This window comes from Lagenorhynchus albirostris, chromosome 1 (assembly GCF_949774975.1).
Source record: "Lagenorhynchus albirostris chromosome 1, mLagAlb1.1, whole genome shotgun sequence".
Taxonomy (NCBI): domain Eukaryota; kingdom Metazoa; phylum Chordata; class Mammalia; order Artiodactyla; family Delphinidae; genus Lagenorhynchus; species Lagenorhynchus albirostris.
Genome location: NC_083095.1, coordinates 126968016 through 127035489, shown reverse-complemented (window position 1 = coordinate 127035489; position 67474 = coordinate 126968016). Strand labels below are relative to the sequence as shown.

Genomic DNA, 67474 nt, shown 5'->3' with positions numbered 1-67474 from the left:
TTCCTTCCATACTTATTTTTCAAGGGCTTCCTATATGTAGACCTTGTGCACAGAGAGGAATCAGATTTCCCTTCTGCCCCCAAGTGGGTTATAATTACAGTGTAATAAGCAGCAATAACCTATGCAGAAAAATTCCAGTAAAGTAACAAAAAACACAAAGAGAAGCAAACAATGTGCTGTAACAAGTTCGTCATCCATCCATCCATTCAGTCATCCAAGGAGCATGCATTGAGCTAAGCCCTGGGATGCAGGGATGAATGTGATGTAGGTCCCCCTTCTGGTGGGTGAGGCCGTGGCTGCCTCCCTCAGGGAAGCAAAGGCTTGGGGAGAGCAGGCTCCAGGCTTGAGGTTTGCCCCCTCCATCTATCTCTGCTCTGCTCCAAGGGGCGCTTTCCCCAGAGCTGGCCCAGCCCAGAGTGCAGGCTCCAGGGCTATGGCCTGTCGAGAAAAGCAGGTCAGTAAGACTTGTCCCCAGGCTTTGGGCTGACTGTCCTCTTTCAGTGTCCCTCTGGCCTCCCTCCCTCCCTCCCTCCCTGTGGTGCCTGGCAGAGGGCCTCGGGCTCCCGGCTGAGCCACTCACTCACGCACTGAGCCATCCGCACAGAGAGCGGCCATCTCCCCCCGCCGGCCCCCAGAGCTCTGCGGGGTGATTGATGGGGCTACTCTGTTCCTGGTCCCAGAGAGCTCCTTTGAATAATAACTTGGCAAAATTACTCTTTTTTTTTTCTTTCCCTATTTTCTGATTCATTGGCTCTAAGTCATTCATCTCTTTTGAGTTAGAGGAAGAAAGAAGAATGAGGAAGAGGAGAAGGACGTGTCCCAGAGGTACAAGGGACCCTGAGCCCCACCTCCTCATTCTACAGGGGGAGCTGGAGATGGAGCCCGCCTCTGCCGTTAGGATTTCTATATTAATCCTGACCTCCGCTTGTAGAAGAGAAGCAAGTGTGGGAGGGATGGGAGGTGGGGGAGGCAGGGATCTTTCTAGGGCCCCTGAAGTTGCACCTTGAAGGCAGCTGCCCACTCTATCCACATGTAAGGCTGGTCCAGTCTGCCTGCAGGGATACTGCAGTTTGCTCATCCTTGAGGGGTCACAGGCAGAGCAGGTAGGGAAAGGAAGGAGACACGGGGGTTCGTTCAAGTGAGTTATGTCAGCTCATCAACACCAACTCTTGATCACCTATTATGTGCTAGGCACGGGGGAGACAAAGATGCATAAACCCTGTTCCTGCTCTCAAGGAGTTCACAGACATGCATAGGTAAAGCCAGTGCCTGCGACAGATGCTCTCGTGGAAGTAGGTCCCACGCAATCACACCGAGGAGGCTGTTCTTCTGCGCTGAGAGGGACCAGCAAGGAAGTCTTCATAGATGAGCTGATAAGGTGTTCTGAGATCTCAATCTGAAGGCGGGGAAGCGTGCTCCAAATGTTAGGCACCGCAGAAGCAAAGGCTGGAAGGTGTGAAATTTCATGGTGGTCGGGGAAACTCTGAGTTATATGGTGTTTTTAGTGTATGAAGGTGAGATTGATGTTGGCAAGACACAGGAGGAAGGGCCAGTAATGATACCGGCTGCAGATCTTAATCGAGTGCTCATGTGGGGAGGCCTGTGTGCCGGTCTAAGGAGTTCGATGACTGCGATAGGACAGTTATCCAACAGGAAGGGGTGTAATCAGATCTGCAACAGTGTGGAGGATGGATCAGACCCGGAGAGACTAGAGAAAGGAAGACAGCCAGGAGGTGGATGTAATTAGCCCAGGCAAGAGGCGATTGAAGGACTGAACCAAGGCCGGGCCGATGCAGGAGGGAATGGATTTGACAAACGTGTTGACATGCTTGGTGGTTGGCTGAAGGCTGAGGATGGGGAGATAGAAGAGTCAAGGGTACCTCATGGGCCACCAGCTGAAACAGGGATCATAGCACAGAAACATTCACGAACAACTGCCAGGCACCTATTAGATGGTAGCGCTATTCCCGGCACAGAGACAAATAATTCATGTCTCTTGGACGTACTTCACGGTTTCTTTAAGACAAGCTTAATCTGTATACACAGACATCCAACCAAGTTTGGGGGAATCTCAGAACTTTTTTCTTTTACCAGAAAAATAATGCACCCTTTCCCCTCCACCTCACTGAAACTCCCTTCCTATTTTATTTTGTTTCCTCCAGTAGGTGACACTCACACAGCTGGGACGATTCCAGGTGGCCCCACTTGTCCCGGGGTAGGATCAGGGCAGCTCATTGGGGGCCACTGCCACGTGGCTGAGGTTGGGAGCGCGAAGCTTCCTTGAGAGTCGAGTCTTTCTCTGGCCATCTCTGCCTTTCAGCTGGAGTCTCCTTCCCCCTGGGATGGATTTCCCCATAAAATAAATGTCTTGTCTGAATTAATCTGATTTTTAAAAGGAGAAAGTCATCATATTGTAAAGACAGATCATAAAAAGACGCGTCAGTCTGTCAGGAAGACTGGTTAATATGAATATTTGTTTAGTAGAGACAGTGCACCCGAGGCAGCCTTTCTAGACCAGCCCTGGGCCTGGAAGGGGCCTTTCATTTGCATACTTAGAGCATCTAGGGCTGGCAGCTTTGCATTCTGAATACGGGCACTGTAGCAGCCACACTCTGCAGAAGAGGCCAGGAGAGGCCCCCCAGCTGGAGGGACGGCTCCCTCAGTCCCAGCCATGCCCCAAACCCTTCCATTCGAGAACTAATCAATACGAGGGATCTTTAGAAGACACCTCAGACAATCTCTCCATTTTGTGACATAGGCCATCACATAAGTATGTAGATAAAAAACGAGTAGTATATGAAATACATGGTATAAAAATTCTATGCTGTGAAACATTACATGGGTAACACATAAACACACGAAACAGAACAGAGAAAACCACAGAAGTGCGTTTGCCTTTTGCACAGTTGACCACTGTGGACTGTTTGGTGTGCATCTTTCTCAACGTCTTCCGATACATGTCTATCTGTCTCCTGCATGATACACATACACTGTTTGGTTTTTGTTAGATGAAATAGAAACATATCAAAACTTGGTACTGGAATTTTTTTTTAATTAACATTCTACTTTGGGTTTCTTTTTAAAAATAAAGCTATAAAACTAATACATGTTTATCACAGAAACTTCAAAATCGATAGAGGGGTAGAAAATACAAAGTAAGAAAGAACCCTAAAACCCCAAAAAGAAAATCTTTTCCTTCCTTTCTCTTCATTCCCACTCCCCAGAGCAGATAAAATATATTTTTGTGTATCTTTTTGGAAACGACTATGCACGTACAGGCATTTAAACACTCACATCCTCCATCTGTTCATTGAGGAAGTGAGAGCTCGGAGAGGTCACAGGGTAGATCCAAGGTCACACAGCTGACTGGGGCAGAAGCAAATGCAGAGCCGGGCGCCCCAACTTCAGAGGGCAAAGGCCTTTCTGCGGCACATTTCCAGGGAGTTTGCCCAGAGCCAGTCTCAGCTGGTGTGGCTAATCCTAACCTCCACCTCGTCTGCCAGGCGGTGACACTTCTCCATACGGCCCACGTCCCCCCGCCCCGTTCCCCCAACACTGCTGCCTCGCAGTGTATTAACGGAATGCACTTGTGCGGCTTGCTCGGGGCGGGGGCCTGACGGTTTGTTTCACTAACACTGCTGTCTCTGCCAGAGCTGTCGTCACAGCAGAACAGCGTCGTGGAGCCTCCTGGCAAAGCAATTCGTTCAGTGAGCTTGTGCCTGCGCTTTTGTTCCCCAGATTACAAGTGACAGTTACAGGCAGAAGACCCTTCCCGAGGATGATTCCATTTAAGTAATCCCTTGCCCTGGTGGGAGCTGGTATCCGGTTAGGGCTCTTGCCCCTCCCTCTACAGGAGGCTATGGGGCCACAGGCCTGCCCCCCAGGAGCTCACAGCTTGGTGGAGGAGGGCAGCACACACCCTGATACACCCACCGCTGATCTGCAGGTCGCCTGTGTTCCCTCTCTGTTCTGTGTGTGTGTGTGTCGACCTTGGCCATCTTGGCCCCAGATGTGCCTACAGCATTGCCAACATCTGGGTGGAAGGAGAAAAGTCAGCCAGCCATCGGGATGTATTTGTTTCTGGTTGACGGCAGGATGGCCCCCATCTGGGCATCTAGGAAACATCTAGATGGACAGCCCAAGTAATCTGTATACCCACATATTTGATCCTGCCACCTATGACAATGTGAGGTGGCAGAGCCTGGACCAACGAACTCCATCCCTCCAGCCAAGTCAGGCCTGTTCTGACCTTGCAGACAGAAAAGAGGGAAGCCCAGAACCCGGACACTGGTACAGGGATGGGAGGTGTGTGTGTGTGTGTATGTGTGTGTGTGTGTGTGTGTGTGTGTGTGTGTGTGTGTGTGTGTGTGTGTGTGTGTGTGTGTGTGTGGTGTGTGTGTGTGTGTATGGGGGCAGGGGGTTGGGAGGGGAGGGCTATGCATGCATTTATGTGTTGCGGTAAGGGGCTGGCAGCTAGAGAAACTGTGACCTAGAAAATGAAGGCTCTGGACTTCACGGTTCTGCTCGAGTCTGGGGCTGCAGGTGTGGGCCAGGGCCGGGAGCTTTGGGGTGGGGCACGGTCTTCCCTGGCTCTTCCTGATTCACTACCATTCAGCAACCAGTGTCCCTCCCAGCAAAACAAAACCTCCCGAGATCGCTGGTTCCGCAGTGCCCTCCAGTGGGCAAGCAGAATATGTCTGGAGAGAACGCCTTCGCCACATGTGGTCACAAGTCACACGTGGGGATCCTTCAGGCATTTTAGAATCGAGGTTCAAGTTCCTCCACCTGCTTCCATGCCCCTTGGAAGATAAGGTTCTAAATGAACAGTTGGCTGTTTGTATAGAGGAGTGGGAGACCGGTAGAAGTCTGTAAGAGAGAGCAAGGGACTGAGGACTGGGGCACCAGTGTTTTAGGGCATTGTGGACAGAGACTGGGTGAAATGTAAAACAATGGTGACGTGTGTGTGTGTGTGTGTGTGTGTGTGTGTGTGTGTGAGTGTGTGTGTGTGTGTGTGTGTGTGTGTGTGTGTGAGTGAGTGAAGTCCTGTGCTAAACAGACTCTGCCCTGCCAAATCCCCCCGTGACTTTGCTATATCCTCTTTAGATACCCCAGCGCATCAGGACCTCCTAGCTTACCTCTCTCTACCCTCCGTAGAGTGACAGTTGTTTCTTGTTTTTGTTTTTTTTTTGCGGTACGCGGGCCTCTCACTGTTGTGGCCTCTCCCGTTGCGGAGCACAGGCTCCGGACGCGCAGGCTCAGCGGCCATGGCTCACGGGCCCAGCCGCTCTGCAGCATGTGGGATCTTCCCGGACTGGGGCACGAACCCGTGTCCCCTACATCAGCAGGCAGGCTCTCAACCACTGCGCCACCAGGGAAGCCCGACAGTTGTTTTTTGTTCTTGTTCTTGTTTTTGTTTTTGCTTTTCCAAGCCTTCCCAAGTCTGATTACGAGGGGAAAACACAGACTCAGCAGGAGGAAATGGGTTCCAAGAGTGTTGCCAGTTAAGCTGGTAACAACTTCTCTTGGTCTGAGTTTCTCCACGTGAGTTGGGCGCCTATCCCAGGCTTGTTGGAAATTAAACACGATCATGCACAAGTGCCCCAACACGAGGCCTCCCAGATATGCTGGCTCCCAGCCCCAGGAGAGGCTCCTTGAGCCCAGTCCCCCGTCTTCCTGCCCTCCATACGGCACGTGGTTGCCTCCTTCACCACAGAGCTGACGGCTGGGTCCCACTCTTCCTCTTGTATTCTTCCTCCAGCTCCTCCCACATCTTGAATATGATGTCCTGTGTCCCATCTTTTCTCTGTCTCAGTCCTCACTCTGCGTTGCACCCTCTGCCCCAAGATGCACATCAACGTCCTCATCCACCATCCCCTTTTCTTGCTGCTGCTTTTTGAAAAGAACTTCTCCCACCGACTTTGTTTCATTGTCATCCGCAAGATGACTCCAAGGGTCCTCTCTGCTCGTCCTCTGCACTCCCCTCACCGGCTGCATCCAGCCGCCCTCCCCCTTTGATGCCCAGCCCTTTATAACGGGTGTCACCATCATGGTTGTCACCAGCTTCTTTACCTGTTCTACGCCAAGTACTTTCTACCCACAGAAAAGAAAGGTACAATCTACAATCCCATTGAAAAGTGCCTGATTCCAACCCGCTGAAGGCAGCTTTGGGGAGGAGAGTTTAGGCTGCAAGGCCTAAACCAGCTGCAAGGCAGAGGATGCCCGGGAACAGTGGGGTCACCAGGGGCTTGCAGTGTGGGGCAGAGAGAAGATGCCCAGCTCGGATCCGACAGGTGAGGCTAGCCCTCCTGCGCCTGCCTGCCACCTAGGACCTCTCCTCCCCCAGGAGTCTCCTAGGGGGGGCTTTTGTATTTTCTGTCCTTGCCATCCACTCCTACCCGGACAGTGACAGATACAGACAGAGGCTGGAACACAGACCAGAGGGAGCTAGGGTGCAGAGAGAAGATGCAGAGACTCAGATGCCTGGAGCAATAAAGAACCACACAGGACGGAGGATGAACGTCCTGGGCACTGATGGTGGTATATCATCTCACCCTCAGCAACTGTGATCAGGGAGGACGGGGCACGGGCCCATACTCCAGATGAAGAAACAGGCTCAGAGAGGTTGCCAGGGCCACGTCACTGGGGCATGGCTGAACTGAGCGTCAAGTCACAACCTGCTAGATTCCTGGGCACAAGGCCTTTCTGTGACCACCATGGAGAGACACACACAGAGACGCTGTCTCCATACTGCTTCTCTAATGACCCAGTGTGTGCAGAGAAGGGAAAACCGTCATGCAGAGCAAGGGAGGGACACACACAGTGGGGAGACACAGGGAGAAAGGCAGACAGAGATAAATAGGGAGAAAAGGGACACAGATAAATAGGGAGACGGGAAGACAATGACATAAGGAGAAGGGAAAAGTAGCTGCTTCTCTCTCCCTATGGGAATGGATTTGGGATAAAATACACATTCGGCGTCTCACCCCCTGATCTTCAGAATCAGAATTTCTGGGAGTGGGACCCAGGAATCTACATTTAAAGAAAGCTCCTGGGAGTAGCAAAGTGTGCTTTGAAATGCATCAGATAAATGGGATAGATTTGTGGACGGCTAGAGGGAGGGATAGATGGAAAATTCCCAGTAAAGCAAATACAGCAAAATGTTAACCGAGGAATCTAGAAAGTGGGTAACACTGTCCACTGCACAATTGTTTTAACTTTCTGTATGTTTGAAAACTTTCATAATAACATGCTGAGCGTGTGGAAGTTCCTGAATGATCCTGATGATTAGGCAGGTCTGGGACCACTGTAGTAGGAGGGAAGGCATCCTCAGAGGACTTCTAGAGAAGCTGTTGCCCTGAGAAGGCCCCCTGCACTCCCCAGCCATGTCACCTCCATCCCCCGCCCCCAGTCTGACCAGTCCCACAGCAATCCTGGAACTCACAGCAGCACCGCACAAGGCCCTGCCCTTCTCCCTGGGCTCTGAAGGAAGTCCATCGGTCCCCTAGGGCCTCCTGTTCTGCACGGTGAGCAGGATTTTCTGGGTCGTCTGAGGCTGGTCTCTGCAGGGCCCTGGTAGCAATCTGATCCGGCTGGCAGGCAGTGCGGGTTTGGGCAGAGCTTGGAGAGGCAGGGCTAGAAGCTCCCTTGGAAAAAACTTGAAGCCGAACTGCTTACAACGGTCCTTAAGCACCTTGGCCAGAGCTGGGAAGCCACAGAAGAAGACCTGCACCTTGCCCTTCTTCTCAGTGGCTAACTTCTGGAACACCTGGACTGCACAGGGCTGGGGGAGAGCAGAGGGAGAAGACGGGGGACCGTGGACCCGCCCAATGACACACCCAGTGGAGCCGCAGACGTAATGTAATGGGCCAGGATGGCTGTCCTCCCCATGAGGAGCCCCAGGGCACAGCTGCTTGGCTTCAGCCATTAGTTTAGGAGCCGTTTGCTCAGTGAGTAACCTGACTCCGACCCCAGGGAGGGGCTGGACCAGAAAGAAATAAGATCCAGGCCCTCGGTTCAAGGAGCTGCATCCATGGGGGAGATGTGCACTAAACCAGCTGCAGTGCTGTAGCCGATGGCAGAGCCCAGAGGGTACACTGACCTCCAAAGCCCCAACCTCATGCTAGCCCACGGGCCTCCATCAAAATGCCGCTTTCCTGAAGTCAGGCTTTCTCCCCCGGCGAGGACCCTTTTCCACCCCAAGTTCTGCTTAAGAATTGCCTTTGCCTAAAGTTCTCTTGGTGCTGAAGCCCCGCCGGCATCCCGTTCCCCCCAGGCTCTCACTATCTAAACATGGATCATCTATAGCAGTTTGAAAAGCAATACCTTCGAGTCACTTCAGGCAAACTCTGCACCCCAACTGGTAAGTGCTCAGGGAGGAAAAATAATAATAAAACCAATCTGAGGAATCAAATAGAAAGACTGCAAACTATTCTGTGGCTCTGGGCCTCAGTTTCCCTGTTTGTACCAGGAAGGGATAAGACGATGCCTCCCCGGGACTCTGTCCACTGGGGCCTTCAGACTCTGGTTTGCAGGGGGTCAGGGCTGGGAGAGGCCTTGGAGGTTATATGGGCTAACTTCCTCTGTGATCAGATGGGGAAACGGAGGCTAGGGGTGGAACAAACGGTGCTAATGATGGAGCCAGGATGTAGGTCCCCTGCCTCCCGTTCCAGCCCTGAGATCCTGGCTGGACTCGGATGCTGGCCTCAATCTTTGCCCCTGCTTGCTTGGCCCTAATCTCCCCAGTCACTGCCTCAGACTCTCAGACCCACTAGTCCCTGCAGGCTTCAGGGCTCCAGGTGGCCTTTACCTCGTTCCAATCTGGCCGCCCAGGCTGGCTGCGTGTCTGGAGGCCCGTGATGGAATCCTTCTTCTCCTTCTTGGCCTGGAGATCGAGGGCCATCTGCAAACCAATGGCCTTCATGTCATTCTTGCCCAGCGCAGAGGTCATATACATGCGCAGCTCCAGGAAACGGCCTACGTGGGGGAGGAGAGGGCAGGATTGAGGGGCCAGCACCCATGATGGGGACAGGGCAGGATGCCGGCCACCTTGTCCTGGGGCTTGAAGGAGGACTCACACTGTCGGCCAACCATATTCACCCAGTACCTCCATTTGACCAGTGCTGTAGAGAGGAAAGATGGCTCTCTTGAGCTGCTCGAGCACAGATGAGTTATCATATAGCCATTGTCTAATGTAAGTCTCACAACCACCCCAGGAGCTGGACCTTATATTTACAGAAGGTAAATGAATCCCAGGGCAGCGTGGCTGTCCTTGGTCTCTGAACTCATGCCCTTCTGTGCCTCATGGTGTCTGCTCAGCCTAGCTGGGGACACAAGCTATGCACACATGGAAAGACCACTGAGACCAGAGAGTCAAGGGTTGAGTGAGTGGATCAGATGGCAAATGCTACTGATATACAGGGCAGGCTGAAGCACACGCAGCCGCTTCCTGGGACGGTGGGGATTGGGCGAGGTCTTGGAAGAGGGCTGAGACTCAAAGGGGAGGTGAAGGAAGCACCTAAGAAGGGAGTAGCATGAGACAAAGGTGGGAGGCTGGAGTTTGTGGGGCATGATGTGACTGCCCGGCTGGAGCAGAGCATCCTTGAATGGGTGCAACAGCGGGTAGGACTGGATACACAGTGAGGCCAGAATGTGAAGAATCTGGAATGCCCAGCTAGGGAATGGGGGCAGGGAGAGGGTACTGGAGCAGGGCATGATGAGCTGAAAAGAGCATTTCAGGGAGGGGAGTCAGAGGACTGAAGGGACAGGGCAGAGACTGGCATCTAGGAGACCCATTAGGCCTCAGTGTCCACAGCTCTGTGTCTGCAATGGGACAGGTTTGTGAGATACTGATCCCGCCAGCTCTAGGGCAATTGGTACATCCAGGTGGGCACCTCTGTGCTCAGGCAGTTTCCACCATTCTCCCAGAGGTGGCAAACAAATGTTGTCATTTTCCCAGTGTGCCATGATGGGGAGAAGACTGGCCAGGGCTGCCCCACACCCCTGCCACAATGCAGGCCAGAAACGGCGGGGCCTGATCTACCACGTTGGATTCACGAGCTGACAATCCTTTATCCTTAAAGGATTCTCTCTCCCTAAAGGATTCAGGCCAGCCCAGCTTGTTCTCTATTGTTTCATACGCCACGATTAGCCCACTTTTCCTTTGGCTCAAGATCTCAGCCATTGTTAAAATGCAAATGGCCCTAGGAGGGACACCACATTTCATTTCACACATCACTGAACTTGAGTAGTGTGGTGGTGCAGGAGGGAAGAAGACGTACCGTAAGGGATGCCCACCTGAGACAGCCCTGGCACTTCTTCCTCAGAGTCACTGCCCCCCCATTCCCCCACACAGGGGTAAGAAAGGAGAGAATGAGACATCAGAGCGGGAGGGAGAAGGAGGCGCTGTGGAGGTTTTCGCTCTCTCCAAGACAGCGTGTTCCAGACAGTCCTCCCATTTCTGGGACACTCTCTTAAGGAAATCATCCAAAGGAAGGGGAAAACAAAACTATGTGCTCATGCATATTAATTGCAGCTTTATTTATCATAGCGGAGAATTAGGAATAAACAAAATGTCCAGTAGTAGGGGCATGGTTAAATAATTTACGGCAAACCACCGTATCCTTCATTACAGAGCCATTAAATACTACTAGTACTGGTACTACAATTACTACTAAATTTATGGAGCAATTACTACTACTACTATTACTACTTCTGCTACTACTATTAAATTTATTGAGCAGTTACTACTACTACCATTACTACCACCTCTACTACTATTAGTACGACTTCTACTACTGGTAAATTGACTGAGCAGTTATTAAACTCCAGCCCTTATTCTAAGTGCTGTACAGATGATCTCTCACCCAGTCCTCACAACAATCCCATGAGGTAGGTACTTAGTAGTATCCATATTTTTCAGATGAGGAGATAGAGGCAAAGCAATGTGCCCAAGGCTCTATAGCTATTATGGGATAGAGTAAAAGACTCAACTCAAACAGCACAATTGAAGCTTAAGCTATAGAAATTAAAAATTATAAACCACAAATTCTTTGACTCAGACCTCGGTATATGATTAAAGTTGAAATCAGAGGCCATGTGCTTCAGCTGCAATGAGAAACCTTGGAAGAAATTTGAGGTAACAAAGTTGTTGACTCAAGTGGCTTTGAGAATGCAAAGCAGTGGGTTAGCTGTTACCCTTTGCTTACACAGATTAGGAAGAAGCAAACAGCAAATATTTATATACCAGTAACTAGAAAATTTTAATTAAATCTAAACTTCTCCCTTAGGCTGTCATCACAAAAGCAAGTTTCTTATGAATTAATATACTTAAAAGCATTTAGAACAAAGTCAATGCTATATAAATATTTGCTTTAATTGTTATTTACAAGAAAGGGCAAGAAGCTTTACTACAATATTCTAGGGTTTATTTGTTCTCTTCCAAAGACTGTTGACTGGTGCTTTAAGGCTTTGGATGTTTCTTACAGTAAACTATATGTGTTTGAATGTTTTTTGTAGAAAACTGTGTCTGATTACTTGAACTTATAAACTATGTTTAGCATAGGAATTTGAATTTATTCATGGCAACCTTGTGATAATTAACCAGCCAAATAAGATCTAGTTCCAGTGGACTCAACACTGTAAAAAAAACCTCACCAATTCTCTTGAAGTTAGAAACATATCTAGAGATATTCCTCCTTATCTAAGATCTTCCGTAAGTAAAACATAACAAAACAAAATAATGACTAACAGATTAACTTTAAACATAGTACAAAACCTCAGTATTCCACAAAGATGTCCCATGAGGACTATTAAATAACCCAGAGAAACATGTTATCATGCAATGCTTAGTAAAAAATGTAGGATACAACACTTGCTGGGCGGGGAGGGGAGACTGCAGGGACTGGGGAGAGGACATTTAAACATTCCAATTTAATGAACGCATAAAAGAAGGGACCAAAAGAATTCGTACAAATTCGTACAAATCAGCAAAAGAATTCGTACATGCCAAGCTGTATAATTTCTATCTTAGACCATTTTCTAAACTTTTTGATTGCTACCTCATCAGGAAACATATTGAGCACACACCCCCAATAAATATATATGTTTGTTCACGTGTTCATTTCTACTTACAGATTACGTCTATTAAAAATTTTATGCTTGAGTAAAAGGAACCATATTACTCTCTCACCTTGAACAACTAGAAAAATAAGCAAGATATATAAAACAATGGTTTCCAGACATTGGTCAAAAGGTCATGTAGGACTGTCATTACTGAGGGAGGAAACACTGAAGTGAGCCTTACAATTACCTGGTGTTGGCCTCACTGAATTGAGGAGACAGAAATTGGAGATCAGGGAGCCAGGAGAGCTAGAACGTGCCAGGCACAAAACTAGAATAAGGGCAACTGCAGAGAGGAAGAGAGACTGAAGGAAGAAGAGAAAGAGGAAGGGAGGATGAGGGCTCACTAGCTCTGGAAATCTGCATAAAGTTCCCCCTCAGTCTTTGGCTCAATGTTAATCTGTACACTTGTGAAAGAAAATTACCAGAAAACATGAGGCTTCACAGTACCTGGAGCTCAAACAGAGCTGGCAATAGTTTGTCTTCCACCATCAAGAGTGCAGAGACCTTCTAATATATAAGGCAGCAGGATGAGTCCTCAGAGGTGCAGCACCTTAGCCCTGAGGCTGAATTAGCCCCACAATAAAGCCTGCTCTGGACTCTCCCTAACAAAAGTTAAAAGCAAGTCTTGAAAGTATCCAAACCATCCTAAACAATGTCACTGTGCACCAGAGCAAAGTACAGTGCTATTTAAAGAAATACCACAAAATCCAGAACACAACATGCAATTCACAGTACCTGCCATCCAGTAAACAATTACCAAGCATGTAAAGAAACAGGAACATATGATTCATAACTAGGAGAAAATTAGTCATTAGAAACAGACCCAGAAATGACAGAGATGATGGACTTAGACAAAGATGTTAGAGCAAATATTATAAATGTCCTTGAGAATGTAAAAACAAAACAAAGCAGCTACGATGAGAAGAGGAATGGAAGACATAAAAGATACCCAAATGGGGCTTCCCTGGTGGCGCAGTGGTCGAGAGTCCGCCTGCCGATGCAGGGGACACGGGTTCGTGCCCCGGTCTGGGAGGATCCCACATGCCGCGGAGCGGCTGGGCCTGTGGGCCATGGCCGCTGAGCCTGCTTGTCCAGAGCCTGTGCTCCGCAACGGGAGAGGCCACAACGGTGAGAGGCCCGCGTACCGCAAAAAAAAAAAAAAAAAAAAAAAAGATACCCAAATGGAACTTCTAGGGAAGAACAACACAATAAGAGAAATGAAAAATACAATGGATAGGATTAATAGCTATTCTAGGTGCTTTGGTTTTTCCCTATAAATTTTAGAATAAGCTTCTTGATATCTATTTTTCAAAACCTGCTGGGACATTTATTAGGATGGGAAGGATAGATAAGTTGCTGCAGAAGAAAAGATGAGTGAACTTGAAGACACAGCAATAGAAACTATCTGATATGAGGCACAGATTGAGAGGAAAAAACAACAACAACCATACTCACAATAACCTGTGAGATAGCAAACAGTCTAAGATCTGTGCAACTGAAGTGACAGGAAGGAGAAGGGGAGACAGAAAAAAAACATGTAAAAAACATGTAAAAAACATGTAAAAAAAACATGTAAAAAAAAAACATGGCTGAAATTTATCCAAATTTGATGGAAACTATAAGCCCAGATGTCCAAGAAGTTCAATGAACTTCAAGTACAAGAAATATAAAAAAACTGTTTCTCAGAAATGTTTTGTAGTTTTTAGTATACAGATCTTGCCCATATTTTGCTAAATTTATCCTTAAGTATTTCATGGTTCTTAAAATTCTATTTAAAGATTTTCAAATACTAATTATTTGTTGTTTGTAAATAGAAATAGAATTGACTTTTGCATATTCACCTTATAACCTGGACCTTGTTGAACTCACTATGAGACTGATCTAAATAAAGAGCTAAAACTATAAAACTTCTGGGAGAAAACCTAAGAGTAAATACTCATGACTTTGAGTGAGGCAAAGGTTTTAGTTAGGACACAAGAAGCATGAAGAATAAGAGAAAGAAATCTGATAAATGGGACATCATTAAAATTTCAAAATTTTGTTCTTCAAAAGACAGTTTAAGTAAATGAAAAGACAAACCACAGACTGGGAGAATATATTTATAAAATGTACACCTGGTAATGGACCTGTTTCCATAATATATGAAGAACTCCTACAATTTAATAAAAAGAAGAAAAATATCTGGATTTAAAGAGCAGACAAAATATTTGAACAGACACTTTACAAAGAAGGCATACAAACAGCAAATAAGACCATAAAAATATCTTCAGCATCATAATTAATTAGGGAACTGCAAATTAAGAGCATATTGAGATATCCCTATACACCGCTAGAATGGTTAAAATTAAAAAGACTGCCAACATCAAGTGTTGATGACTTGGTGCTTTGTGACCACCTAGAGGGGTGGGATAGGGAGGATGGGAGGGAGGCTCAAGAGGGAGGGAATATGGGGATATATGTATATGTATAGCTGATTCACTTTGTTGTATAGCAGAAACTAATACAACATTGTAAAGCAATTATACTCCAATAAAGATGTAAAGAAAAAAATGTTGATGAGGTTGTGGAGCAACTGGAACTCCACTGCTGATGGAAATACAAAGTGGTACAGTCATTTGGGAAAAATAATTTGACAGTTTATAGAACTTAGCACATACCATACTACCCAGCAATCCCAATTCTAAGTATTTACCCAAGAGAAGAGGAAACATATGCCCACACAGAGACTTTCATAGTCAAAAATGGCTAAAAAGTGGAAATAACTCTAACATCCATCAGCAACTGAGTGGAAAAAGATTGTGGTATATCCAGAAAATGGAACACTTCTCAGCTACAAAAAGGAATTAACTACTTACTTTAATTTAACATGCAAGAGCATGGATAAATCTCAAAGGTATTATGTTTAGTGAAAGATGTTAGAAAAGACTACATACATATTATATGATTCCATTTTTATGAAATTCTAGAACAGGAAAAACTATAGTGATCAAAAGCAGATCAGAGGTTGCCAGGAGCTGCAAGTGGAGAGAGGGTATCGATGCAAAGTGAGATGAGGGAGCTTTCGGGGGTAATAGAAATGTCCCATGTTTTGATTATGGTGATGGTTATACAACTGGACACACTTGTCAAAATGCCATTGTCTTTACTGGACACTTAAATTGATGAATTTTATTGTATGCAAATTATCCCTCAAGGAAACTTAAAAAAAAAAAGTGTGAATACAAATCGTCTGAGAATCGTGTTAACATGTACCTTCCCGGGCCCTATTCCCAGACAATCCGACTTGGAAGGTCTGGAATAAGCCTGATTATCTAACTTTTTAATAAGTGCTCATTTTGAATAAAAAGAAACGCCATAAAAAAGAGAAATGGGGTGGGGGAGGCTATACATTTTTATAAAATGTGAATAAGAAAAAATATCAGAAGGAAATCCTTTAAAATGCCTGGATACCTAGATGGGATTATGAATTTTTTTTCTCTTCTCTCTTTTAAGTTTCACAAAATATTACATTTTATTGGGGGAAAAAAGCAGGCCCCTCTCCCCCACATTTTTTTTTTTTGCGGTACGTGGGCCTCTCACTGTTGTGGCCTCTCTCGTTGCGGAGCACGGGCTCCGGACGCGCAGGCTCAGCGGCCAATGGCTCACGGGCCCAGCCGCTCCGCGGCATGGGGGATCTTCCCAGACCGGGGCACGAACCCGTGTCCCCTGCATCGGCAGGCGGACTCTCAACCACTGCGCCACCAGGGAATCCCCTCCCCCACATTTTTGATAGAATAATCTAAACACTTTCTTAAAAAGACCCCGAAACCCGCTGCCCCACCTCCATCATCCTCAGGCCCCGCCCCTCTCCTACCCTCCTGAGTCTCCTCGGCCTGGTCCATCTCCACTCTGGTCAGACTCACAAACCACTCGAAAGACCGCTAGTCTCGGTTGATCCAGATGGAGTCCACCTACGGAGAAGGGTCCAGTTCAGAGGGGGCCTACCTCATTCACTCATATCTGTGATCCCCAGGGCCCTGGTGTAACCACCCTGCTGTGAGCAGGGCACACATTATCGCCCCCATTTAAGGGAGGGGGAGACCGAGGCTCGCAGAGGTGAGGAACATTGCCCAGGCCACAGAGCAGCATGGGATCAGAACTCGGGGTCCTGACAACCAGGTCAGGATTTTCTCTAATAATCTATTGTTTACAGCAAGCAGTATTCTGAGATCTTAAGTTTAGGACAGCCAGAAAAACATTACTTCATTGTTTTTTTTAGAAACTCTTTGAAGTGGCCTACACAGAATACTAAATTTTCAAACGGCAAACGTTTTCATTTTTAAAACCACCGTCGGGTCACGGCTAGCAAGCATCATGGCTGTAACTGAATCCCAGCTGCCTGACTTTCAGGCTCCGTGTTCTTTAACGAGATGCCCGCCTTTAGGGCCCAGAATGTCTCTCTGGGGGAGCCCTGAACACAGAGACCAATGGATCCAAGCCGGGGAGAGGTCATCTCTCCCTCCCCTGCCTCTGCACAGGGGGCACGTAGCTCTGGTGTCTGGGGAGCTCCCCAGTCCTTCCTGCAGGAGGCGGTGCTCGCTCACCTTGTGGAGCTTCACGTCAGCATCCTGCATACACACCCTCCCTCCCGGAGTGCTGGCAGTGGGGGCAGATGTGCGTTCTCTTCTGGTGCCTGAGGGGAGAAGAGAGGAGGGGCTCTTGAGTTTGGGGTGAGTATGAGATTTCTCAGGACCCCAGAGAACAGTGCAGGGCATAGGGAGGGAGGTGGGGTGGCAGGGCCCACCCCATGAGGAGGGGGAGGGGTGAGACCCGAAAAAGAGCAGGAGAGGAAAGAGAGAAAAGGGGAGAGGGAGCCAGGTGAAAGGAGGGAGAAGGCAGGGCGGGGAGCGGAGGCCGTCTCTCAGGACTCTGCCCTGGGATGCAGGCAGGGCCACAGCCTGTCCACCCACCTGTACAAGATGCTCTGCAGGATGGAAGCAAAGGGGGTGATGCCGACGCCTGCCCCGATGAGCACAGCATGCTCGGAGGCGAAGATCCTGCGGTTGGGGGTCCTGTAAGGGCCATCGATGTAGCACTGCATGCAGGAGGGGTTAGAGGAAAGACAGGATGGGTGGGTGAGGGAGAAGCGGACCCCGACGCTTCAGGACCTCCCTTTATATACAGGCAGTCATCTCCTGGGCTGGAACCCAGGAGTAAGTGGCTCCCACTCAGAGCACATTCTACACGCTGTGGTCTGAGCCAGAGTCTGGGAGAGCCCTAGAATGTTCACATGCAGAGCTGGTGAGAGCAGGGCCCAGCCAGCACACCCCGTGTGCCCTGGGAGGGCAGGGGTTTGGTTCCGTTATCTGGAGACCTGGGAGTCAGACCGTGGGGACTGTGGAACCCAGGTACCAAGAGCCACAGCAAGCCCCCACCGTGGGCAGAGGCTTCGATTCCTCTGCTTGGGGCCACCCCCTTGAGCCTCTCACCTTGATGTTACAGAACTGGTGGTTCTCAGAGGACACCTCGGAGACCTGCAGGGAGTAGAGCAGAGAAGGTGGGTCTCTGGGAGTGGGCGGGCCAGGCAGTTCTCAGAGGCTTCCTCACCCTTGCCAGTCTGAGCAACCTTACAGAAAGGGAATTGCCTTTTCTGCCCCAACCATTCCAGGGAGCATGGGGCACTTTTGAGGGAGAACATCAGTGGTGTGCTGGTACACGGACTCCTCAGAAAAAGAAAGCACCACCACCAGCAACGACAAACTCCTGATTTTTCGTGTCTAGATTTCCGGTGTAAATACTGCCATCATGGCTCCCACCAATGACTGTGCTTAATAACTGGCTCTCAAAATTCCTGAAAATGTAACAATCGCTCTAGAGGTCCAACACAAGTCAGCTTCAGGGTGTGATGGGAGAAGACTCACCCCAGCCGCCTCTTGGGCTCAGCCACTCCCCGAGAGCTTTCATGTTTCTAGACACAGCCCTGGCCTTGAACGTTCCTTCCCTGTGCCTAGAGCACGCTCTCCTCTTGCCCAGCTGGCAAATTCCTGTGCATCCTTCAGTGTGCAGCTCCCTTGGAGTGGCTGCTCCTCCTGGAAGCTTTGCCCAGCTGCTCCAAGCAGAAAAGCCACGAATGGGCCTGGTTCAGAGTTCGCCCCTGCCCTTGGGACCCTGCTCTGGGCTTGCTGACAGGGAGCTGCCTGAGGGCAGGGAAAAGGCCTCTTCTGCTCTGCCTAACTCCTCCAGCCCCGAGGACAGGCAGACCAGATTCCCTGAGGTCAAAGTGCTTCCTTCCTGAAGATGAAGGAAACGGAACCTCCCCCCACTCAAAGGGCTGCAGGGGCCTGTGACAGTTTCTCTCTGGTGAGGAGTGACCTTCACAATCATCCAAGCAAATCCCTTACTTCACAGAGAGAAGCCGAACCCGAGAGTGTGGAAATGACTCGCCCAAGTTCCCATAGAGCTCGGGGTGGAGCCTGGGTCTCCAGCTGCCCATCCTGCACTCACCACGTCACACCACGTTGCTTCTTTGGCGGCAACTGAATTCTGTGTCCTCCACAGTGGTGGATGTGAACTACTTGTGAGGATTATTTTAGGAAGTACACTGTGAGAAGGATACTTCTCTTACAATTTTTTAAAATCCTTCTGATTGCAAGGAGAAAGCCTTACACCATGGTTGTTATATCTTTAACATCTCTCTAACACTTACTAATCCCTCCTCCTTTTTTTTTCTTTTAACAATCTGAGAAAGAAAGAGATGGAGAGCATGACAGAGAGAGAGAGAGAGAGAGAGGGAACAAGCAGTGGATGCAGCTCAGGCTCAGAGCCTCACTTAGCAGGCAGCAACATCTGGCAAGAATTTAATTACATCGTTTTTGCTTTCAGAGTTATCTTCTGTTTACGGCACGTGATAACTGGTTCTTCATTAAACATGGCAATCTAAAGAGTCCTTTTAAAATACGACTAAGTTGAAAGTAATGTTGGGATGTAAGGAGAAAGATTCAGTAGGAAATATCACCTGTGGGAAGTAAATATGGCAAAAGTTATGAAGGTGCCATGCAGGTGACTGGCTACAGAAACACCACATGGTGTGTGGTCCTTCCCGAATGTGGCCTGCCCTTGAGGCCTTCTCTTCCAAGTTCCAAGGACCCACCCACCATTCCTGGGAAGAAAAATTATTGGCTCTCCAGGCTCCAGCCCCAGCTTCCTCAGCCTTACCTGGCCCAGGTCTTTGGCTGCAGCTTCCCACTGTGCCTGAACCCCGTCCTTTGTCCCCACGTACACCAGGCCTTCATCCCCCTGCTGTGGAGTTCCCTTGGGCCTGTAGGGCATCATCTCCACAGAGACATCCTTTTTGGAGGCCATTGCACCTTGTGCCGAGGCTCCAGAGTGGATGGGCTGGGGCTGCAAACCCTGTTTGGTTTCAAAAAAACCAGTGCTTTATGATTTAAGCCTCAAGATCAGTACGTGTTAGTTTTTTTTTTTAAAGATTCAGAAACTACAGAACTTTAAAGAATAATGTAAAAAAGTACCCTGAATTGGAAGACACAACTTCTCTAGACATTTTCTCTGTCCTTCCAGATCTTTTTCACACACACACACACACACACACACACACACACACAGTTTCACATAAATGGAACGTACTGCTTTGTAATTTGCCTTTTCCACTTACTACATCTTGACCAGCTTTACGTGCTAATGCATATACATTCACATAGTCTTTTTTAGGCAACTTACTATTCTATTAGACGGGCGATCAGTAATTTCTTTAACTGCTTCCCTACCATTGGGCATTTTGGTTAATCTCATTTTCTCATTCTTGTTAACAACCACGGTATATTATATAAATTAGCTCTTTCCCTTTACCCTAACTGATTTTCTTCATAGCATTTATTACCACGTGACACATTTTATATCTACTTGTGCATTCACTGTCTATCTCCCCCTCCGGAAGGGAAGCAGTGCCAATGGCTATTTTGCTTACTGACATATCTCCAGCATCTAAAACAGTACCTGGAAAACAGTAGATCCTGTGCTCAATAAATATTTGCTAAATGAATGAACGAACAAGGTGGTTAATGTACTTCTTGTGTACGTGTCCAATCAGCTTGTTAGGCTAAATACCTAAAAATGGCATTGCTGGGCCATTGGGTAGAGATATTAAAACATGGACACATATAGCCAGACTGCCCGCCAGAAAGACTGTGCCAGTTTGTTCTTTGGCAGCGGTGCTTAAGACCCCAAGGAAACACCGCTTTAGTGTATCTAGCCACCAATCTCAGTGTGCCAAGACTCGCCCGGGTTTGAAAATCAGCTTTCTCCTTTGGGAGATTTCCCCTGATTAACAGGAGAGAACATTCTGCTTGTTTCTACCTACCTCTCCCTTTCCCGGAGCTTTGCTCTTGGCACTGTCCTAGAAGGTCCCTCTGGTCTGACCAGGCAGGATTCCACATGGTTTTCTCCCCTGGACTTTAAATTCCACAGGGGCAAGGCAGGGCTGGGCCAGGCCTGGGGGCTTTCTTCCTTTGACCTTCAACAGGGTTTCCACATATTAACCTGTCTCCTGGCTCAGTGGTACAGCCTACTAAGTGTTCGGGCACCCTCAGCCTCCTACATCTATCCCTGCTTCCTCAGGTGCTGCTCTGATCTCTCTGTATTCCTCCCAAACCTCCCAGAACCTGCGTTCACTCCAGGCACTGGCAGATTGTCAATCTTGTGCAGTTCATCAGGGCTCAAAAGATAACAATGCTGATGGTGATGGTGATGGTGATAGTGATGGTGACGGTGATGATGATGATGACGTGATGATGATAATGATGGTGGCGGTGGTGATGGTGATAATGAATGATCCCTCTGGACCATGTTGCTCAGTTCACTCAATATTTGACATGCATTCATTCCATCGGTCCTTAAAAGAATCATGTGTAAAAGGAAAGCCAACGGTGGGAAGCACGTCCAGTTTGTAGATGAACAACTTGAGGCTCAGCAAGGCTAAAAGATGTGCCCAAGGCCATACAGTTAGAAAGCGTTAGAGCAGAGAGGTGGGGGTGGGTTTTTCTCAACTCAATTTCCCCCTCTTTGCATTGTCCCCTTCTTTCTCATGGAGCACACTGGAGCGGGGAGGATCTGGCGTGGTCAGGCTTCGAGGAGGCTCTTGGACCACACAGTCTGTAGTTGCCTCGCCCTGTGTGCCACCGTCCAGCCGGTGTACACGACAGCTGCTCAGTGGTTGCCAACTAAGAAGGCAACTTGGTCCCCATGGGTTTGTCACCATGGTGGAGGCTTACTTCCCTGCAGTCACTTCCCTGCGGCTTCCTCTGACTCCTTCTCATCTTCAAACTCCTTGAGAGCCTCTCGGAACCATAGCCCACTGGGTCTGATTTCTTGAAGGACTCATACAGCCTGTTTATCCACTGGCCCTGGGACCGGGTGTGTAGCCAGATGGTGTCTGAGCAAGAGACAGGGAGGGAGGAAAGGGTTCAGCACTGTTCTCCAGCAGGGACAGGCCCGTCTCACTTGGAGGGATTGGGACTGGGTGTCCGCCCCTTAAGTCCTCCTTTGAATGTCCTTCCTCAGGCCCAAACTAGCAGCCACAGTCATGGAACTTGGAGAGCCGAGCTCTCTGTGCAGACCTGGCAATCTTGCTCGGTGAGGTCAACCTAAGGGTTCAGTCTCCTTTGCCAAGGCAGGGGTCAGAGTGCCCCTGAGCACACTGGGAGCTCCCTAGGGGTGGGGGCCAGGCCTCCTCCATCAAGCCAGGGTCTCACCAAGGTGGGGACCCTCTCCCTCCCACATTCAACCGGGTGCCTGACAACGGCTCTGCACACAGTAGGTGCTCAGTCAATGGTGGGAACCACAGCTTGCACTGCCCCCAGTGTCTGGGATGCAGGGGTTGCTTACTAAGGTTCCCTGTTGAGTGGATGACTGATGGAAAAGCCTGGGGGGGCTAGCCCTCTGTTGAGGGGTACCAGAAAGAACCCACATGAGAGTAAGGAGGCCCCTAAGAGATCTCCTGGTCTGGGGTTCTCATCCTTTTTCTTTTATTTTAAACCACGGACTCTTTTTGGCAGTCGTATGAAGGAAATGGATAGACTCCTTCTCAGAATAAGGTTTTTAAATACATTGAATAACATATGTAGAAATTACAAATGAAACCAATTATAATGAGACAGTTATCAAAATATATTTTTTAAAATTTTGATTTAAGAATACATGTGCGTTTTTGTTAATACATGAAATACCGAGATGCAGCAGGAGTCGCATGGCCACTGGAAACGTGAGTTAGCAATAAGCATGAATGATATCCGAAAGTATGGACAGCAACCGTAATGTGATATGAAGAAGAACCCATGGTTTTCATTTCGAAAAAGGCACACGGGTTGGTAATGCTACTATGCATTGTTACCTGCATTCATACCTGAAGAAAATGCTAAATTTTAGTTAGCTGTTAGTGAAAACAAAGATGTCACACTTTTTTGTCCACCTAAGTTCCTGAATGGACTGGTTGGACCCTGTGTTTACAGAGAGGTGAGGCATGCTCTCACAGCTTTGTGAGGAGGGGACTGAAAAGTCACGTGCTTGGATCCCTACTCCATGCGCCTTCCTGGCGCTTCCTCAGCCTGCAGGGTGCAAAGAGGCAGGAGGGCTGGGCTATGCCCTGTCGCACAGATGCACCCTGAACTGCCTCACACAGTGACTCATACGGAGAAGGTCTCTTAAATGTTAGCTGAATTCAATCAGCCGCACCTGCCAGCCTGAGTTCCACTCCTGATTCTGTAAGCCAGCTCTGCAAACAAAGTTGGAGGATTTACCAGTCCCCATATAGACTCACTCAGCTCACTGCAGGGGACTCAGGCCAAGATATGGGCAGATTCCAAGTTGAGACCCTGAAGAAACCCCTTCAAGAATTGGTCAAATAAATAATACATCCATAAAATAAACATGGTCATTATAATCATATTAGTATTGATACACTGGAATAGTATGCAGCCATAAAAAGGAAAAGTTCTTCTTTTAAGAGAACTGACATGCAAAGATTTTCATGACATACTATTCACGGAGAAAAAGTGGGCTTCACAGCCCTTGCATGCAGAATTATCTCTGCTTCTGATTATCCATGGAGATGTATCGAGATCTGGAAGGCAATGGTTTTATTTTTTTTTTCTTTTTAAAATTTTATTGGAGTATAGTTGCTTTACAATGCTGTGTTAGCTTCTACCGTACAGCAAAGTGAATCACTATATGTATACATATATCCCCTCTTTTTTGGATTTCCTTCCCATTTAGGTCACCACAGAGCATTGAGTTCCCTGTGCTATACAGTAGGTTCTCATTATGGAATCTATTTTATACATAGTATCAAGAGTGTATATATGTCAATCCCAATCTCCCAATTCATCCCATCGTCCCTTTCCCGCTTCGGACAATGGATTTCTTTGGGTGGAATTACTTGAGGAATTTTAATTTTCTTCAGGACATGTTTCTATACTGTCTGAATTTTCTGGAAGCATATCTGTTCTTTACAAAACAGCAAAGCAAAGAAAAATAGGAAGAAGATAACCCACCCTCTCTAACCCACACCCTCACCCCATTGTACCTCCAGGCCACCATTCACATGATTCCAGGGTGGGTGTTGTGCACCTTCGGGTGAGGAACCCTGGACTTGGGTCTGCGCCCTGAGCTGAGGGAGCTGGGCCAGGGGGTGGGAGGCATCCTGAGTGAAGCTACAGCTTTTAATGGGGGTGGGTCAGAGAACCCTGGCAACCAGAAGCCTTTACTCCTCATGAGGCCGAGCAAGGGTCTCGCTGTAACAGGCCATGCAAGGCCTCCTCTGTCAGAAGCACCGCTTGAGGTGGGCGGGCCAATGCCTGGCCAGGAGGTCAGAGGTCCAGCTTCTGGCCCGACCAACAGCTCAGGACCAGAAGGCAGGCCCACGCATGGTTGTGAGTCAGAGGACAGCTGGGCAAAGGGAGGGTCTGCTGAGCGGTTCTATGGGCGCTGGGTATCCAGAGGGAATAGGGGTGGTCCAGGGATGGGGGAGAAGGGTGCGAGGGCTTCTGCTGCCTTGACGCCCCACAGGGCTCATGCCCACATGGAGTGCGGAAGCCTGGCTTCCTGTCACAGCCCCTTTGGAAACGACATGGTCCCCTCTCCTCTGAGCCGCTGTTCCTCCGCTTAAGACCCCTGCGGGCTCCCAACCGCCTGCGCCATCCTGCGTTCCACTCTGCGTTCGAAGTCTTTCACAGTCCCACCCTGGTTCTCATCGACTTTGCCAGCCACTCTTGTCTGCCTTTGGTCCCTTCTCTGACCCTCTCTCCCGCCCCCACTGCCCCTACTTCCTTCCTCCCTACGCCACCCAACTCTCAGCCCAAACTACATCAGACCCTCCTACGTTTCCATGTTTTCATGCTTCTCCCTCCGCCTCCACCCCCTCGTCCTTCCCTACCTAGGAAACTCCTACGAACCTTTCAAAGTTCAGCTGAAATGCCACCCTGCCCACTTCCCCCACCAGGCCAGGCCCTCCCCTGTGACCCTCACGGCAGCCAGTACAGCCCCAAACACCCCATTCGGTCAGCATCTGCACGGCTGCCTCTGTGCTCCGGAGGGAGCTTTGGGAGGTCGCCTTTGTGTGTCTGGTCTTGTTCACCTCTGTGTTCCTGGTTCCCAGCCTTGCTTGGCACACGGCAAGGACTCAGTAATACCTGCTGAGTGACCAGCGGGGCTGGCGCAGGCCTACCTTTCTGCTCGGGAGCGCTGCTGATGGTGAAGGGGTGCCACTTGTGGTGTGCGACGGTGGGGATGTTCAGTTACAAGTAGTCGCCAGGCCTGTAGTGGAAAGGAGGGGGCTTCTTGATGACGAGATGAGTGACCTGGGGAGAGAAGAAAGAGACCAGGGTCATCTGTGCAGGCCCAGAGCTGCCAGGGGCCCCAAGGCCAGAGGATGGAGGCTGGGCCGTCTTTCTCCACCATAAGCCAGGCCGGCCCCAGACATGAGACTCTTCTGTGCCTGTGAGTGGGGTCTCGCCCCTGCAGCACATCTGCCAACCAGGGGGTGGGCAGTGATCAGAGAAGGGAAGTCAGGCTGTGTCTGAAGTGGGGCTCATGGTGTGATCCCACTTCTTGTGGTGTAAATACTGCTTCTCAGTGGCCCTCCCACTCTGTGAAGCCCCTGACTGCTCCAGCCCCTTTCTTGGAACTTCTGTGGCACGTGGGTGGTAGTCCAACCGTGAACGGGCATCTCCCCAGGATACAACTGCCTCCCGGCTAGTAGCTTCGGTTTATTGAGCACTTACTGGGTGCCAGAGCTGTGTGGAGCTCTCCTAGTGCTATCTCTAGTCCTCAGAGCGACTCTCTGAGATGAATGTCATTCTTTCTCCACTTTACGCAGGAGAGGCTGAGGCTCAGAGAGGTTAAATGACTTGCTCAAGGCCACCAGCTAAGAAACCACGGGATTTGAATCCAACCACTCTGTCTGATGCCAGGGTCTAGACAGAAACCTCAGCCTCTTAGTCAACTTCTGGGTCCTCACTCTCAAGCTGTCCAGAGTCAAACCCACCCAGAACTGCCTTCCCTTTCTCCAAAAATGGCCCCAGTTACTCAGGCACCTGCAAGACAGCCTAGACGCCTTCCCCACCTCAACCGCAAATGCAGCCAGTTACCTCTTGAGTCTTTCTGTGACATGCCCCCTCCCCACCCAGTTCAAGGTCAAGGCTCTCGTGAGCTCTCATCTACATGTATGCAACAGCCTCCCCAGTGGTCCCCTCCAAGCCATCTTCTACAGAGCGAGTAAAGAAATGCAGCTGGAGTATAAAGCACCTCAATACCACCGCCCACCCATCCCTCACCCTGCTCAAGGGTTCCCCGTGGCCTGCAGAGTGAGGCCACTCACCCTTAGGTCCTGCCCACCCCTCCAGCTTCTCCCTGGCACCTTGACTCCAGCTGTGCCAAACTACCTGTAGTCCCCCAAGCACAGTATGCCCTTTCATAACTCTGTGCCTTTGCCCATGCTGTTCCTTATCCAAGCAAACCCTTCCCTGTCTTGTCTATCCAACAAACTCCTATTCATCTTTCAAAACCCTGAAAAGGCAGCTCCCCTCTCATTCTGAAGCTTCTCTGATCTCTCAAAGACAAAGAGTTTTAACACCTCCTGGGATTCTTCTTCTCTTACCAACACAGCCCTGCACTGTAGCGGAAGGGCTGCTCTCCTACTAGCCTGTGTGCCCATGGAGAGCGGGACAGTGCCTGAGCCTTCTCTGCATCTCTGTCACCTAGAGCAGGGCCTGCCACCTTGCAGACACTAATATATACTTACTGAAGGTATTCTGTGCGCACTGGCCTTTAGTGGTACCCTGCTTACCTGTCATTCCCCTTCCAGAAGTGTCACTCCCGGAGGGCTAGATCGAGTCTTGCACTTTGCTTATCTTCTCCACTGTGATGGGGTGCCCCACTTCCTTGGGAGCGGGGGTCTAACAGAGTACTCAGCTTCTGCACCCCACCACCTGTGACTCCCCTTGGCTCATCAGGCCCCCTTTGCACCTTGGAAGGGAGGAGATTGACTTCCACGATGCACAGGGCCTCCATGAGGGATGCGGCCAGGCCAACGGCCTTCTCCAGGAAGAACAAGATGCCAGGGACCAGCAGCTACTTCCAGAAGTTGGGCCCATGCAGACATGGGAGGTAGGAGAGGTTGGTCCAATAGAACACCTGTGGGGGTGGGGAGTAAGTTGCCAGAGTCAGGGCCTAGGGGTGGAACAGAGCCAAGGTTCACGGCCATCCTTAAAGCCAGGACTGTGCCCAGAGCCTTGGCCACACACACCCTCTCCTGGGAACAGGCTTGGGTAAGAGGTTGGGGGTGGGAAGCTTCGTTGCCTCTCTGTTCTGGGGGCTTGGTCCAGAAAGTCTGTAAGGGAAGATTCTTGGCGCTAGTGGCAAACATCTGGAACATCTGCCTGGGGGTGTTCTGGGCAGAGTGAACTGCCCCCTCTGATGGGCTCATGAGCATCAGTGTCTCAGCCCACTGACCCTTTCTCAGCAGGAAGGAAGGAAAGACAGCAATGGTGTTCTGGGAGTGGAGGAGAAAGAGCAAAGCCCTGAGGGGTTTTTTTGTTGTTTTTTTTTTGCGGTACGCGAGCCTCTCACTGTTGTGGCCTCTCCCGTTGCGGAGCACAGGCTCCGGACTCACAGGCTCAGCGGCCATGGCTCACAGGCCTAGCCGCTCCGCGGCATGTGGGATCTTCCCAGACCGGGGCACGAACCCACGTCCCCTGCATCGGCAGGTGGACTCTCAACCACTGCGCCACCAGGGAAGCCAGCCCTGAGTTTCAATACCTGCTCTGCTACTAGCTGTGGGACCTTGGCCTGGTAAGTTACTTTTCTGAGAGTCAGATTCCTCATGGGTCAAATGAGGATGCTGATTCTGACTTCAAAGGATCATTGCTGGCCCCAAGTAGGTGCTGTGTATATGTATACAAATATATGTCTATTTCTGATGTGACCAGATCAGTCCAAGGGACAGTTCCGGTCTCCCAACCAAATCCTCTGTGACCTCTTGTATCTCGAGGAGACTAGAGAGAGGAAAGCAAAGCTAGACCTAATACTTTTGGACTGACCATGTGCCAGGTGTGTGTAGTTATTGGCTTCACATGTATTATCTCATTTAATTCCTAAAATATTAATAACTTCAAAGGTAGAGAATTATAGCTCCGTTTTACAGATGACGACAATGAGTGACCCCTAAGTAGTGGGGTGGGGATTAGAATCCCGAAAGCCTGTGTTCCTTCCCCTCCCTGTGCCCAGTTTAATCCAATTAGAGCAAGGGGATAAGCCAGCAAAAAAGCCAGAAGAATCTTCTAGAGCATAACATTTTCACTCAGCAGACATAAAACTACTGCCCAATGGCAGAACCCCAAATCACATGTCCATAGTACGCAGACCGCCTGGAGCTTCCTGGGCTCTGGAGTAATTTAGAGGGAACGCAGCATGAAATGAAGTTGGGAGCCCAGGATGGGACAGGCAAAGGGGCAAGGGCTGGGGCGCCTCAAAGTGGCCGCTCCTGCGGACACAGGAGCTGGAGCAGGCGGACATGAGAAGCAGCAGTAGGGCTTCCCTGGTGGCGCAGTGGTTGAGAGTCCGCCTGCCGATGCAGGGGACACGGGTTCGTGCCCCGCTCTGGGAAGATCCCACATGCCGTGGAGCGGCTGAGCCTGTGAGTCCGGAGCCTGTGCTCCGCAACGGGAGAGGCCACAACAGTGAGAGGCCCGCATACCGCAAAATAAATAAATTAATTAATTAAAACAGATGAGAAGCAGCAGTAGCATCAGGGCCACACCGGTCACGGAGGCGGAGCCGTGGACCTAGCCAATGCCAGGCCTCGTGGTGAGCAGCAGTTCCCCAAACTGGAAGGGGCTGGCCTTGCACTGAGCCCGGAGTGCTGGAGACGAGCACGAGACAAGCTCTGCCCACTGCACTTTCCCTTTGGGGTTCCCACCCCTCCCCCTTCTCTGCCCATCGGGCCGGCAGAACACACAGGGGCAGGATAACCGAGTGGTTTGTGGAAAGCCCGGGTGCCCCCCGCCCCCAGCCCCAGGCTACTCACCGAAGTTCACCACATGGGCCACGGTGTGGATGAGGGAGAGACCGACCACCACGTAGCCCATAAGCTGGTGGAACTGGAGGTTGTGGTGCAGCGGCAGGGCCTGAGCCAGCCACGTGGCCCACAGTCACGTGAGGCAGCGCCTAAGCATCAGCACCTGGCCGGGCAAAGCGGTAGACAGCCCCACCTGGCTCGCTCTCTGCCCTGTCCTCTGCTCCCCAGCAGCTGTTTCCCTACCCTGAGCCTGTTGTGCTTCCTAAACGGGGCCCTGTCACCACATCTCCTGCCCCCAAGCCTCCGCTGCTCCCCTAGGTCCAAAGCTGGGGGTCTGCAAAGTAGGATCTCCAGAATTGGCGAAGAAAAATTGTTACAGAATGTCTGCTGGTATCACTTGTATCTCGACACGTGGGAAGCACATAAGCTTTTACTAATATTTAGTATCCGTGTAGACATGGTGCCTTCATTTAGTCATATGTCAGCCTGGCACCAAGTCACATGTGGTTCTCGAGATGTCCTGGGGGCAGATGGGGATTTTCAAGGGGTTTATGATGAAGGTCCCCTCACTTGCTCGTTTACTTCGATGTATTTATGCATGCCCTGATACGTGGATTTGCAGATTACATTAACTGCTTTTAAGTAAGCTAACCATCCCTCAGCAGGGACAAGTAGCTTAAAAAGATTCCCTACAGAGAAAATAAAGACTGAAAATAGTGTTAATAAGGCAAGAGCAAGTGACCACAAAAATGAGTCGCATGTCTCCCACCCCTGGTGTGAATTCTTTGTAGCCAGTTATGAGGTTATAAATAAAACCCACTCTAATAAGAAGCTGATATTGTCAGGAGGAGTATTTGGACTAGAGATGTGCATCCCTGATCATCAAGAATGAACCTTGGGACTTCCTTCGCGGTCCAGTGGTTAAGACTTCGCCTTCCAATGCAAGGGGTGCGAGTTCGATCCCTGGTCAGGGGGCTAAGAACCCACATGCCTCGCGGCCAAAAAACCAAAACATAAAACAGAAGCAATCTTGTAAAACATTCAGTAAAGACTTTAAAAAATGGTCCACATCAAGAAAATCTTAAAAAAAGAAAGAAAAGGATGAAGCTTGCCTTATAGTTATATTGTGCCATAAACCTATTGGCTAATGATAATAGGGCATGCATATAATTATAAGTAAGGAGCATATACTGGGTAATTGGGAGGGGTTTTTGTTTTCTGTTTATTTTTGTTGTGTTTTATTTCATTCCACTTGCCAAAGTGTGTCATCAAATACACTTGGAGACCTCAGTCTCTGGTCCCCAGGATCACATTCTGGCATTCAAGGCCTCTGGAAGTATTCTCTTTCTGGTTGGGGCTCTGCACAGGAGCCAGCCCACCTCCTCTGGGTCCACCATAGGATTATTGTGAGGATGAGATGGAAAGTGCTTAGCACTGTGACTTGTACATAGTAGCACACAAAAATGCCAGCTATGTTATTTACCTGCTGTGTGACTATGGACAGCTCACTGTCCCCTCTGAGCCTTAGTCCCCACCACTGAGTGTTGGCCCAGTTGAGTTCTAAGGTGCCATCCTACCCTGACACTGCAGGTGTCCACGTGTGGGTCATTTTGTCTAAGAGGAGCCTACATCAGTCCCCCTACCCGCTTCCCTGCGTTGTGCCCGCAGAACCCTACCGCGATGAAGCTGCAGTCAAAGTTGAGGCATTGGCCGCGGCCTTTGGGCACCATGACACTGGCGCCGAGGGGCCGACGTGGAGGCCCACGTAGGCGGCCAGGCAGGTCAGGTGGCTGTGGTGGCTGTGCCAGTAGGCAGAGAGCAGCTGGTGAGGACGGTGTCGGGGCGGCCCGGCGGCGCGAGGAGTCAGCCAGTGGGCAGCACTGTGAGAGAGGGCTCCACTCAGAAGGCTGCGGTGTGGCGGGGACCACCAGAGTCTGAACCTAGAGACCCCATTCCCTCTGCGGCCCACTAACTCTCGGGGAGCCTCGTGGCAAACAGGCCGGCTTTCTTTTACACCAGGAAACAGAGAGGTCAAGTGACTTGCTTACAGTCACACAGCTAGGTGGAACTGGGATGAATCTCTGGTCTTTTGGATGCCACACGCACGACTTTTTTTTTTTTAACTACCTCTCCTTACTTCCCAACTGGGGGCGGGGCGGGAGAGGTAATCGAAAAGGATGGAAGAATCTGAGACATTTTGTGATAACCCATGAGAAAGTTAATACACAAAAAGAATGAACTACAAAACTGGCACTATTCAGAGCTTGGAGTCAGACAAACTTGTGTCTGTTGTTACACCCTTTTTATATTATTTTCTCCACAGCACTTATCAAATTTGTATTTATCTAGTTATGTACTTGTTTATTGGTATCAATTACCTGTCCCTCAGTCTGGAACGTAGCCCCAGCAGAGCTCTGCCGTTACTGAGAACAAGGCTTGGTACATAGTAGCTGCTCAACCAAGTTGAATAAATAACTGTCTTTGCTAACTATCTGTGTGATCCTAGGCGTGTTACCTCAGGTGAAGTAACTTTAATGTCCTTTTGTAACTTCATTCCTTTTGTAACTTTAATTTCCTTCTCCATGCTATGCACTGGCATATTTGTAAAAATGCCCAGCACTTAATATTGTGAGTTGATTCTAAAGAAACACTGTAGAAAATGGACACATGACAACAGCTGCCCTGCAGTACAGACCTGTGTCCCCAAGAGAAAGCAGGTAAAGAGGGGAGGGGCTGGGCGGGGCTCATCTGGGGGCGGGGCCGACTTGGGTGGGGAGGGGCGGGGCCGGGCTGAGGGATCCTCCCTGCGTTCAGGCCACACTTCGCACCTGGTGTCTAATCCCAGCACTGGCAGTGCCCCTGCACGAGACAGGGCGGTACCTGATGGTCAGGTTCTCCATGACCCCGGGGAAGCGCCGCAGCTCGTCTCGAAGCTCATCGAAGGTGATGGCACCGCTGCAGTCCTTGTCCGCCAACTTGAAAAGCGCCAGAGTCAGCTGGTCCAGCTTCTCCTCGGGCAGCGAGATGGCGCTCTCACGCAGGCACGACAGCAGCACGATGCGCAGCTCATCACGTTGATGGAGCCGCTCCCTGGCCCAAGTGAGGAGGAAGCCGAGTGGGGGCCTGCCCCCAGACCTCGCTCTGTACTTGCAGACTCGCCCTGCCTTGCACAACCATTGCATCAGTGGTTCGTTCACCTTCATCTTTCTGCCAACCAACTCTCTTTAGGAGCATAGACCAGGCAATCGAAGGACATAGGGCACCTTCCGCTCACAAACCTTCCATGGCTCCCTATTGCCAAGCTCAACAGAGGTGAACATCTCCCCAAGCATGGAGAATCTTTGGACTCAGTGCATGCCTTCCTCCAGAATATGCAGCCTCCTCTCTAAGTACCACTCAACTTCCAAGATCATCTGCCCAGAAGATACACTTGCTTACTTAATCTATAAGGAGCTATGTGCCCAGAGCTTCAATTATCCAGAGGCGAATTGCATATGAGGTGGTGGTGAAGAAGTTCCCTGTTGTTCCCTGACTTGTAGCAAACTTTGCTCATCCATGTTGTCCTGAGAGGCTGCAGCTGGGCCCTCAAGTCCAGCCTTGTGGCCTTATGTGAACATGGGTGGCTAAGAGTGATGTGAAAAGGAAGCCAGAAGTACTGTCGACCCTCCAAAAGGTTGCGTTCTGCATCCGTGGATTCCACCCGCGGTTGGTTGAATCGGCGGACGTGGAACCCACGGATACCGAGGGCCGACTGTATGACTCCATTTTATCTAAGGGACTTGAGCATACACGGATTTTGGTATCCACTGGGGTCCTGGAACCAATCGGAGAAACTACTGTACCAGCTGAGATGAGATTTGGGGCACTTTTTTTTCCTGTATATATTTTCATTCTTCATGAGCAGTAGGACTTGTGATTAGTGATTTCTTGGCCTGTTTTGGATATAGACACACCTGAGTTAGCAACACGCTTCTGCCCCTTACTGTGTGATGGTGGGCTATAAATCCTTTAGAGTATTGCACCTTACTTTGCTCATCTCTAAAATGGGGCTAATTATTCCTCCCTTTCAGAGTTGGTTCAAGGATCATAGATAATTAATTATAAAGCACTTAATGCAGTATATGGAAGACGGTAGTTGCATATGAATGTAAAGTCTTCTTGGTACTGTGATCATCACTTGGGCCAAAGTCAAAGTCTGTAATCACGCACAGTCTAATATGCCACTCTCCAGCCACACCTCCCGTCCTTCAGTTTTCCTAGTCAAGAGCCAGCATGAAGCATACTTTAAAGAAAACCTTAGCAAAGCTCTGCCAAGAAACTCATGCACCCTGGACTAACTTGCTTCCTATTGCACTCTTCAGGGTCCGTGTAGCCCCCAGGAGTGGTCTGAGACTTAGCCCATTTGAAATGACCTATGGGAGGCCTTTTCTTACTACTGACATTCTACTTGATGAGGACATAAACCAGGCCCTGAGATATACTATTAATCTAGGACAAGTTCAGAAGGCAATCCAGGACTATGCCCACAAGACACTGCCAGCTCCCACTAAAAATACAGAGGAAGGAGCAGTTCCTTCACAAATAAACCCCAGAGATCAAGTTCGTCTTAAAACCTGGAAAGAGGGGGTCCCCCCAAGACCAACTATTGCACAGGATGGGTTGAAGCCTTCGCCACCCAATCTGAAAGGGCTATGGAAGTCTTTAAGTCCCTTTTAAAAGAAATACTTCCTCGGTTTGGACTTTCAAAGTCCCTACAGAGTGATAACAGGCCCTCTTTTTATAGCCAAAATCACACAGGGGTTCACAATGGCCTGTGGGCGCTCTGACCACATCCAGAGCGCCCATCCCTCCCCACCCCCTTCACACCCTCTCATCCATTCAGCTTTATACTCTCCTTAGTCAATTTCAAATCCGGGGTTCTCCTTCAGAATTATTGTTGTGCACATTTTTATTCCTTATCCCTCTGTCCTTCTATTGCACTGACCCTAAAAATATCTCATCCCTAGGTGAATTCCAACTACCTGTTTTCTCCTTTGCTGCACCAGGGCAGCCAAGTGAACATTGCTGAAGAAAAGCACCTAAGAGAGCAGGAAGTGTATGATCCCAGCCATGGCAAGGCCTTCAACTTGCCCGCAGTCCTCTCATGCTTCTCTAGCATGGTCACAGTCCCGCTGTCTGCCGAGCCACTTCTCACCTCCATGCCCATCTAGTCCCTGCCTGGCTCTCAGAGAAAACTGGAACCCCTGGAAGCGAGTGCCCTCTAGTTCCTGCCTTGAAACTACAAACCTCCTCTCACCTGCTGTCTTCTTCCCCACCTCTGTCTGCAAGGGGGAGGTGAGTGTGATGCTTCCTCCTGTCACAGGCCAACCTCTCCATCTGAGGTTGTTGATCAGCCCCAGGTGTGGGCCAAGCTTGGTGGTCAGAAAGCAGGCAGTGAAGAGGGTCCCATGGAGATTGGGGTGGGGTCTGAGGAAGATGCTCCGGAAGCAGGTACAGTCAACTGCCCATGTAGTGGTGGTGGTGTGGGTCAACTTGGGAAGTGGGTTCCAAGAATGAGGTCTGGCTAGACTGTCAGGTGGGAATGGGAGGTAGAGAAACCCCATAGGCCAGAGGGCCTTGCCCAGGAGCAGATCTGCAGCTGGGTTGAGTTTCAGGATGCAAATCCAGCCCTGTGACTCCCCTGCTCAATGCTCTTCAATGGCTCCCCATTGCTCGTTGTACTGAGACTCCAAACCATGGCCCCTGGGCCCTGCCCCATCTGGCCTCACCCCAGTCTCATTGGGTGCCTTTTTCCCACTTCAGCCTCCCTTCCTTTGATGATTCTGGGTCTTTAGACACCCTTTAAGCCACAAAGTTGTCAAAGAATGAAGGTCATTGCAGTGTCGCTTACAATGCCAAAAAACAGAGTGGGGAACAATGAAATTCTCTCTTTTGCAAATGGGGTTTGAGTAAATAGTAATAAATAACAGCTGACACCTGTAAAGGTGGTACCCCGAACTAGGCACGTTCCTGAGTTTACATAAGTTAACTAATTTAATCCTCCTAGCAACCTCACGAGTATGTGCTCTTATGATGGTCATTATTTTTATGTGACACGTGAAGAAATTAAAGCAGGGAGAAGTTAAGTAACTTGCCCAGGGTCACATGATTAATAACTGGTGGAGCTGAGATTTGAACCTGGGTAACCTGGCCTCAGAATCAGAGACCTTCGAGTATATACTAGATGATTCTATTTATTTGAAATTCTAGAAATGGTATGGTCATAGAAAGTGGTGGAGTGGGAAGCGTTGATAGCAAAAGGGGAGGGAACATTTTAGTCTAATAAATACGTTTTCTTTCTTCATTGCAGTGGTTGTGGTTTATACAGATGTATGAATTTGTCAAAGCTCATTGAACTCAACTCTTAAAATATTGTATTAAATATTTCAATAAAGTTAATTTTACAAAAAAAAAAGAAAAGAATCAGAGATCTTAACTATCAGGCTGTGCTGCATGGAACATAGGACACAGACATACAGTGGAATATGATGCAGCCACTACAGATGAGGCTATAACAACATTGAGTTACCACTTCACACCCATTGGGATGGCTATTATCAAAAAAACAGAAAATAACAAGTGTTGGAGAAATTGGAACCCTTATGCATTGCTGGTGTGAATGTAAAATGGCATAACCACTGTGGAAAAAGAGTATGGCGGTTCCTCAAAAAAAAAGAATTGCCCTGTGATCCAGTAATTCCACTTCTGGGTATATGCCCAAAAGAATTGAAAGCAGGGTCTTCAAGAGATATTTGTACACCCATATTTATAGCAGCATTATTCATAATAGCCGAAAGATGGAAGCAACCCAAGTGTCCACTGAAAAATGAATGGATAAACAAAATGTGTTATATATAGACAATGGATAATATTCAGTCTTAAAAAAGAATGAAAGCCTGTCATATGGTACAACATGGGTGAGCCTTGAGAACATTATGCTAAGTGAAATGAGCTAGTTACAAAAGGACAGCTATTATATAATTTCACTTATATAATTTACGTACAGTAGTCTAATTCTTGGAGGAGGGGGAATAAGGAGTTATGATTAGTTGCTACAGTGTCAGTTTGGAAAAATGAAGAAGTTCTGGAGATAGATAGTGGTGATGGTTGCCCAAGAATGTGAATTTACTTGATGCTTCTGAACTATACACTTAAAAATTGGTTAAAGTGGTAAATTTAATATTATGTATATTTTACTACAATAAAAATGATATTATAAAGCAATACAGTCTTACAGGAACAATTGTTTATATTGTTTAGTGAAAAAAAGCAGTGTGTATAGTATAATCCCATTTTGTTTTTTAAAAAAAGTGGATGGTGAGTGTATGCTATCAGAAGACAGTATAGAAAAATGTTATGGGTGATTTTTGTCATAGCGGGCTATTATGATGATTATTAAAAAGCAACAAAACAATTTCTTTTTGTAAACATATAAAAGAACAAAGGAAAGTTCTGGCTTCTGCTGAGTTGAATCAAGGACATTTGTCTCCCTGCCAGGGACCCACTTCTCCCCCAACAAAAGGGAAGCAGAGAGACCAGAGACAGGGCAGGGAACCCACAGAGAGAGAGAGAGCTGTCAGCCTCACCTGGAGAAACAGCCCCATGCTGGGTAGTCACTGAGATAGGCCGATTCCCTTTGTCCCCCCTACTGAGTCCTGCCCCCCCACCTCACAAAGGGCCCTTACCGTCAACATCATGCACCTGGAAGAGGAATTGGAGTTTGTCTGTGGGACTGCCGTGGATGAGCAGGGTCCACACCTCCTGCAGCTTCTGAAGCGTGATGGTGCCACTTCCATCCGAGTCAAACAGAATGAAGAATCTGTTGGCAAAGAAGGACTGTGACCAGAAGGGGGCGGGAGTTGGGCACAAGTATGGCCACAGGGCCCAGGCTTTGAATTCATTCACTGCATCTGCGCGCGCGCGTGCGTGCGTGCGTGCGTGCGTGCGTGCGTGTGTGTGTACACACCGTGGGGTGGTGGGAATCAGGGAGGACCCAGGTGCCTGAACACAGTGTGTGATCTGCCCACGAGGCCACACCAGGGGGCAGTGTCCATGGCCCATCTGGCCAGCTGAGAGCAAGGGGTCTGGTGAGAGAACTGTTCAGCTGTAGCAAGGATGGGCTTGTGTCTGGGCCTCTGGCCCCCTTCTGGCCCCCGGGCCTGGTAATTTGCATAGGCTCTCCGTCCCCACAGTCCATCGCCCCCATCAGCCTTGCAGTCCAGACCTCTGGTGGCCCCTTACTCAACATGGGGTCAGATCGAGGGTCCTTCAAAGGCTCCTCCCAGGTCCTGTCTCATTCCCCTTGGGGTCACCCCAAGGGATAGTGAAGCCAGGAAGGGCTTAGAAAATAGATGCCACTTGAGTACCTGTGTCTTTGCCTTTACCTGTTGTTTGGGCTGCCTACAGCCTACATTTAAGTGTTCTTAACGTAGACTTGTTCTGAACAGCACCTGTTCTCAACTGCCGATTTACTCACTCCATTCATCATTCATCCATTCATTCATTCAACAATCATGTCTGTGCAGCCTCTGCTTGCCAGGCCTGGTGTTAGGCTCTGGAAACACAGAAATTAAGAAAACAGGCTGGCTCAGTGTCACAGATATGCCAGGCCCAGAGGCTCCCCTTGAGGCAGGGAGAGGAGTCTAAGGGCTTTGGTGTCTGACGTCAGTTCACAAGCAGGAAGTCTACTGTGGGCAGTCCAACCCTCCCTTGGCTTCACTCTTTTTCCCCTCGGTCCCTCGAGTAAGGCCTTTATCACTCTCTACCATCCCAAATGGCCTTTATCTTAAGATATTTTACAGCCCCTGTTAGGCAGAAGATCTTTCTTTCCTTCCCCATATTGACTATGAAAGGAGGCAGAGCATTTAGAGTTCTAAGTAGTATCTCTGTTACCAGCAAATGAGGGGCTCTCCCATCAAAATAGGGGCATTCAAATGCTCACTGGCTTGCGCCCATCGAGGACACAGGCCACCATGAGTTGCCAGCCCAGAGGACACCTGGGGCGAGACTCACTCCTTCCGCCTCTCTGCTAAGGTCTCCGCTGTTTGTCGGGCATGCAGGCTGTTATGGGGATGGGCAGAGGACCTATGAAACCAAGAGAGAGGACTGGGGATGGCGTGGCAGTGCAAATGGGCCTTTAATGGATACAAATCATGGAAAAGCTTATTTTGTGGCAGGAGGCACTTAAGTCATAGCATCACCTTTGCCCGTGAGGCTAGCAGTAACTGTGAGGGCAATAATGTTTCTTAAGATTTGACAAGTTACTGATTTCCAACTTCACGTGTTGTTTGGAAGACCCCAGGAGGCCATGGCTACCATGAGGGATGGAAGGACCCCAGTAGCAGAGACAGAAACATCCTCTGGCCCTGCTTAGAAGTGGAGCCTCAAGCCCAGAGAAACCCGGGGAGCAACGTTTCCCTCCTTGTGAGGTACTGTGTCCTGCAAAGCAGATTACTCTTCCTCTACAAAATATGGGTGCGGGGTCCCCACTTCTGGAGTGGACACTTGCCTCTTTCACGTTCAGGGCTCTTTTGAGCTCTTGCAGGTTGATTTCCCTGTCTTCTCCCGCAATGGTCTCAAACTGGTGTGTCACCCACTGAAGCCACTTGGCATCCTCCTCGGCACTCATGGTGCTGGCAGACAAAGGAGACAGGTTTGTCGGTTTGGGGTGGCCAAGGACTCAGGAGGACTCATGATGGCCCCAGGACTTCTGTCTTCCCCCAGTTAGGGCCACGGGCCTCCCATGGGGTTGAACCAGCTTCAGGGCGGGAGCAGTGCTTCCCCACAGCTGCTTCTTTACATCTCTAAGTCCCCGTTTCTTCCTTCCATCTGGCATTGGCCGGCCCAGGCTTAAGTCTCTTTAGCTTCTGGAATGACAGGGCCCCAGTGAGATGGACCCCAGACCGTGGTCAGAGAATGGCCTGCTCCAGGGGTGCTAATAACATGATGACAGTGACTGTCCCACCTCACGTTTTCATGGCTCTTTACTGTTTTCAAAATCCTTCCCATGCACTATTTCCTCTGGTCTCTGTTACCAAATGTAAAATACTCAACTTCTCTGAGCCTATTTCCTTCCTATGATATTTTACAGAGAGAAAACAGGCTCAGAGCACTTGAGTTATTTAGCAGAATTTACTCAGCAGGTTAGAGACAGAGCTCAACTCTGAGGCCAGTGCTTTTTCCATCACGCCCCAGAGCCTCCACCCTCTACCTGAACACTTCAGGTACAAGCCATGCCAGGACTGAGACCTCAGGGCTTGACTCTCCAGGTCCAGGGCGTATTCTACAATGTCACAAGGGCATCAGCCATCTAAACCCCTCACAGATGGGCTAGCTATACTGTGATCGGAACAGAGGTTAGTGATGAAATGAGGACAGCACTTTCTGTGGCATCAGGACCCAGCAATACAAAATTGAGTCAATAAGTGAGAATTTGTAGCATCTTATTCTATAAGTTTCCTCTGTGAGAATGGCTTTTGTCTGTATCCCATGAGTTTAATATAACCTTAAATGATTTAGCTACAATCAATCTTCATTATTTGCAGATTCCACATTTGCGAATTCACCTACTTGCTAAAATTTATTTGTAACCCTCAAATCAATACTTGCAGCATTTTTGAAGTCATTGTGGACATGGGTAAAGTGGGAATACATTTGAGTCTCCTGATGTGCATGTTCCCACCTAAGGTCAAACAAAGCGATGATCTGCCTACTTGTCTCAGCTCTCAGACTGTAAACAAATGTCCTTCCCACGATCTATTTAGTGCTGTGTGTTTCACGTTCTTGTGCTCTTCGTTGGTGATTTTGCTCTTTAAAATGGCCCCCAGGAGTAATGCTGAAGGACCGCCTAGTGTTCCTAAGCACAGAAAGGCTGTGATCTGCCTTATGGAGAAATTACATGTGTTAGATAAGCTTTGTTTGGACGTGAGTTCTAGTGCTGTTGACCGTAAGGTCTATGTTAACGAATCAACAATTTCTGCTTTTAAAGGAGTCTTTAAACAGAAACACACGTAAAACAAAATTATGTATTGATTATTATATGAAAAATTTGTGCCCATAGGGTGGCAGGAACCAGACCCTGTATTTATTTTCCCTAGGAGTAAAGGTTCAGAATTTCCTCATTCAGGGTTTGTGGTGACTTTATAGAAAACAACTATCATGAAAAATGAAAATTAACTGTATTTATAAATAAAGATTAAAAATAAATGAGCTAAAGTGAAATCAATCAGAGAAAGACAAATACTTTATGATATCACTTATATGTGGAATCTGAAAAATAAAACATACTAGTGAACATAACAGAAAGAAACAGACCCACAGATATAGAGAACAAACTAGTGGTTACCAGTAGGGAGAGGATAGGGGGAGAGGAAAGATAGAGGTAAGGGATTAAGAGGTACAAACTATTATGTATAAAATAGGCTACAAGGATATATTGTACAACACAGGGAAGGTAGCAAATATTTTATAATAACTATAAGTGGAGTATAACCTTTAAAAAATAAAATAAAATAAATGAGCTAGCTTCCATTTAAGGAACTAGAAAAAGAATAAAATACACACATACAGGAATAGAAGGAGAGATTCTTAAATATAAGATCTGAAATTAAGGAGCTAAAAAGATAAAAAAGGTCAAAATGGTAAATTGATTTTAATTATGACAATGGTTTTACAGATGTATGCATATGTCAATACTCATCAAATAGTTCATTTTAATTATTGTACATCAATTATGCCTCAATATAGTGAAAAAAACAAGTCGGTTCTTTGAAAATACTAAGTGAAAAAGCATGATTAAAGAAAAAAGTGAAAAAATATAACATTAATATTGAGAAAGGCAATAGAATCCAGAAAAAGGAAGGGCTACAGAAATATAAGAGTATTGTGTGCAAATGCTTGGTGAACTTAGAGACACGAATTAATTTCAAGAAGTAACCACCTGAACACACCAATAATCATTTAAGAAATTAGAAAGGGGGTTAAATGTCAACCATTTAAAATAATGTCAGGTAGTCCCTCCCATCAGGAAGCTTGCACAAGCCTCTTATATAGCCTCATCTACCAAAGGGCAGACAGCAGAAGCAAGAACTAAAATCCTGCAGGCTGTGGAACAAAAACCACAATCATAGAAAGATAGACAAAATGAAAAGTCAGAGTACTATGTCCCAGATGAAGGAACAAGATAAAACCCCAGAACAACAATTAAATGAAGAGGAGATAGGCAAACTTCCAGGAAAATAATTCAGAATAATGATAGGGAAGATGACCCAGGACCTCAGAAGAAGAATGGAGGTAAGGATCAAGAAGATGCAAGAAATGTTTAACAAAGACCTAGAAGAATTAAAGAACAAACAAACAAAGATGAACAATACAATAACTGAAATGAAAAATGCACTAGAAGGAATCAATAGCAGAATAACTGAGGCAGAAGAACAGTTAGGTGACCTGGAGGACAGAATGGTGGAATTCACTACTGCGGAACAGAATAAAGAAAAAAAGAATGAAAAGAAATAAGGACAGCCTAAGAGACCTCTGGGACAACATTAAACACAACAACATTCACATTATAGGGGTCCCAGAAGGAGGAGAGAGAGAGAAAGGACCCGAGAAAATATTTGAAGGGATTATAGTCGAAAACTTCCTTAACATGGGAAAGGAAATAGCCATCCAAGTCCAGGAAGCACAGAGAGTCCCAGGCAGGATAAACCCAAGGAGAAACACACCAGAAACATAGTAATCAAATTGGCAAAAATTAAAGACAAAGAAAAATTATTAAAAGCAGCAAGGGAAAAATGACAAATAACATACAAGGGAACTCCCATAAGGTTAACAGCTGATTTCTCAGCAGAAACTCTACAAGCCAGAAGGGAGTGGCATGATATACTTAAAGTGATGAAAGGAAAGAACCTACAACCAAGATTACTCTACCCAGCAAGAATCTCATTCAGATTTGATGGAGAAATCAAAAGCTTTACAGATAAGCAAAAGCTAAGAGAATTCAGCACCACCAAACCAGCTCTACAACAAATGCTAAAGGAACTTCTTTAAGTGGGAAACACAAGAGAAGAAAAGGACCTACAAAAACAAACCCCCCAAAATTAAGAAAATGGTCATAGGAACATACATATCGATAATTACCTTAAATGTGAACGGATTAAATGCTCCAACCAAAAGACACAGGCTCCCTGAATGGATACAAAAACAAGACCCATCTATACGGTGCCTACAAGAGACCCACTTCAGACCTAAGGACACATACAGACTGAAAGTGACGGGATGGAAAAAGATATTCCATGCCAATGGAAATCAAAAGAAAGCTGGAGTAGCAATACTCATATCAGATAAAATAGACTTTAAAATAAAGAATGTTACAAGAGACAAGGAAGGACACTACATAATGATCAAGGGATCAATCCGAGAAGAAGATATAACAATTATAAATATATATGCACCCAACATAGGAGCACCTCAATACATAAGGCAACTGCTAACAGCTCTAAAAGAGGAAATTGACAGTAACACAGTAATAGTGGGGGACTTTAACACCTCACTTACACCAATGGATAGATCATCCAGACAGAAAATTAATAAGGAAACACAAGCTTTAAATGACACAATAGACCAGATAGATTTAATTGATATTTATAGGACATTCCATCCAAAACCAGCAGATTACACTTTCTTCTCAAGTGTGCATGGAACATTCTACAGGATAGATCACATCTTGGGTCACAAATCAAGCCTCAGTAAATTTAAGAAAATTGAAATCATACCAAGCATCTTTTCTGATCACAACGCTATGAGATTAGAAATCAATTACAGGGGAAAAAAGGAAAAAACAAACACATGGAGGCTAAACAATACGTTACTAAATAACCAAGAGATCACTAAAGAAATCAAAGAGGAAATAAAAAATACCTAGAGATAAATGACAATGAAAAACACGACAATCCAAAACCTATGGGATGCATCAAAAGCAGTTCTAAGAGGGAAGTTTATAGCTATACAAGCCTACCTCAAGAAACAAGAAAAATCTCAAATAAACAATCTAACGTTACACCTAAAGGAGAAGAACAAACAAACCCCAAAGTTAGCAGAAGGAAAGAAATCTAAAGATCAGAGCAGAAATAAATGAAATAGAAACAAAGAAAACAATAGCAAAGATCAATAAAACTAAAAGATGGTTCTTTGAGAAGATAAACAAAATTGATAAACCATTAGCCAGACTCATCAAGAAAAAGAGGGAGAGGACTCAAATCAATAAAATTAGAAATGAAAAAGGAGAAGTTACAACAGACACCACAGAAATACAAAGCATCCTAAAAGACTACTACAAGTAACTCTATGCCAATAAAATGGACGACCTGGAAGAAATGGACAAATTCTTAGAAAGGTATAACCTTCCAAGACTGAACCAGGAAGAAATAGAAAATATGAACAGACTAATCACAAGTAATGAAATTGAAATTGTGATTAAAAATCTTCCAACAAACAAAAGTCCAGGACTAGATGGCTTCACAGGTGAATTCTATCAAACATTTAGAGAAGAGCTAACATCCATCCTTCTCAAACTCTTCCAAAAATTGCAGAGGAAGGAAAACTCCCAAACTCATACTATGAGGCCACCATCACCCTGATACAAAAACCAGACAAAGATACTACAAAAAAAGAAAATTACAGACCAATATCACTGGCGAATATAGATGCAAAAATCCTCAACAAAATACTAGCAAACAGAATCCAACAACATATTAAAAGGATCATACACCATGATCAAGTGGAATTTATCCCAGAGATGCAAGGATTCATCAATATACACAAATCAATCAATGTGATACACCGTATTAACAAATTGAAGAATAAAAACCATATGGTCATCTCAATAGATGCAGAAAAAGCTTTTGACAAAATTCAACACCCATTTATGATAAAAGCTCTCCAGAAAGTGGGCATAGAGGGAACCTACTTCAACATAATAAAGGCCATATGACAAACCCACAGCAAACATCATTCTCCATGGTGAAAAACTGACAGCATTTTCTCTAAGATCAGGAACAAGACAAGGATGTCCACTCTCGTCACTATTATTCAACATAGTTTTGGAAGTCCTAGCCATTGCAATCAGAGAAGGAAAAGAAATACAAATTGGAAAAGAAGAAGTAAAACTCTCACTGTTCACAGATGACATGATACTATACATAGAAAATCCTAAAGATGCCACCAGAAAACTACTAGAGCTAATCAATGAATTTGGTAAAGTTGCAGGATACAAAATTAATGCACAGAAATCTCTTGCATTCCTATACACTAATGATGAAAAATCTGAAAGAGAAGTTAAGGAAACACTCCCATTTATCATTGCAACAAAAAGAATAAAATACCTAGGAATAAACCTACTGAGGGAGACAAAAGACCTGTATGCAGAAAACTATAAGACACTGATGAAAGAAATTAAAGATGATACCAACAGATGGAGAGATATACCATGTTCTTGGATGGGAAGAATCAATATTGTGAAAGTGACTATACTACCCAAAGCAATCTACAGATTCAATGCAATCCCTATCAAATTACCAATGGCATTTTTTACAGAACTAGAACAAAAAATCTTAAAATTTGTATGGTGACATAAAAGACACCGAATAGCCAAAGCAGTCTTGAGGGAAAAAAATGGAGCTGGAGGAATCAGATTCCCTGACTTCAGATTATACTACAAAGCTACAGTCATCAAGACAATATGGTACTGGCACAAAAACAGAAATATAGATCAACTGAACAGGATAGAAAGCCCAGAGATAAACCCACGCACTTATGGTCAACTAATCTATGACAAAGGAGGCAAAGATATACAATGGAGAAAAGACAGTCTCTTCAATAAGTGGTGCTGGAAAAACTGGACAGCTACATGTAAAAGAATGAAATTAGAACACTCGCTAACACCATACACAAAAATTAACTCAAAATGGATTAGAGACCTAAATGTAAGACTGGACACTATAAAACTCTTAGAGGAAAACATAGGATGAACACTCTTTGACATAACTCACAGCAAGATCTTTTTTGATCCACATCCTAGAGTAATGGAAATAAAAATAAACAAATGGGACCTAATGAAACTTCAAAGCTTTTGCACAGCAAAGGAAACCCTAAACGAGATGAAAAGACAACCCTCAGAACGGGAGAATATATTTGCAAATGAATAATCGGACAAAGGATTAATCTCCAAAATATATAAACAGCTCATGCAGCTCAATATTAAAAAAACAAACAACCCAATCCAAAAATGGGCAGAAGACCTAAATAGACATTTCTCCATAGAAGACATACAGATGGCCAAGAAGCACATGAAAAGGTGCTCAACATCACTAATTATTAGAGAAGTGCAAATCAAAACTACAATGAGATATCACCTCACACAGGTCAGAGTGGCCATCATCAAAAAATCTACAAACAATACTTGCTGGAGAGGATGTGGAGAAAAGGGAACCCTCCTGCACTGTTGGTGGGAATGTAAATTGATACAGCCACTATGGAGAACAATATGGAGATTGCTTAAAAAACTAAAAATAGAACTACCATATGACCCAGCAATCCCACTATCGGGCATATACCCTGAGAAAACCATAATTCAAAAAGATACACATACCACAATATTCATTGCAGCACTATTTACAATAGCCAGGACATGGAAGAAACCGAAATGTCCCCAATAATATTGTTGCATGATTACAAAATTATTAACATTAACTGTAAAGAATTAGAAAAATACCTAAAAGCACACACACACTTTAAAAAAGATTTTTAAAAAAATCACTATAATCTACCTACCCAAATAAAATCACTGCTAATGTTGAGCATCTATTTCTAGTCACATGCAGAAGGTAGCCCAGCCTGGGATTCAGAGGGGGGTTGTGTTTGATGGACTCATTCACATGAGCTGGTTTTGAGGTAGGAGATAAATGGGCCCCTGGGCTGGACAGCTGGTATGTGTCAAGTGGAAGAAAACTGAAGCTTTGTTCTCACCCAGATGTTCCAAGGACAAAGCTAGTGGCAGAAGATGAGCTCTGCTGAAGTAAAGAGATAAGATGACCGCTCCGGAGGTCAAGGAAAACTTCCCTGTCTGCACATGGGCGGGAAGGCTCCTTGGGGGTCAAAAAGGGAGGAGGCGCCACCCCATAATAGGTGTGGGACATACCGCCACAGGCCTCTGCAGTGGGATCCATCTTAGCAAAAAGTTGGCAGGCATGTTGGGGAGGGTCCTAAGGCAGGTCAGGTGTGGAAAAAGAAACCAGATAATTGGCCAAAGGTAGACAAAGACCAGGAAGAAGTGTCCTATGTAAGTGATTTAAATCACCTCTTTCCTGCACTCCTCCTCATTAGGAAGGATGGCTATACCCTTTCTCCCTGGGTGTGTATTTCTGCCTTGCTTCTGACTTAAATAAATACACTCTTTCTCTGTGTGCTCTCCCATACATTGGGCTGTGTGTCTAGTAATAAACTTTGTACGTATTTTGCAGTTTTTGCCTCCTTGAAACATTCGTGCTTTCAATGGGGGAAAGAGCTAGAGGCACTTTGCTTCTAGCCTCTAGCCCCTGGTGGACTAACGGCTAGGATTCCTGGTTTTCATCCAGGCTACCCAGGTTCAATTCCTATACAGGGGAACTAAGATCTGTCTCAGGACCGCTCACTGCTGTCTCCTAGAAATCAGTGTCACCTGTGTGAAAGGGGCCACTGAGGAGAACACTGTAAGTGGAGGGCTTGGGGGTGAAACCTGGGAAGAAGGAGAGGGAAGCACGGGTCTGTTCTTCAGCTCTGCCCTTGAACTCTGGTCTGAGTTTTCTGAAGAGATAGGGAAGGCAGGGAGTTCTTTGCAGGGACTGCAGGAGACTCCGGTACTGTTTGGACTCGGGGGTCTTGAATGTTTGGAAGTCCAGGAGATCACCCCTCTACTGGGAGGTGCTAGGACAGTACAGCCAGTAGGAGGGCTGCCAGGTAGTAGACAGCTCCAGGAGCACGAGATTGGTGGGATTAGAGCAGGCTGGCTCGTGAGCACATGTGAGACACCCAAGTACCTGGGGAAAATTGGGAGTGGAGTAAGGAAAGCAGTTAGCAAAAGGTGGGCATAAATGCTAATGACACTTCTTCATAGCCACAAGCCAGAGTCAGAAAAGTAAGAAGCTGAGACTTGGGACTTCTGGTTAAGATGTTATTACATTCACTCTTTGAGGCCCCCTCATCTGTACCACATACAAAGATAGATGCAATGATAGATTAAAAAAATTTTTTTTTAGTTTAAAAGACCAACTGATCTCAAATAAGATAAACATCTCTGTTGACCAGAGATGAAGCAGAAACATGCCATGCCCCTGCTTATGGGAGAGGGCTGGAAAAAGCTGTGTCTGACCATTGCCTGGGACTGTGATTTATATTTTGTACTTAGTCTCCTAGCCAGGAGCTGGACCACAACAACTGCTGCTTGGTGACTGGACCCATGGTATCCTCAGCTCTCCCTGGATGGGAGCCCGAGGCCACCAAGGTAAGGCTAATGTTGAACTGAGGGGACCAGGAAGCTGGGTGGAAGCAATGCAGAACTTCTAGAGAAGGGCTGAACACAAACACAACACAACACAACACACACACACACACACACACACACATACACACACACACCATTCAAGATGAGTCAACAAGCTGCTATTCCAAAAGACCTCAAAAGAATGACTGCAAAGAAGACAGCCAATCAAACCAATAATAGGGGGAATTCATTTTGCAAGAAGTGAAAATAATAGACATTAAGCATATTTAGAATTCTCAAAGAAGGAAAGGAAAGAAAAACATTCATAAAAAAAAGAATAAGAACTTAAATAAAAATGGGCAGAAATGAAACCAGCCCAGCTGGTATGAAGAAAATGCAACTAGAAATATGGAGACACATATGGTTATTAAAATTTTAAATAATTCAATACATAATTTTTAGTCTAGACCTAATTGAAGAGTGGATGTACAATCCCTAAGATGGAATTGAATAATTCACTTGGAATAATTTTGTAACTTTTTTTCACTTACCAACATATGTTAAACATTTCTCCATATTATTAAATATGAATGTGTCAAAAATGTTGTAAACTAGTCTTCTATGTTTGGACAGTTAACTTTCTTATATTTATTCCATTACCATAAACAAGTTTTTGAGAAATCTTGTTATTAAATCTTTGTCCAAGTTTCCAATGGTTTCTCTAGGCTGGATTCCCAAAAGAGGAATTACTGCGCCCAAGAAGTATGAAATTTCCTAAGTCTTTTGGTTACAGCCAATAGCCAAACTGCTTCTCAAAGATCTTGAACCAATTTTTCACTCCCACCCATGTTTTAAGAAATGCCTGTTTAACAGAACATTTTTGAATACTAAGAATTATCCCTTAAAATATTTGTCCACTTGCGTTTCCCTCCCTCCCAACCTCCCTATCCCACCCCTCTAGGTGGTCACAAAGCACCGAGACGCAAGAGGGAAGAGATATGGGAACATATGTATAACTGATTCACTTTGTTATAAAGCAGAAACTAACACAGCATTGTAAAGCAATTATACTCCAATAAAGATGTTAAAAAAAATGAGATAACAAGACAAAAAAAATATTTGTCCATTTGGCAAAAAATGATATTTTCAATTGTTTTTTTTTGCGGTACGCGGGCGTCTCACTGTTGTGGCCTCTCCCGTTGTGGAGCACAGGCTCCGGATGCACAGGCTCAGCGGCCATGGCTCACGGGCCCAGCCGCTCCGCAGTATGTGGGATCTTCCCAGACCGGGGCACGAACCCGTGTCCCCTGCATCGGCAGGCGGACTCTCAACCACTGCGCCACCAGGGAAGCCCAATATTTTCAATTTTTATTTGCCTTAGTCTGATTAGTAACAAAGTGAAACATCATCATGGAAGGAAAAATAGTGAAAACCTCTTTTCCTCATTTCTTGGGTAAAGTACGACATATTTTACTGTAGAGGGGACACAGAGCTTCGTTCCATGACATACCCCCAACTGGTTGTTTTTTGGCTTAAAACACTTTTCTTCTACATTTTTCTTTTATCAAAAGCATGGTATCTTCACTCCAGCCCTACAACATATTATTTGTTGATTCTTTGGGCTGATTTTAAGACCTGAGTCTGTAGCCCATGGATTTGCTCTGCTTGCTGTAGGGTGGGAACACTGCTACGGCCGCTTTCCTCTGCCAGGATGAGTCCAGAAAGGCAGCTGAGATGTGGACAAGCCATAGGGAAAATGATGGCTCACCTGCATGTGCTCCTCTCTGCGGCTGCCTCGCTCCCTGTGCCCTGGAGTCCTCATCCTCTCACCCACTCAAGGATTGTGACCTGCAATTATCTCCTTGCTTTCTGCATCATTTTCCTCTTTGTTTTCCTCTAGCTATTGCCCAGTTTCTCCTTAATAGCAAAACCTTCTCAAAGAGTTGCTTATATTCAGTCTCCACTTCGTCATTTCCCTTTTTTTTTTTTTTTTTTGGAACCCACTCCAATCAGACTTCTATTGCCCTTATTATTCTTAATAAGATGAACAACGTCCTCATGGCCAAGCCAAGGGGTCATTCTCAGCCCTTAGCAGTTTGACGAAAGTGAATTCTCTTTCCTTCTTGAACATTTGTCTTCTCTTGACTTCCAGAATCCCACCCTCTCCTGGTTTCCTTCTAACTCACTGTCTCCTTCTCAGTGTCCTGACTTACGGATAGATCCTGTTCTTTTATTGGCCTTTATAAGTTGGGCTTAGCCTATCTTTTCTATCTAAACTAAATTCCTTGTGAACTAGCTCATCAACAAGTACATGTCTCCATTCCCAACCTTGGCCCTGAACTGTGGTCCAGTAATTCCAATGGCCAGTTAACGTCTCCACTTGGATGTCAATATGCATCTCAAACTTAACACGTCCAAAACTGGACTCACGGTATCCCTAACTCTGAGCCACCCACTGTTCCCATCTCAGTAAACGACCTCTTCCCCATTCACCTCAGAACTATGGAGTACTCATCTATTCCTTTCTTTCCCACATGTCTGACATCCAACCCACAAGCAAATCTTGCTGCTTCTACTTCCACATTAGAAATAGATATAGAATCTGACTGCCCCTCCGCAGGTCCCACCCTAGCCAGAGGGACCATCACTGCTCACCTGGACAGCCTCCTAACTCACCCTCTGTTCCACCCTCATCCCCTTATAGTCTGTTCTCCATTCAGGGCCCTGGAGATCCTTTTCAAATGTAAATTAATGAGTCACTCCCCAGCTTAAAACCTTTAGATGGTTTCTCATCCCACTTAAAATAACCACAAAGCCCTCCGTATTCCCCCCATGACATGGCCCCATGACCTCTGTGCTCTCATTTTGGGCTCTCCCCTTGCTCACTCAGCTCCAGGCCACATTGGCCTCCTCAGTACTTCTTGAACATACCAGGCACACTTCTGCCCCAGGGCCTTTGCACTGACCATTCCCTCTGCCTGGAACATTCTTCTTCCAGAGATCTACCTGGCTAACTCCCTCCCCTCCTTCAAGCTTTTGCTCATCTCACACCTTCTTAATGAAGTCTACCCTGAGCACCCTGTCTTAAAGGTGGTTCTCACCCACCCCAAACTACTGATCCCCATTATCCTGCTCTACTCCCTTCTTTCCACAGCACGTTTCATCTTCTAATGTGCTATATAATGTGCTTCCTTATTGTTTTTTGTCTGCCTCCTCCCCCACTAGAATGTAAGCTCCATAAGCGTGGGGACTTGAGTCTGTTTTATTCTCGAATGAATCTCAACACTAGAGCAGTGCCTGGATTATAATAGTTACTCAATTGATATTTAGTGAATGACTGTAGTAGACTAGCCACATCAGCGTCCCGCAGAGGAATCTCCCCACTCCAGTCAACCGTTCCCGATGCCCAACTCCAGTTCTAAGCAGGGTCAGCAGGAACCGAAACAGCTCCAGGCATTAATCAGGAGAGGGGGCTTCTATGCCCAGGCTAACTCACTGTCTGGCCTGGGAAAGTCACCTCCCCTGTTCAGGATCCAGTCCCTCCTCTGCTCAATGGAGATTTTCTCCTGTTCTCCCTGCCTTGGCACACAGTGTAAGAGCAGACACAGGGGTATACATTTTTAGAACCATCAAAGTTGACCTCACCCACATTATGCACCTTGTGTCTGGGAGAGAGGCTCACAAGAAGCTGTTCCCTGGGGCCAAGAACAGTAAGCAGAGGCTCTGTTTTCCTGCTGATGTCACTAGGGCTCATGCTAATGAGATGGAATATGGCCTATCACCCCACCCCAGTCTCACACCTTTGGGGTTGAAATGACCTTCTCATGGAAAACAGGGCAGTTAAGTTGACCTACCATCATTCCAGCAAGTTCTATTATCATTTTCAGCTGATATACAAAATCTCAGGGGATATTAAGTTTTCACCCGCTTTTCTTATCTCCTTTTTAAGCCCTGGATGGCTGGCACCCGTCTTCCTCCTCTTGTATCCCCTTTGGGGCTCCACCCACAGTAGCAGCTCCATAAACGGTTACTGATTTGGTCAGTGTTTGTTTCCTGGGCCTTGAGTCGCCATCCCTCAGCTTGAGGAAAACACAGAGAGAACAAACACTGTGCCTGCCTTGAGCAACAGGTTTCATCTTGGGATTACAGTGAGTATTTGCAAAACATTTCTCAGACCGCAAAATGCTTGTGCAAACACATCCCAGGAAATCCCAACAAGATCCCAGCGGGGTAGACATTCTGACCTCCATCTGTCAGGCAGACAAACTGAGGGGCAGAGCCTGGGCCAGAACACTCTGAGCCCCGCCAGTTGTGTCCAGTCTCCCTTCTCTCCAGAGCAGAGACACATCCTCTGTTGGAGAGCTTGAGCGTGTTTTGCTTGTTTCCAACACGGAAACTTTGCAGGAACTGCCTCTTCAGGGCAAGCATCTGGGGGCTCCACACCCCTCAAACCGGACTCACCCCTCAAGGTCCAGCCCAAAGTCCAACTTCTTCTAGAGGCTCTTCCTGCTCTCCTCAGCCCAGAATTAGTTGCACTGTGTTCCTGCACCACAAATGCTGTCTTGCAACATGTCATACCGTTGCTTTGCATGGTAACTTGGTCCTTGGATCATTATTTAACTTTTTGTGTATATATCTCTTCCCTCCGCAATGAGCCTATCAGCTCTAGGTAGGAATCACCTCTGCTCATTCCCTATTTCATTCAAACATTCCTTCAAGAAATATTCTATGCCATCCAAGAGATAAGTAGATGACCAACGGTTCCTGCCCTCACGGAACTTATATGCCTTATTTCTTCCTTATGTCCCCACAGGACTTGCTATAATCCACCTGTAACCAGCGGGCAAGAGTTAACAGTGACAGCCTCTGGCCAGCAAGTTCCAGCAGTGTGTCCCTTTGATCTAGTCAAAGCTGAGTGAGGACTATTTTTAAGTAGAAAAGCAGCAAGGACCACAGAGGTGGGGTCTCTGTGTGGCTGCCTCTGGATGGCAAACCTAGAAAGGGATTCCTTTTGGGCCCTGCTCCTGGGAGAGATTGGAAGCTCCACCCATAAAGGGTCAGGGGCCATGGGCCCTGAAGAGGGCTTAAGGCTCACCAAAGGCACCCTCATGGCATAGATGGGGAAAGTGAAGCTTGCAGTGGGCTTGTGCTTGCTCCAGTACTAGACTCCCAGCACAGCGCTCCTTTCCTAGGAGCCCACTGAGGTATAGTTTTCTGCTAAAGGGAAAGACTTGTCTTCCCTTTAGCTGTTGGAAGGCTTTCTGGCACACAGGAGCACACAGGTGGAAAGAGGGGTGGGGGAGAGCAGTTCACAACAGTGGCTTCAAATACTTTAAAATAGGCTGGAAGACACTCATGCTCTGGTTCTGAGCATCTCCTCCGTACCCAGCACTGGGTCAGGGACAGGAGGGAGGGGCTGACTGTACTCATGGAACTCACGTGGGACAATCAGCTGTTTGGCAAGTGTGGCCAGCGGGCCCCCTGATGGGAACAAGACCTGTGAGTGAGAGGGGCTGGCCTTGGCTGGAGCTCTGCCCTCCCTGGCAGCCCCCTCTCCCTCTCTGAGTTCTCTGTGGGGGGTGAGGGGGGTCTTCCCCGAATACCAAAGCACATGGTTGTGAGGATTCAATGAAACACCACAAGGAAGCACCTGACCCAGAAGAGACACTCAGTTCATTTTCACTCATTCAGAAGGCCGTTTTGATTATTCTCAACCACCTGCTTTGTTTCCCAAGTCCCAGAAAAAGAATCCTGACTAGTCTTCTTGAAGCAGAAATAGGTGAGTTCATGTGGCCCCAACTGCCTACCCAGGGGTCATGGTCCCGATACTCCCGCTCACCCCACCGCCCCCAGAATCAGCACTTGGGCTCACCACTTGTTGCCTGAGGCCAGTGTGCTTCCTCTCCCTGTTCCCCACCTTTCTTACCTGTAGAAAGGGACTGCTCCTGAAACAGGGAAGAACAAATCTGACTCCATGTTGGGATGGTGCTTCACTTTAACCTTTGTATTGTATTCCTTCTGCTACAAGTTAATCACTCAAGGGATGTTGCCTAGAACTTAAAGTATACATAATGGCCCATTCTCCAGGAACGCTGCCTCCCATGCCTGACTGTTAAGTTAAAATACCTTTGTTTAGCTCACAGGAACCCCCCAACACACACACACCAGGTCCACCTGTGAATGGCTGCAGGAAGGAAGAAATTATCACATCCCCTCTGGAGTCTGGCCGGAACCAGGAAATATTTCCAACAACCGATCGCCTTCTTTTTACTTTACCTCCTCACCTCCCCCTCTTTGTTCTATAAAAGGAACTAGCGTCCAAACCTGGGCAAGATGGTTCTTTGGGACACGAGTCCACCATCTTCTCGTCTGCTGGCTTTCTGAATAAAATCTCTGTTCCTTGCCCCAACACCTTGCCTCTCAACTGACTAGCCTGTCATGCAGCGAGCAGTATGAGCTCGGACTCAGTAACACTCAGACTTAGCCCCATGAGGTTGTGTGACTCCACTGAGACACCGCAAGTACACACTCCAGTGGGTCGCACTGGATACGTGATCTTGTGCCCCTTGCCTTCTCCTTCCTGGAGTGGTCTGTTCTCCAGAAAGAGTGGGGCAGGGCTTGGAGCCTGGGCAAGAACCTCTCCTCCTCAGCCACCCCGCTTCCCTCCCACCCACTTCTGCATCCTTAGCACAGGAGACCCCCTCACTGCTCCAGCCATCAGAAACATGTGCAGCAAGAGCCAGCTGCCAGTGCCACCACCATTCAGCCCAGGAGACAGGTGACATGTGTGAGACATACTCCTTTATTAAAGGAGGGCAACGGTGGGAGGGTTGCTGCGGGCACCTCGCTGAAGCCAAACCACCTCCCTCCTCCCCACTCTGCCTCCACTTTTGAGCATGGAGAAGTCTAGAGACTTACAGAAATTAGGTCTGGGTACAGCCTTGAAGATGATTTATTCCAGTGGCTTCCAAACACTTTAAATTAATTTTCAGTTATGTGGGTAAAATTTTAACTGACTCCCCTCCCTAAAAAATGGGTATGCAGATTTTTTTCTATGAAACATCTAGTGCAACCTTTCCTTTCTAGATGGGGAAACTGAGGCCCGTGGAGTGGATGTGGTCTCCTGGCGGTATCTCAGGAGTTGGTGGAGTTGGGACTAGAGCCCTGGTCCCCTAATGCGGCTCTTTCCACCAGCCTCCACCCTGAGGTGGTGACTGCAAAACCCGAGGCTGGGCTCTGCATCTCAGACGCAAAGAAGAAGGCAGGGTGGAGCACATGTGGCGTAAGTGGAAAAAGAATCCTGGGCCGATCCAGGAACTCTGTAAATTTATGTCCTAATCCAATTTCCTAAGAATTGGTTCTTGGAATAAGGCTAGTAGCTATAACGCAGACTTTCTGTTGGAGAAAATTAAAATATTATTTTTGCCTTTTGCTTTTGAGAAGTGCCAAGAACCATCAGGCTTTGGGAGTCCCAGAGGAAGGAAACGTGAGCCTCGAATAATCAGGCCTCGGAGGATGTCTGTGAACCATGTTCCCACTGTGAGTCGTGGCCTGAGACCTTCCCCAAAGCAAACTTGCCTGGCCTTTCCTGCTTTCTCCACCATGCCTTGCCTTTCTTTTCTCCCCAGTCTTTTAACCCTGTCTAGTTTGCACCCACAGAAATCACAGCATGAATGGTAAGGCCTTACTTTAGGGCAGCAGTCCCGGCCTGTTCCCAGGACACTGGTTCCACAAGAGAAGTGGAGTATCTGGCAATTCGGTCCACATCGGCGTATTTCAGGCTCCATCTGGACTGAACATGTCCTGGCCAGCTGACAAGACAGCATCGCCTCTCTCCAGGCTCTAAGTTCACCTGAACATATGCCTTCAGTCCTGGAGACAGAGAGGGGTCGGGGCCATGGCAGCATGTAATAGTTCGGAAAATCTCTGGTCAGAGTCAGGTCCCTGGTTTTAGCACCAAGCATAGGATAGCTCGCCTTCTCATTTCTTCACCTGGTGAACTCCTACCCAACCTTCAAGGGCCACCACAAAAACTCCCTTCCCCAGCCCACTCCTCCCCAAGAGAGCTAATTTAGTTCTCTCCTCTAGTTCTCACTGCATTTTACTTTTATTCTATCAACACACACTTGAGTTGAAGCAGAAGAACCTATTGGGAATTTAATGTATCACAATAGTTTATTAAGAAATTAATTTATATCATTTATTGCCCTTGTTGACTCACCAGAAAAGAACAAAAGCTGTCTTGACATGAGCCCCACACACTGGACGGTAGCTCGATTTTCCTCTTGTGGTCAGTAAGGGTTCTCCAGCCCCTTAAGAAGCAATAAACAATTCTCCCTGTTTCTGGGTCTGAGAGAGGAAGATGAATGGGCTGGGAGGGGACCCTGGTGTGAGAATGGGCTGCCCCCAAGACAACCGCTAAACCAGACTCTGTGTTTAGAAACCAGTAGAGGCAGTTAAACCAGATTATCCCAGCGGGGAGGAGAATGGGGCTTGGTGCTCCGAGGTAGAGGTTAAGATGTTTTTAGGTAAAGAACATTTGTCTTTAGAAAGCGTACACCATGCAGTGCAGACCACTGAACGCAGTGTCTTCCTGAAATCACACAGCTGACTCATCCCATGCTAGCACTGATAGAGAAGTCTTTTTTAACATCTGGTACCCAGGGTGGTGTGCGGGTTCCAAGCCCCCTGCTCACAGGGCTGGGAGGGCCAGGCCTGCATCTTGTGTCACCAGGAGCAACAGCTACCATGGCAACTAGAGGCTGCACAACCCCCTTTTTAGACTACTAAGTCCCTAGAGGGCCTTTTGCAAACCCAAGGGAGAGGAGAAAGCAAGGATATGGCGATATGAGGATACAAATATACAGGATACGTTCCTTCTTGCTTAAGGAGGGTCCAAAATGATTCCATTTCCTTTTAATAAAAGCAAGTCACGCACGCAGTGAAAACTGAAATAGCACGAGAGAGTAGACAAGGAGACGAGTATCCCTCCCTCCTCAGCCGCTGGTCTCACTTTCCACAGGTGATACCATTAGTGGTGTTTGTGTATGTACACATGACATCTGATTACAGAGCTGCCACACACACACACACACACACACACACACACACACACACACACACACACACACACACACACACACACACACACACACACACACAAGCCAGAATGTACCGTTCCGTCCTTTGCCTTCCGTCATCTGCTTTGAAGGTTGTTTTACGTCAGCTACCTCAGTGCGACCTCATTCTTTTTAATGGCTGAAACCACCCCATTTCTGGTCCCCTTTCAATGGATTCAATCTGACTTAGACACCCTCAGGAGTGTTGACGTTAACTGCACCCAAATGTCATGGTATTATTTCATTCCTATACTTACATAGGTATTTACTATTCCTCATATTGCCAAGATTTGTATCTGCATCTCTCTCCCTCCAAAGAGGTGAGCCCCCTAAAAGCAAGGTCTGAGATGGAAAGTAGTTTAGCAGTGGCTGAGGAATGGGGGGGTGGGGTGTGGACAACTATGAAGGGGACACAGAGGGAGGTCCTTTGCAGTGACAGAAAAGCTCCATGTCTCGATTTTATGATGGGCACACAAATCTATACCTGTGATAGCAGTACACAGAACTACACACACACACACACACACACACACACACACACACATACCCCTGTACACACATTAATTAGTACATGTAAACACTGTGTGCTTGTACCAGTGTCAGTGTCCTGGTTTTACTATTACGCTGTAATTTTATTCCAGATGTTGCCACTGGGGAAAACTGTGTGAAGGGCACTTGGGACCTTTCTGTACCATATTTACAACTTCTTGTGAATCTATAATTATTTCAAGGTGAAAAGCTAAAAGGTCGGAGTCTGTGGCATCCTGGTATTCTGTTCCCAGGCTCTGGTGCAAGCCCTGGCACAGAGAGGTGCTGGGTAAATATAAGCTAAAGGAGTGGAGAGTCTCTCCTTTCTGGGCCTCAGTTTCCCCATCTGTACAATGAGGCCTGTGGACTAAACAGTCTTCACATTTCCAGTCCCCACGTTCTGTTCTGTGCAGCGGCATGTGGTCCTGCCTGTGAAACCAGTCAGCTGACTCTCTGAGCACTGACCCCTCACACTCTCCCTGCTCTCCCTCCCAACCCACAGGCCCCATAGGCGGATACCCCACGTCTCCAGCAGAATATAATAGTAGTGTGACAAAATGAGTAGTCAAACTAAAATCGAAGGTGTAGCACTTTTTGAAAACTGATCTTTCTGCATACCTCTGACGTGAGCAGTGGAAGAATGTGTCAGATGTGTGTAACTAAGCCTGGTTTGTCCTACAGGCTGAAAGCACACAGCCAAGTAAAAGAATCATGTGATAATTAAGTCTGGGGTCTCTAGACGCCAAGGCTCACCTTCCTCCAAACAAGGCTGCCTTTCCATTACCTCTGTCGACCAAGCCCTGGACTTGCTGGGACTTGAAGGAGACACTGGCTTGTCATGGACAGTGTTGGTGCTGCATCCAGAGCACCTTTCATCATTTCTGGGCCCCTGTCCACCTCCCACAGCAGCACTCCCACCTCTTCTGGGGGGAGCTGCCCTCGGCTGCTGGAGTGAAGAATGCAGGGCGTGCCTGGAAGTAGGCATCCTTCTCCTCTCCCAGCGGGTGGTGGGCCACAGCATGCAAGCCCAGCTCAGCTTGGGACATCTGAGGTGTTCTTCCCACTCCAGACTTCCCTGCGGGATGGGCAGAAGCTGCCCTCATAGGCCTTTGTCTGAGGGGCCCCAGGCTTTGTCCTGCTTCCCCATCCCCTTACCTATGTCCCCTAAGAGCTTAATAAATGGCTTGCTACAAATTCATGCCTCACTATCTGCTTCAGGGCAACCCATTTGAGCAATGCTATCCCTCAACAGTTCTAGCCATTGAGACTTTTCTCAATGCCACTCCTAAAGGAAGGGAGTTTGCCCCTCCCAGACTGAGGCTCAGTGAGCAAAAGATGGTTAGAGGAGCAGAGAGCTAGGCCTAAAGAGGAAGAAGAAGTAGTTTCTCCATCAAAGCTAACATCAGCTACAAGTTTAACTTGCTATTGACAAGCCACGACCCAGCAAGAGGTCTAGGACCCTCCAGAAGAGCTGGGGAGAGGAGCCTCGGTTCGCCTCTCATGGCCAGTCTGGCCTCTACATGAAGCTGGCCTGTTGACCTTTGCCCCCCACTCTCTGTTTCATCTTCCACTCCCCTCCCTGCCGCCCCCCAGCTTTAGGCACCAGGGATCTCTCCAGACTATATTATTTAAATAGTGCTATTAAGGTAAGAATACATATAATGAACTACAAATATTTCAAATGTACAATTTGATATGCTTTGACATACGTAGAGATCCATGAAACTGTCACCACAATGAAGACAGTGAACATATCCATCACCCCCAAAAGTCCCCACTGGCTTTGACACTTTGTCAGTGTCAGAAAGACACAGCAACGTGAGAGTATCAACAGTGAGAGTCCAGGGATGGGGTGCCAGGTTGCATCCTGATCACACTGTTCCTGAAGGTGAATTTGCTGTGTTCCTAGCCACTAGTTTCCTCTTGGTGTGTAATGATTCTTACGCTGGCTTTCTAAATTCTCTATCAGTTCTGTTAATGTACCAGTAGTCTTCTAATCAGTGTTGCTTAAGTTACCCAGAGCTGGTATCTGTTGCTCATAACCTAAAACCTTGACTGACAGATGGTGGGGGTAGAGGGTGATTGTAAACAGATCACTGGACAGAGAGTTCTAAGCAGGGGTTGCCCCAGGGCCCTACAAATCCATCAAGACAGGTTGCTCCAGAAGGTTGCCTCCCACCTAGGATCCAGCTCTTCCGTGAGCCCTTTATAGCTCTCAAGTGGGGCTGCTTAGGACAAGCACCAGAGACATGGCTCAGCTCTCCCACCTGACCTCTGCCCTCACATGGGAGCTTATGGGGACACCAGACTGCCCTGCCCCTGCCTGCTAATGTAATAAAAATAATAAGGCAACTACTCAATAATAATTGAGGCAGATCAGAGTGGAGGTTGGGAGTGCAGACTTTCAGATTGGCATGCCTAAATCCTTAATCCTGCCTCTGTTATTTTAATTGCGTGTACTCAGGTCTCCGTTTCCTCATCTGCAAAATATAATAGCACCCACCTCACAGACTGTGCTGAGATTTAATGAGATGATCCATGTACAGTGAGTGCTTAGGTGTGTGCCTGACTATGGTAAAGCTACCTGATATTTGTTTTGTCAGGTAGGGTAAGACATGCAGACATAGAGACAACTGTCACAAAGGAAGAAGAGTGTTATACTCACAGATCCCTAGAAACAGGAGGCACCCCACACCTCGCAGGGCCACATTGGGTAACACCAGGGCCAGTCAGGACAGAGAGAGCAGAGGAAACTGGGCAAGAGCGTTTATTGCAGTTTCCATGGGAAGGATGGGTGAGGCAGGGTAAGCAGGCTTAGGCCTGGCCAGTTTGAATAATTCTAGCAGGCTCTGGGGCACAGGGGCTGTCCCTAGCTATCTGGTACTTGCTCCTGGAATGATTAGGGCAGGGGGACAGATACAGCAATCCCTCAGCCACCAAAGGGCTACACGAGGATATCTGTGAGGCCAGTGAGGCTGTTAGGGCTGAAAGTCATCGCCCAAGAGACTCAGCTCCCTTTGTGGATCTGGAAGCGCAGCGGGGGCCATGGTCCGGACACAGGAGCAGCAAGGGTCAAGGACCTGCGGGGATGTGTAGGAGTGGGGGAGAGGCTGGCTGCGTGTGCGTGTATATGCGTGTACGCATTGAGTGGTGGCAGGGGAGCAAGGGGCCTCGGAAGCAGATGCATTAAATCGAGGATGCATTTCCAAATCCTTCCCCCACCGTGTTCACCTGAAGAAAAGGTCTGATTTGTACATTCTGCAGGACCCCATAGATGGGCATCGTTGGTCAACAGCTAACTTACCCGATAATGGGCTGTATCATTATTTCCTGGGGTTTCTCTTGTCTTGATGGAGCCTTGCCACCTTAGCTTAAACAGACATGCTCTTTCTCTGTTCTCCCCATGTATGAGTCTCACTTCCCCACATCATCAGGCAGGTTGCTGAGGGCCAGCAAGGGCTTGCCTGGGCCTGCCTCTTGTCATCATTCACCTGGACAGGGACAGAGCTTTCAGGCTCAGGCAAAACCACTGTTCATACCCTCATCAGCTGAGAAAAATCAAGGGAGCCTTGAAAAATCAAGGGGCCTCAAATCCAAATCGAAGTGAAAGGACCCCCTTTTGTCCTCTTGAGGCTGAACTGTCCCAGACACAGGAAGACCAGGACTTTCTCTGTTTAGCAATGAACGGCCTGTGCCCCGCAAAACTCCTGGATCCCGGCTAGCTGGGACAGTTGGTCCCCCTACTTGGACACTAGTGATCCTTGCCCTTCAAGCCTTTGCCCAGGACTTCTGAGGGCAACTGGCAGGGAACAGATCCTCCTGTGGGACCTGCTGTGTCTATACTGAGGTGTCCTAGGCACAAGTCCCACTCACAGCTCCCTGCCTGTTAGCTCCTGGCACCAGCAGTAGGTTCAGTTCCTCAGAAGTCTGGGTTAGATCCCATCAGCTGGAGTGACTCAGAGGGCCACCAAGGGACCAGAAGATCATGCTGATGGAATGACATGAGGTCAGTAAGGAAACAGACTGAATGAGGTTCTGTTGAAAGGCGAGATCTTGGCTTGGGACAAGCAATGTGACAGGATGCTCCGGGAGACAGGAGGCTTGCATGTGTGTGATGAAGACAGGAACAGACGACCTCCCCCACATGGCTAAGAGCTTATCAGACAGCTGCATGCTCAGGCAGTGGTCCATGAGCCAGGACTGCCAAATAAGACTTACCAGCAGACACAGTGCACTGCTAAAGTAAGATGGAAATGCTGTAAAGACTCTGGTTTCTGTAGAAAAATTAAAATGTCAGCTAAGAATTTGAAAGCAAGGGGGCAAAGATAAGGAAGGTGGGTCTGAAAGAATCCAGAAGCAAGACAGGAAAGTCCAGCCTGGCTTGAGCTGAATGAACAGAGGCGTAGGAGAAGAGAACAATGAGAAGGTTAGGCCCTGGGTCCTGGGAGAGGGACGTCTCCACCAAGGGGAGGGGCAACTCACTGAGAACCAAACGCCCACCTGACCAAGGCCTAGCCCCAGTACAGAGCTTTACAGTTAGCAAAAGCCTCCACAAGCATGTGGTCATTTGATTTGATCTTCACAGTGACCCTGTGATGTAGGAAGGCAGTGGTCACCCCACTTCATGGGTGACATCAAGAGAAACACTCCCATAGCCGCAGTGATGAGCCTCATGAGACCTCAGATGCAGACGGAAAAGTTTGGAGAGATCACCGCCCACCTTGGCCACCAGGGTGTCAGCTCACATCTTCCGTTACACTGTGACAGTGGCTGGTCCAAGCTGCCCGGGTTTTCCATCCTCGTCTGCAAAATCTTCAAAAATCCACCCTATGCTGTCCCTGATCCCTAAAGCAAAAACACAATCACTGAAGCATGTATAGCTCAGGTTCATGGAAGAACTGGGAACAGCTGGAACAAAATGAAAAGCAAGAGGCTCATTTCAGCCAAAAAATCATTAAGGGCTTGGAAGCAAGCAGAGGACATGCTCTCGGCCTTTGTGTCAACAGATTTCTACAGATTGACCGGACACCGGCTACGAGCCAGACCCTGGTCAGACACAGAAATGTGTAAGACACACATCATAACTATGAGAATCTTCCTATCCAGCAGGGAGCAGACACAAAATGGACGAAGAGCAATCATCGTGGCTAAGATTATAGCTATTATCTGCTGAGCGTGAGCCCATGCTGGGTCAACACTTGGTGTTATCTCATTTAACTGCCACCACAACCTGGTGGGACAGCACTGTGATCAGTTGAAACTGCATGTGAGGCAGTGGGCCTGGGCAACAGTGAGCAGGTGATAAATACTAGCTATGGTTTAAAATAACTAATATTCCTTTTTAGAGAAGAGAGAAATGAAGCTTAAAGGGGTTAAAGTGATAGGCCCAGGATTCCACGCTCTGTACTGTTTGATTCCAAAGTCCCTTAATCTTGATACCATTGATACCAGTGGTTCTTTTTTTTTAACTTTTTATTTTATATTGGAGTATAGTTGATTAACACTGTTGTGATAGTTTCAGGTATACAGCAAAGTGATTCAGTTACACATATACATGTATCTATTCTTTTTCAAATTCTTTTTCCATTTAGGTTATTACAGAATAGTGAGCAGAGTTCCCTGTGCTATACAGTAGGTCCTTGTTGGTTATCCATATTAAATACAGCAGTGTGTACATGTCAATCCCAAACTCCTGACACCAGCTGTTCTTAAATTTGTTTGTTAAAAATAGTGCTTCTTGGCCTTCCTGTTGGAGGTTTAGATTTTGCCAGTTTGATGGGGGCAGGGTGGTCATGATGACAAGAAGAGGTATAACTGGTGTTTAAGAGCCACGGCTTTGGTCTGAGAACCAGCTCTGCTCCTTACTAGCCTTATGCCCTTGCTTAATCTCACCAAGACAGTTTCTTGGTCTGTAAAATGGGGTAGTAATTGTTACCCATTATGCTAATATCCCCTAAAGGCAGTTTAATCAAATGGTTGAGAGCATGAACTCCAGAGTCAAACTGCCCAAATTCAAATCCACTTACCAGCTCTATGACCTTGTGCTTTTCTGTGCCTCAGTTTCTTCATCTATAAGATGACAGTGATACTAGTATCTCCCTCAAAGGGCTGTTAGATTTTAAAGTGTTCCTACTTGTAAAGTTTAGAACAGGGTCTGGTGAGCAGTAAGGGCTCAATCAGTGTCAGCTGCTGCTATCATTAATATTATTATTACCATCATCACCATCCTGGCAAGAGGACAAGAGGCTTTAACTAAGGCAGTGGTAGTAGGACTAGATAAGAAGGAACATGGGCACAGAATTCAAAAGATGAGCTCTGAGGAGAAGCAAGAATAAGAAAAGGAGAATGTGCGGACCTTCGTCCCCAAACTGGTGGTGAGGGCAGTGGGTGGACTTGGGGCAGTCCTGGTTGTGCCACTGGCTTTCAGGGTGACCCTGAGCAAGGCCTCCCCTCTTGTGACCTCTGTCTCATCATCTGTAAAGTGAGGGGCTGCGGTCAGCCTAGCTCGTAGATCTCCTCCAATTTTAACACACTGAGAATCTAAGAAATTTCACAGTTGAAAACATTTTAATGTTTTTTTAAAATGCTCTTGTGTGCTGGTGGGTTAGGGCATCCTCCTGTGTTCACAAGTTGTAATATTTTAGGCTTTCTGAAGGCCACGTTGATTTTCACCACCACACGGGAACAGATCTATGAAACCTGGGCAGGGGAGGCTGTTTTGTGACTGAAAGTGAAGCCCAAAGGCTACTGGTTGACACATCCTTCAGACCCCGTCTTGGTGACCCAGACCAGAAAACTCATCTGACAACCCCTGGCTCCTTCAAGAAATGTCAGTGACCGCTGGGAAGTTTGTAAGAAGTTTGGCCCTATCCCCATCTCCTGCCACCTACATAGGGACAAAGTACCCAGGACTGAGGAAGCCCAGTCAATGGAACTGGCCACCGGGGTTAGTTGCCTGCTCAGCTCACTCCTGCAGAGCTGAATAAGGATGTAAGGAACCCCAACCCACTCTAGTAGAGACAAATCCAGAAGCCTGCCTCCAGACTCCTAGTCATTCCTTCAAAGCAAGAACACAGAGATGTCCAGAGCAGCCGAGGTATTTGGCAGTAAAGCCTGCCTTTGCTCCTGAGTGGGCTAATTTAGTATTAGTTTTCTAGCCGATGTTGAAATTGTAAAGTTGCTCACCCCTGCTACAGTTAGTGATGCAAATGGGAGACCAGGCCCTTCCCATGACTCATGGAACACACTCCACAGAGAAGGAAAATTCTCTTTCCATAGTGGGAGAGGTACTCTGCCTAAAATAATTATATTAAAAACCAAAAACCCCCCAAAATCTACAGAGCCAAAGCTACTGCCAGTTCTTTGTGCTGCTAAACACAGACCCTGAGGAGACTGACAAATATTTATCAGGGTCTCTTGAGGCATTTTGACCTGTGAAGGACTCAGAGCTTGATGTAGAATTGGGTTGGAGAGCTGGAAGGTGCTGGAATTTTGGGTTGAAGTAGGCAGCTAAAAACAAAAGAGTTGTGTAGTAGATGTGGAGGATCCAAGATGATGGTGGCAAGCTGGCCAAAGAAGGGAAGTTTCTAAGTATGTTGGGGAATTTAGAAAATCACACACATACTTAGAAAAGACCTGAGAAGATCCTAAACCTTCACTTCTGGCTAATTTCTAGACTTGGTACAAGCAAGAAGCGAAGGCTAAGGCAAAACAGCTTGCCCCAGCACAGAGCTAATCTGTGAAGACTAGGAGAGGTGGCTTGCTTGTTTGTTTGTTTGTTTTTAGCTCCTAACATTCAAGGAAATCTCTGTCAAAACACTAGCTAACCATAAGCTAAAGGAATGTAGACTTCAACAACAAAACATGGCAAGGAATATAATCTTTGAAAAAATAATTTGGAAAAGTCACTAAACCATAGGTGACTGAAGCGTCAGAGACAATCCAAAATGGCAAATCCTGGGGAAGAGGAGATTTAATTTCCAAAGTTTCCACATTGTAATATTCAAATGTTCAGTTTTCAACAAAAGTCACAAGACATACAAAGAAGCAGTAAATCCAGGCATTGGACAAAAAGACATAGACTTTATATCAATTATCTTTAATATGATCAGAGAGCTAAAGGAAACCATGGTCAAAGAACTAAAAGAAAGTAGGAAAATAAAGAACAAAATGAGAATACCAATAAAGAGACACAAATTATGAAAAGGAACCAAATAGAAATTCTGGAGCTGAAAGGTACGATACTTAAATGAGAAATTCACTAGAGAGGTTCAACAGGTCTGAACAGGCAGAAGAATTAATGAACCTGAAGATAAGATTATTGAAATTATAAAAGTCTGAAGAACAGAAATAAAAAGTATAAAGGAAAGTGAACAAAGCCTAATGGACCCATGGGACACCATCAAATGTACCAACACACACATTTTGGGAGTCCTAGTAGGATGTGAGAAAAAGAAAGAAGTAGAAAGAATATTTGAAGAAATAATGGCTGAATACTCGCCAAATTTTATTAAAGACATGGATCTTCATATCCAAGAAGCTCAATGACCTCCAGGTATGATAAACTCAAAGAGATCCATACTAAGTGCTATAGAATGAATGTTTGTGTCCCCACCTTCTCCAAATTCATGTTGAAATCCTAACCCCCAATGTGATGGTATTAGGAGGTGGGGCCTATGGTAGGTGATTAGGTCATGAGAGCTTTTCCCTCATGAATGGGATTAATGCCTTTATAAAAGAGAACTCTGAGAACTCTCTTGCCTCTTCTGCCATGTGAGGACACAGTGAGAAGATGGCTGTCTATGAACCAGAAGCAGACTCTCACCAGAGAGTGAATCTGCCAGCACCGTGATCTTGGACTTCCCACCCTCCAGAACTGTGAGAAATAAATTTCTGTTGTTTTTAAGCCATGTAATCTATGGCATTCTGTTATACCAGCCCAACAGATTAAGACACTGAGACACAATCAAACTGTTGAAAGACAAAGAGAGAATCTTAAAAGCAGCAAGAGAGAAGTGACTTATTATGTACAATGGATCCTGAATAAGATTAGCAGCCTATTTCTTAGAAGAAACCATGGAGCCAAAGGCAATGGGATGACATAATTAAGTACTGAAAGAAAAAGAGCTGTCAATCGAGAATTCTACATGTGGCAAAATTATCCTTCAAAAATGAGGGAGAAATTAAGGCATTCACAGATAAAAGCTGAGGGAATTCCTTATCAGTAGATGTGACCAACAAGAAATGCTAAAGGGAGTCTTTCAAGTTGAAATAAAAGGACAGTTGTTAGTAACACAAAGCTGTATGAAGAAATATAGGGGGCTTCCCTGGTGGCACAGTGGTTGAGAGTCCGCCTGCCGATGCAGGGGACGTGCATCGAGCCGGGATGATCCCACATGCCGTGGAGCGGCTGGGCCCATGAGCCATGGCTGCTGAGCCTGCGCCTCCGGAGCCTGTGCTCCGCAACGGGAGAGGCCACAACAGTGAGAGGCCTGCATACCGCAAAAAAAAAAAAAAAAAAAAAAAAAAAGAAATATAGGTCTCCAGTATAAGTAACTACATGGGTAATCATGAAAGCCAGCATTACTGTAGTTTTAGTTTCTAACTCCACTTTTTATTTCCTACATGATTAAAAGAAAATGCATTTTACAAACTATAAATCTATTATTGAGCACACAGTGTATAAAGATGTGATTTGTAACAACATTAACATAAAGGGGTGAAGACAGAGCTCTATAAGAGCAGAGTTTTTGTATGCTGTTGAAGTTGGTATCAATTCAAACTAGATCATTATAAATTTAATATGTTATATGTAATCCCTTTTATAACTACTAAGAAAATATCTAAAAATTATACACAAAGGGAAATTAGAAGTGAATCAAAAAAGTTCACTACAAAAATCAACTAAACACAAAAGAAAAGAGTAGTAGAGGGAATAAGAGACAAAAAGATATTAGACATACAGAAAATAGCAAAATAGCAGAAGTAAGTCCTTATCAGTAATTGCTTTAAATGTATATTCTCCAACCAAAATGCAGAGATTGGTAGAATGAGTGAAAACAAACAAACAGGATCCAATTATATGCTGTCAAAAAAGATTCACTTTAGATATAAAGGCATACATATGTTGAAAGTAAAAGAATATAAAAAGATATTCCATGCAAACAGTAACCAAAAGAAATGTGGGCCGCTATCTGCTATCAGATAAAATAGACTTTAATTGAAAAACAGTTACAAGAGAAAAAGCAAAACATATTCACAAAAGGGTCAATTCGTCAAGAAGATATAACAATTATAAATATATACACACAAAATACCAGAGCTCCCAAATATATGGTGAAAATGTTGAAGGAATAGAATGAATAATAGAAACTTCAATATCCCACTTTCAATAATGTATTAAGCATCTAAATAGAAGATTAATAAGGAAATAGAACAGAAAGAAACTTGAACAACACTATAATCAAACTAGACCTAACAGACATATATAGGATATTCCACCCAACAACAGCAAAATACCTGTTCTTCTCAAGTGCACATAGAACACTCACCAAACTAGACAATATATCAGTCCACAAAAAAAGTCTCAGT

The 67474-nt window shown here is 46.9% G+C and overlaps 1 protein-coding gene across 1 annotated transcript; it reads right to left on the bottom strand.

The window, feature by feature from the left end:
• Positions 1 to 7501: 7501 nt before the first annotated feature.
• On the bottom strand, positions 7502 to 38351 carry NOX5 (NADPH oxidase 5). Its single transcript, XM_060164515.1, is given in 18 exon segments — positions 7502 to 7765; positions 8807 to 8973; positions 15974 to 16070; positions 16704 to 16733; positions 16735 to 16792; positions 17070 to 17194; positions 17589 to 17624; positions 21387 to 21547; positions 24836 to 24968; positions 26635 to 26802; positions 28135 to 28199; positions 28394 to 28528; positions 28694 to 28847; positions 30361 to 30437; positions 30440 to 30564; positions 31565 to 31774; positions 36396 to 36559; positions 38232 to 38351. Coding segments are annotated over 18 exon segments (2289 nt in total).
• Positions 38352 to 67474: the final 29123 nt, after the last annotated feature.